We start from the raw sequence: 60,948 nt of genomic DNA, 5'->3' as shown, positions 1-60,948 counted from the left end.
TTCCCCGCCCGAGGCAGGCGGCCGGGCCGAGACACTGCCGCCGCCGCCCGGGCCCTGCCGTGCCCCGCAGCGGGCGGCGGCGTCAGGGGAAGGTGAAGGCGAAGGCGTCGCCCAAAGACGGCCGCGGGGCGGGCGGGGAGAAGCCGTCCAGCCGCGGGGTCCACCGGGCCTGTGGTCGGCACGGCTCCCCGGGGGCGCCCGCCGCCGTCCTGGCCCTGGGGGGCTCCCGCCGGGGCCGGGGCGGCGAGTCTGGGCAGCCCCCCGCGGCGACACCGCTCCCCGTCCCGCCCCGGCGGCTGAGGTAAGCGGGGACCGTGGGCGTCTATCTGCCGGCGGCTCTCGTCACCCGGAGACGGTGTTTCCTAATCGTGTTTCCATCAGTCTCCGCGGGGGCGTATAAAAGGAGCCGCGGCGGGGCGAGGCGGGCAGAGCGCGGCGCTGCCCCCCGCCCGGCCGGCCCCATGCAGCCCGCCATGATGATGTTCTCCAGTAAGTACTGGGCGCGGAGGGGCTTCTCGCTGGACTCGGCCCTGCCGGAGGAGCGCCCCGCCGTCGGCAGCCTCACCGTAAGTGGCGGGGCTGGGAGAAGGGCTTCTCCGCCGGGGGAGCTGCCGGCGGGGGTCGGATTCCGCCGGCCCCCTCCGGGGGTCCCGGTGCCGAGCAGCCGTCCCCCTTCCTCCCAGTTTTAAGGCCGGGTGGGTGGTTGTTTTTTTTTTTTTTTGGCAGTTCGAGGGTCATTCTGACTAGTCCTCGTTCAAAAAAGTCTGTCTTCAAACAATAGTAAAAGTTTTCGTTCACAGTACGAGCCTTACTACAGAGATTAACCATGTTGCTATTGGAATAATATAAAAGTATTAGGGTCCAGTGCAGGTTGTTTTAACTGCTTGAGTTTTGGAAGCCTGCGGTGAGCCCTGCCGGCTGCCCGCTCCCGGGCTGCTGTCAGCAGAACCTGCTGCTTTCCAAGGCACTTCCAAACCTCTCGGCATGGTGTGTAAAACGTTTTTGGCGATGCGCAACTTCCTCCTATCGCCTTGGTGCCTATGGCACTTCCATCGGGGAGCTGCTGGATTTGAGGTCTCCCGGCTTCTGCCGCCTTGCAGGGGTGCGAGAGCCTCCGGGAGCAGCATGTAGGGGATGTGCAGTTTCCCCCTTGGAAACCCTGCCAGGAGGCAGGAATGGTTCCCTGTAAGGGGACGATACAGGTGCAACAGGTGATTTCAGGCACGGGATAAAATTCTACATGCTTATGGGGAAATATATTTGGATAGGTTTACTTTAATAAGAATAAAGAATGTTAATAGGTACTAATAATATAATCTGCTCTGAATATGTGAAATATTTAGGATTATAAAGACTTTACCTCCTGTAAAATTCTGTGCCAGCTCTGGAGAGCATGAGGATTCAGATCACTTGAGTAGAACTAACAGACTCCACCAGTTTGTTCCAGTTGCGAACTGGTCTATTGTCTTTATAGTAAAATGTGCAGTATCTCTATTTGTATGTGCTTTATTTCTATTGGAAATATTGAATTAAATAGGATAAACTTGTTCTACTGTCTTTATATTTGAGTTACTTTCTTCACTGAGTTCTGCTATAGATCACTTCTATTCCTGAGTACTTGCGTTTGCTCCAGATAATTAATTTTCATTAGAAAAGTTGATCTACTTAGTCACTATTTAATTTTGAGGTGTACTAATGAGGATGGCTGATAAGATTTGAGTTCTTGCAGTATCACAGCCTCTTTTGCTGGGCTCATAACAATTAGCTAATCCAGTTTTCAGATGCTTGAGAGAGGCTTTCAGTCATCACTTCAGGTAATGCTCGCTTGAGAGTATTAGGGGATCTGTGACAGTCTTGGAAGGTGGCAAGTGCTTTCGTTTCCCAGAGGGATTGATGGTACTGAGATTCTCAGACACTCAGTTGACTACACGATCCTTGGTACTTAGCTTCCAGAAAGCAGCATACAGTGAAAAATCATGTATGCTATAAAAATAGCATCTTTGTCACTTCATGCCGAGGTTGTGTGCTTGATGTATGTGTAAAGGACTCAGCCAAATCCCAAATATTATTGAAGTTAAAACAAAAGAGACCTTCTTCTTGAGCAGAATCATATAAGCTCAATTACTAAAAAATAAACATGTTTGAAACCCTTCATATATCATTCTACAAATGTAATTGCTTTTCCAGATTGTTTCTGTGTAGTCTAATAAATTATGAGAAAAGACCACAGAGACTTTTTAGCATGTCTGGTAACTAGTTTAAGGGTGGCTGGTTTAACCTGTGCCATTTAAAGTGTGGTTTTTGGCAAGATTATGCATTGTAAATAGCCCTCTTTTTAATTTATTTAGTGCATTCTTGTACCTTAATATCTCAGAAGATCCAGGGACAGCTGGCTTGAGAGCTTTGGGCTCCCTATTAAGTAGAGGGAGATATTTCAGAGTGGACTAGGTTTGGGTAAAAAAGTAAACCAATTTGACGTGAACCATGTGGATATATTAAGATGGATGTGATGCAAATACTTTGTAACTATTAGTGATATCAATTTTTAAGAAAACCATTTTATATAATCTGGTTGGAAAAGGAATCAGGCTGACGCTTAGTAATTTTTTCCTGCATCACGAAGAACTTGATAAAATCTTGTAAAATCTTCTAGAAGCACAGGGAGACTCTTTGCTAAAGTTCATCATTGCAGGTCCACGGACATATGAGTGGAATAACTCACCTGTAAGGAAAAAATAAGAATAGAGATCTAACTTGGCTTTCATCAAGTGTTGAGACCTGTTTAAAAACTGCATTAATTTTTGAGTGACTGTCCATAAGCTGCTTTACAATTAACCAAGGGAGAATTTAATCCACATTGAATAGTTGTATATGATTCTTAATTTGTGTTTCACATTTTTTTAGTGACTACATTATAGATGGTAAAAAAGCAGTTAGCATTTCACTGGAGATTTAATTTTTCCAGGAGTCACAACCTGGGTATTGAAAAATGCAGGTGGTTTTTTTCTTTTTTTTTTTTTTTTTTTAAATCATGGTCAATCTTAGAAAAATTGTCTATAAAGGCTGTACTGTTGGCATCTCAACAAGATTTAAACTGATAAAATTGTAGTTTGTGGAAAATTGCTAGCTGTAAAGCAGTCTTTGACCCCCAAGTTGAGAGAAGAATGTAGGAGTGGCTAAGGATGGTGTGATTTTTCTGTATTTTCTTGAGTTCCTCAGACAGATTGTCTTCTATTGGAGGTACAGTCTAACCTTGTATTTCTGTGCTTGTTTTTGTAAGCAACAGAGGTTTTGTTTTCTCAGGAAAAATGACGTTACACAACAACATCAATTGTACTATAACAGAGAACTTAAAAGTTTATGTTTTAAGTTTAATAGTTAATACAAAATATAGACCACTGTAAATCGTCATAAATTGGCTGTTACAGGTTAGAACAGCATCACTACGATTTTGCGGTGCAACGTTGCAGCAACATTCAGGTTAGAACAGCATCATTGCAAGCTTTGCAGTAATTCGGACTATCTCCGTTTGCTCCGTATTTGTTACTAATGACAGCATTGCCCTAATAATAGTGTCGTATTTGTATTCCAGACATTCCTATGCTTTTTCTTAAGCCTTTTTTTTTATGGACTGGCCTCTTACATAGTCATCTCTAACAGCTGCCTTTGATCTGTGATTCTGGTTTCAAGTAAATAACGTTTACCTTTTAACTGAAGTCTGGATGAGTTCCATTCAGCTATTTTCTAACAAAAATTTTTCTTTGCATAAAAGGACTTAATTTTGGGAGATGCCTGTTTGCATCTGAGATGATGCTGTTCTTTGTCCACTTGTAGCTAAACAGATCAAGTTCTGGGAAAAATGAGGAAAAGAAAGGGAATAAGGGAAATGGGAAAGGCGAATCTGTTTCTGAAGGTGGAAAGACAGCTGTGGTGTTTTCCTTGAAGAATGAAGTTGGTGGATTGGTGAAAGCTCTCCGACTCTTCCAGGTAAAGCTTACAAATCATTACGCTGACTGGGCTGAGAAAGGCTACTGAGGTCGGGCTGTTTGTTGGTATAAATCTAATGGACCGTGGCGGAAGGAATAAAGTGCAGTTACACTCTGCAGAATTGAATAAAAGTAACTTAAAATTTTATGGACCATTCAACAAAGCATTTTGGGCTTGTGAAGGGTTTTCTGGAATAAAGTTTGACAGTGATGCTGATGTTCACACCATTTGCTTTAGATTACCGACATGTGATTCTCAACACCGTAAATTAGATTTGAAGTTGTCTGCACAGGCCACAGTGAAAGGAGGCACTTCCAGAGAGCAGTTGAGAATCTAAATTACATACAATGAGGTGGTGGTGGCGGCAGCAGCCTTGCTGCAGGACAATGCTTGGTCATGAAGTTAAATGCACCTTTAAGTGCGCAGGGTCAGGGCTTTATGTTTCTAACTAGAACGTGAATTGTGAAGTATCAGTTCCCTGTAGATTCCCATGCAGTCAGTGGTTTTTGGTCGGACGACTGGTACTGCACATAGTCTGCTTGCCTTATTAGTAAATTGAAGAGGGCTTGGAGGCATGTCTGAGGATGGTTAAGGAGCAGCATGGTAAAAGTTGTACAGTCTATGCAGTGCAGTGAAGAGAAAGTTAGGAGTTGCTTGGGATCTACTTCTAAGGCCAAACCATCAGAGGGGTGTAAGTGTGAGAGCACTGGGCATTACCAGTCCTAACTCACAGGGGCTGGCTCTGGGAGCAGATTCCCAAAGCTGACGTAGATACCTGGATTCCCCATCCAAGGAAAAGGGATTTGGGTGAGTTAGACCCCCAGGAGGGAGGCTGCCAGGAACCAGGGTGTTTGACAGAAAGCTGATAGGAATTGCAGGAATCATGTTTTCAATACAGCTTCTCTCCCTGGGCATTAAGTGTCTAACTGCAGCTCTGGCTTAAATGAATGGGTTCATACCTGAAATCCTGGATTTACACATCAACTTGCCTTGTTGTACGGGCATACAACTCACTCTGGTCTCTTAAAACATGGCTGGAAGATGTTGCAGAGATATCATCCCCATTCATGGAGTCACTCAACAATTTCAGTACTGTGAGGGGGAGCGCAGGGTTTTGTTCTTTTCTCAACCCAGGGTAGGTCAAAGCTGCTTGTCCGACTTCCCAAGAGAATGCCTAAAACTTGTAGCTCCGTGTCAGCTGGAAACATGCAGGGGAGTCCTGTGGCCTGTGTTTTTCAGCAGTAGATCATCAAGATGATCCTGCTTGGCTTTGTAATCTGCCAATTTACAAATAGCAGATTCAAAACCCTCAGCAGATGGAGGGTTTTCCTTCTGTGAATTTGTTATGTGAATGGGTTAGCTAAGGAGATATACTGTATACGTACCTTATGGGGCACGCTAGTTAAAGAATTATGTCCATATATCCAGAGGGGTCAAAGTAGAGACTACTGGTCGCCTGTACCAGAGGAGACCTTCGCCCGAAATGGACATTTCTGCAAAATACGTCAGGCAGGCGGAAGTACCAGTGCAGAGTCCTCCCCATTTGGAAGTCAAAAAATATTTTATTGGCTTCACTGAGTAAGTGAACGGATAGTTCTGAAAAGTAACAGATAGTTTGTGTCTGGCAAAAAAAAAAAAAGGAAAAATCAAAGGGTCAATAGAAATATTGGTTGAAAGTAATCATCTAGTTCAACCTCCTTAATCACAACACTAGATCAGGTCAGCCCTAACACGTTACGGTTGTCTGTCATTGTACGACACCCTTGGCAGACCAGTAGTTGTGGTGGGAGAGACACCCCATAGGAAAATTTTAATGCGAGAACTGTCCACACACTCGTGTTTAGTTTTGATGGGGACATCATAATAGAGAATAAATTGAATTAGATTTTAATTTTATTACTATCACCACTGCAGGTAATTCATAATTATTGCAAGAAGGATGGATGAGGATGGATACGCAGTTATCCTTAAAAATGTTTTCACCCTTGTGTTCATGAGAGATGCTGAAGTAGTACACGTTTAATAGCGCCTAAGTAAACACACTCAAATCCAGTTAAATTAACAGTATTATTGTGCACAGTGCCTAATAAAATTGCATTTAATGTTTAATAAAGGTAAATATACAATTGCATTAAATTATTTTTCTTTTTAAAAGCTATAAAGTAATATTGTCCTTTATAAAAGATTGCTTTTTAGATAAAATTAAATCATTAGCTAACTTTCCTCATTAAACACAATAGCATTATTTTTACATTCTGTATACAGATTTTTTTTTTGGTCTTTATTATTGTTTAAGCATCACTAACCAGTTATGTAGGTCCAAAGTGAGTACTTTGAATAAAAACACCTTTTAATCACTGGGAAAAACTTTTCTGAGGAACATGCCATCAATATTCCCCTTTTAGCTGGTATGTCTGCATTCATACGCTATTTCATCTTTCCACAGGAGAAACATGTCAGTATGGTTCATATTGAATCACGAAAATCGAAGAGAAGGAGCTCGGAGGTAGAAATTTTTGTGGACTGTGACTGCAGTAAGAAAGAATTTAATGAACTAATCCAGTTGCTCAAGTTTCAAACTAATATTGTATCTCTCAATCCACCAGAAAACATCTGGACTGATGAAGAAGGCAAGGCTGCTTTTATATTGCATGGTTTAGACACAGAAAAGTTTTGCACAGGTATCTCCATAGTCTTACACTCCGCTATGCTCAACTCACATTCTCTCTTCTACAGATCTTGACTGTGTCCCTTGGTTCCCCAGGAAGATATCTGAATTAGACAAATGCTCACAGAGAGTTTTGATGTATGGATCGGAGCTGGATGCAGATCACCCTGTAAGTGTAACATAAAATCATATTGTAGATAATTTGTTCAGGTTATTTGCCAGTCAAATAAAAAGCTTGTTGACTGACGATTCTGAGTACGTTTTTGAGCATATGGTTTTCAGAAGGGGATTTAGTTCTCTGCAATGTTTTCAGTGAATTAATTTTCCTTCTCTGCAGTAGGACACCCAAAAGGGAGGTCCTCCAGAAAACTTATTCACTCTCGAACAGCTATGTCCCTTTTGTAATGCTTTCATTTATTTATTTTTTTAATTAACTAGTTGATAGAAGCTGTCAGAGGTTAGATCAAAGAGACCTTCAGTTCTGTCACAACTCTTAGGTAAGAAGTGATATTAACCTAGGTGTCAGAGAGGAAAGGCTACTCAAGGGATAATTGCAAATTAAAACAGAGCAACATGTTCCTGTTTTTGCATGAATGCAGCAGATGGGAAGGTGTCTCACATTGTTTCCTGACTTTGGTGACAGGAGACAAGTCTGCATTTCACACAAGCTGTATCTGCAGTAGTGCCAAATGCTCAGTGCAAAAGGCAGAAAAATATATCTGTTATTGTTTTATTCGTTTTGGCTGATGTCCATAGATACTTACCCTCTGAATCTTTAGATGGCAGATGATCGCGAGCATTTGTGTTACAACACTTCCACTTGTTAAAAATCCAAGATTCTATCTTTGGACCACTTGGCTGAAAGATACTGGTGGTAGCTTGTTGTATTCATTCGTAAAATAGGCTGGATTAAACAGGTGTTTAGAAAACTTCTAGCTGAAAGGAAGCAGGTATTGAACTAAGATATCTGACCATAAGACTGTCTTCTAATAGAATCATATTAAACTCTAGCTGTAGGCAGTAGTCTCCTTTTTTTTTTTTTGTCACACACATTTTTGTTGGTATTGTCCAAGATGGTGAAAAATGGCCCTGAAGAGCTTGTAAGCGACTGCGAAAAGATCCGTTTGGTGTAGGGGACTTTCTAGTGACGCATCTGTATAGCGTGCATCTGCACAGGTACTGTGGTGCTTGTACAGACTCTTCCCTGGTGACTGCCTTGGCTGAGGAGGGGCATGTACTCCTGGTGGCCCTGGGTTTGGGGCTCTATGTCAGTGCAGAAATGGCACTCAGACTGCTGCCTTCTGTCCTGTCTGCTCCACAGCTCCTACCGTGGCCGTGCCGTGGTGGGGGCTCAGGCACAGACCCTCAGGCCTGTGCACACGAGCAAACGCACATCATCACGATGTCCCCTGGCAGCCCCACTTCCCTGTCTCTGGTGTCACCTGGCTGCACATCACCCACAATAATCATCATGGCCTCGCTTGGTTCCCAGCCATCTCTACCACGTGTGAGCCCTTCCCATGCTCTGGACCCGCAGTTGGGGAGCATGTTCTTGCATCCTGGTTTCTGCCATGCACTTCATGATGACAAACTAGGATTTACCTCACATTTTCTCAGAATGGAAAAGCCCGTTGATTACCTTCAACCACTAACAGTAATTTGGTTCAAACAGAGGCTGTAGTGGCAACTCATTCTGGCCTTGAGTTGATGACTGTGCCAGGCCATTTGATACTGTTTTATGTTCTGATCTGGTGCCTTCATTAAATACTTGAGTGCTCTGCTGAAAATCTGTCTTCAGTTTTACAGACAATGAAAAAAGACATTTGCATTATATGAATATATATTTTACACTTGGGGGAACTCTTATAAACATAATTTACACACCATTTGTTAGCCTATGCAGCATGCTAGGTATTAGAGATGGGGGAAAAAAAAAAAAAGTAAAATCTGTGACTGGCCTTTCAAAGGCCACTTCTGGTGCCTGCCCAGTTTCTTAGCGGTGACGTGTAGGTGTCAGAGGACCAAAGAGAATTACCCTATTACGGAACCAGTATAGCACCACTTCAGCAGCATAGCTCTAACCACTCCATACTGGCTAATGGTTTCAGTCTCAGTTTCACTACACGTGACAGGCTTTTAAATCCCCTGTCCTGTCTTCCATCGCTTTTCAGCTCTTGAACAGTCTGCAGCTGAGTAACTCAATGCTTACATCAAAAGTTATTAAGCAGGCAAGGAGGCTCCCCCAATTACAGCAACTTTTTGCCAGTCAAAAAAAGCTTTTCTGTGTAGGAGTGGAGGCTTGAAGATCTTCTGCAGTCCTCTGACATCCTCCCTTACTCTGCCCCAGCAGCGCAGTTGTGGTTATGGGGCAGTAAAATGCCTTCTGAGTTTTCTGGAAGCTCATACAAGTATTTCAAATCAAACGACATTATCATTTCATTCCCTTCAGTGATTTGTGTTTGTGTATGTGAGCAGTAAGGAAAAAATGCATTTTACTTTTCAGCTCTGACTAGGGGAAACTTAAATGCACTTTCTGGGTTACTAGCTGAGGAACGTAGATAACTCTTCACCCTTTTTCATCTTCAAGAGGCTAGCTGTTCTGCTTTGAAAATAGATAACTCTCTTCGTAGTCCAAAACCTGAGGTTTCTACATCTTTTATAGGTATAGAAGAGATCTTGTTTTAGTTTTGAGTAACTCAAAGGGCTGTAACTGGTTGGTGTGTATGTGTTACACAGCTCTTGTGTGCTTAATATGGAAAAGGTATGAGCCTGCTGTAGCCCACGAGGTAGAGCTCATCCTCTGTAACTCAGATTGGAGCAATATGCGTATTTGCTGGTGGAGGCTGATGGCGCCGTCCCTAATGTTTTGGTTAAGATGGCATATGCTGAAGTAGCGTCTTCAAAATGAGCTTTGTATGAACTCTGGACGCTTGATTCTTCTAGTGAAGAAAGATGTATTAAGGATAGGTAAATTATTCTGCTTTGTGCCTGTGTGTAGATCTCCATTCAGATGAAATGACAAGGAAAAAGTTTCCCTTTTTCACCATCTTGGATGAATGACTGTACCTAGGCACAAACCTGTCTTGAAAAAGCTCCTGTGGGACTTTGGTGGGGAAAAAAAAAGAAGAAATCTCTATCTTCTCTTGCAGTCCAGTAGATAGTGTTAATCAAAATACAATATAATTAGGTACTAAATAAACACTTTAATGATTTATTTTGTAATTCTTAAGCTGATTTTCTGTACATATTGTAAACTACTCTCTTCTTCCTTGCTTAAGGGATTTAAAGACAATGTCTATCGACAGAGAAGAAAGTACTTTGTGGATGTTGCTATGAGCTATAAATAGTAAGTACTGGCATAATTCTTCCCCGTGCTGCTGACTAGTTAGAATTCATGCTCTACTTAATTCTGTAGGATGAAGTTTAACAGTAGACAAAGTCATCCTTTAAACTTTGACTAGTTTAGTGTAGGCTATAAATGACAAACCTGATGCTTGAAATCCCGTTACATTTTCGGTACAGGTACAGGCAAGTAAAGCAATTGAAAGGTAAGTACTCTCTCTTCAACGTTTCATTCATAGCTACTTAAACTTAAGAAACTCTTACAAATGCTTGCATGTCTTAATGACAAACTGATGTACTACTGAATCGCACATAATTAGCATCCCTACGTAGCTGGACGAGCTCACTAAAAACCGGAATTATTTTCTTTTTTTGTGCTTACTATACTGGACACTGCAAAATGCCGTTTATCAGTTTTGCCAACACAGCTCTAAATATCTCCGAATTCAGTCAGTAGATTTCTCTGTAGTTGGTGGAGCTGGTGCCTGTGCACAAGTACACTGCATGTGGTTTCTCATTTTTGATTTTTTTTTTTTCCACCCATGTCAAGACAGTATTTTCAATTTGCTACCATCCCTGGAAGATAGAAAACTTTCTGTGCTACCTACAAATACCTACCGTGTTGCAATTTTCTTGTCACAGAAGCATTCAACTAATTTTAATCCTACTCTGGGTTTTATTTGCAACAGGCCTAAGCCCTCATTCTCAAGGGAAAGAACATACTAATTTCATGTTCTTTTCCATTTTCAGGTTTTTCATTTTTCTCCTTTGAGATTTCTACTTACATTGTTTAAAGAATATAAAACACAACAATTTTTTTTCTCCCTTTGTAGAAGGTACATCCTGTCAGGAAGCAATTCAAAAATAGATTTTTGAAGGCTTTTCAGTTCTGTTTTTTTTGTTCTTAATATAAGGCTGGTATACAGGCTGCAGAAGGCTGGGGGGACAGGAGGATTAACTCTGCTTTGTGACCATATAATCCTGATCGTATTTCTTCTTTACTTTTGTCCCATTCCTTTCGTTAAGCTATTACCAACCTAGTAAATGTGTAAGTGCTAGTGTTGGTTCCCCTTTTTTCTACCCACGGTGACATTTGTTTAGCTGGGTGGTCATGATGTTCATCCAGCACACTGAGCTGCTGCCTGCTGGGGGCAGGGTACTGGTTGGTAGAGAAGCTTCCTAGGCTGACCAGGTAAGTCCTAAGTTTAGCCAGCTTTCAAATGCAAAATGAGACAGGTTTTTTTGTTTGTTTAGAGGTGATTGATTTATTATCTTCTTTTCAGTCTAGTGCTTGCACTAGAGTTAGTGCTTCTTGCCTAGCATTTATTGTAATGCGAAATGTCAAGCAGGTACCTGTGGATGAGGGCAGACTGTGTGTACTCCTAGAACTCTTTCAGTAAGTCAGATAGTTGTCCATTTACCCATGATGGTGGCAGTAGTGCCGTGCATTTCACAGCTGCTAAGTTGCTGGAAATATCTTCCTCCCTTCTCCCTCTCAGCTGCTTAAGTGCTGGAAAGATCATGCCGCTGGCTCACTAGCAGTGGTTGGTCTTCTGCTACAAAGGGTTTTTCTTTCACCCTGAAAGCAGTGAGAAATGTCTTTTCACAAAAATCACGTAGAGTAATCCTGCATATTCCCAGAAAAATAGATAAAGGAAAGCAAAGATCTTTTCCTTCTTTAGATTTTGAAGGCTCAAGAACCATTTCTGCAGGCACGTTACAAAAATCAAACAACTCAGAGGTTATTTGGGGTTCAGATCTTCAGCAAAACTGCTCAGAGGTATTCCTTCATCCCGCTGATCTTTTCAAACCTTTTAAAAGCTTCAAAGTCTTCCTATTATTATCAGTGGAAGGAAAACAAGATGCTTGGCGTATTTGTAGCTAGGGATCACAAAACGGCTGGGAGGCCAGTGATTAGGGCAGTTACCTAAGGTGTGGCAAAATCTTGTTCATACTCTCAGGTCTCCTGCAGTGGTTATCTTAACCTCAGGGGTGTGCCATATCTACTGGGCTGTACAGTCAGTCTGTCTCCGGGCACGCTTGTAGAGACAGCCCAGGCAGATGCTTACCCTCAGCATCCTGCAACTCAGCCTATGCCACGCTGAGGAAAGGCAAATCAGCTCAGGGAGAACTCCGTGCTGCTATAGCTAAGCTGCTTCTGCTACCCATGCTGGGGAGCTCAGAATTAATATAGATGTCTCAACGCTACATGCCTCATCACAACCTCTTCTGTGGTCTAGTGACTATTTGCTTATTTACGCAAAAAGAGCAGGTCTGTTGTAAGGACTGCTTCCCTCAGGGATAAATTCAGAACATTGCCTTGAACCTCTCAGTGTCTTCCAGGTAAGTGACCTTCCTAATCATTTCCCGAGGCTTGATGCATTTCTACTTTTCATTTTCCAGTGTAAAAAAAAAAACAAAACGCAAAACCAAACCCACAACCAGAACCCACCCATACATGTTTCCTTAAAAAAATAACAAAGAAATTTGTCTGCAAAGAATTGGCTGCGAGGAATTGGCTCTGTAAAAAAAAAAAAATTGTTGAGTTGAAAACTCTGGATCAGCATTTCCTGTACAAATTACTGCTGTTCTGTAGTGGTAGGTGTTCTGCTTTGCTTGAACAAAAAGAGGCCTCTGCAGTGGAGAGAGAGAGAGAGGAAAAAAAAAAAGACTAAGAAGTGAACTTGGAGGAGCAAATATTTGCTGGTGCTGAATGTTAAAGGGAAAGATATGTTAGTAGAGCACAGCAGTGAAAATCAGCTGTGTGAAATAAATTGACCAAAGAAAAATATTCCTCCCTCCTTCACTTAGCTTCTATCGTAAAGATAGGGAAAATGTGTTAATCTTGCTAATTAGTCCTTTGAGACTGATAAGGGATTGCAAAAGTGTTGAGAAAATTAAATCTGGAGGAAAAATACAAGGTTTAAGAGGGAATTTATAATATGAGTTGATAGCTCATGACCATAGCAAAATGGAAAGACCCTATTTTAATAAGGGAAAATAAAAAATCAGGATAGGTTAACTTGTAGAATCATCTTACTCAGCCACAAGAAAACTGGCTGTGCAGGCTGGCCATTCCCAGGATTTATGGAAAAGTTTTAGCACAAGGTGTGAGTCTTGCTTGTTGAAGTAAGAGGGTGAGAAAAATGAGATTTGCAGAGCTGAGAAAGGCATAGGTCCTCCCTCAAGTCTGGCTGCCTTGATCCTTTCAATAAAGCAAGCAGTATCATGATCAGCTGGAAATAAGATCAGCCCTCCTAGGCATAAATCCTATTAAGGAATTAATGTTCGGTGAACCTTACTTCGGTGCTAATGAATTAATTGAAACAATAACTAAGTTATAAACCTTTTAGCGAGCAGTGAACAAGCTTCACATCCTTGATTGTGTTTATACCTCTCTAGTGACGGGTGAAACAGAAACCCGAGTTTTTCCACTGATGCACAGATTTCTTTGGCTTTGCTGGGCCAGTGCTGACCCGGTACTGGCAGTACCCGTAGTAGAGGTCAGGTCTGAGGAAGAAGGAGGAGGCTGCTGCACAGTATTGTGGCAGCCCCAGGTGGATGGAGTAGCAGCCTGCTTGTATCTGTCATGTACGGTACAATTTAGAATAGCCGTGTTGTGCTTTCCATGAGCTGGCAGGCAGCTTAAGGCAGGTAAAAGTGTAATGGTGAAGACAGATGCTCGGCCTGAAGGACCGACTCCTGCAGCAGAATGGGCATGAACCTAATGTAGCTTCCATCGATGAGAATTGCTTCACTAAATATGTTGCAATTCTTGTCATATCTGCAAGAGAATGGCTGAAGGGGAACTAGTGGATGTAGTGGATGTCCGATGAGTCCTTAACAAGTATGACTACCTCACACAAAGTGGCCTTTGACTGATAGGTAACTGCCGTGGGTCAAAATACTTTGATACAGTGGAAGGCAAGGGGTTTAAATAGTAAGTTTTCAATAAAGATGAGGGGATGACCACAGTGCGTGTAGGGTGGATGCTCCTGTGCGTGCAGGAACTGCATAATAGCAATCACACGTGACATGAGGGCTCATTCCTTACCTCATAGGGTAGAGGCAGGATTATGAACCCAATGACAGTCGAGATAGAGAACCAACCCCCAGCAAAACCCCAGTGCTGCAGTTCTGGTGCGGTAAGATCCCCCGTGCCCGATCCGCCTGTTCAGCTGCTGTCTGGGACACTGGGGAAGCTGCAGCACTGGGCTGGGAGTTGCCAGCCCTGTGGCAGGGGAGTGGGAGATAGGGACTGATGGGGTGGAAGGGGATCCTGTGAATCCCGGGGCTAATCTGTACTTCGTTACAGGGCAGGAAAAGAGTATACCTGAGGAGAAGGCAGATTGCACAGATTACATACTATAGATTGTGAACATTAAATCCAGGGAGAGATTATAAAGGTTCTAGGGGGAATTCATAGTGTGTAATGGTGGCCCGTGACCATAGTATGTGAAATTCTTTACAGCTAAACACAAAGCAGTGCAAATTGCAAGGAGCCCTTCATACCCTTCACGCTGTCAGTCAGTTTTGAATTAGCTGTAATGACTCAAGGCAAATCTTGGAAGTTGGAGACAGATTAGCAGGTACCCTGGGAGGCTCCTGCTTTGCAATTTCTGTATATCTGTATAAGGGGGAGGAGGCAGAAAAATGGTACAGAAGGAAAAAAAAAAAAGGAGAGAGATGTATTTAGAAGCTTAGTTTCACCTTGGCTAAGCTGTTGGCTCTGAGGTGAGCTTCCTCGTGATGTAGTCTTGCATGTATTTGGGTTTCCAAATGCACCTACACATGTAAACGACAATCTAAACAATATATATATGTATTTTGATTGAATCTACACATTTCTAAACATCTGTGTAATTGCCTAATCTTCATTTCGTAAAATGCTAGGCAATGATACTATGTGAACATTATGTATATTTAAGAAGGCATAAAGCATGCAGTCTGCTGGTGGTCTTACTGAATATACAAGTTAGACTGAATAAGATCTTCAGGTAACCACTTGCAAAGGCATCAGTGTCAGTAAACAAAGAAATATTACTCTGGTATAAAAACATGACATATAAGAAATCCTTCTTTCTACTATGATAGGTACAAAGATTAAGAAATAATCTCATTGCTTAATAAGAAATACAGTTCTTAAGAAATGAATGTAATATTTACAACATAATATCAAGAAGTCATTCTAAGAAAAAAGCATCTACCTGTCATTTAAAAATAGTTTTTAATAGATTTGTTAGTCTCTGTCTGCCTTTATTTATTTAAATAACACTTTTCACTGAAATTTTGCCATCCACAATTGGTCTATCATCGGGTTGTATTCAAATGTATTTTGCATTATTTTATTTTTTACAGTGGTCAGCCCATTCCCAGAGTGGAGTACACAGCTGAAGAAATTAAAACATGGGGGGTGGTATTTAGGGAACTCAGTAAACTCTATCCCACCCATGCTTGTCGTGAATATTTAAAAAACTTTCCTCTGCTGACCAAGTACTGTGGATACAGGGAGGATAATGTGCCTCAGCTGGAAGATGTTTCTATTTTTCTTAAAGGTAAGATTTGTATTTGGTTTGTCAATAGATACGGTTTCATGAAAACACTCTTTGCTGTTAGTACGAAATACAAAGCACATTGAATGAAAAGACTCCCAGCTTCGTCAGTGGATTTTGGTTTAGTTTGAAGTATCATTCTATTTTTGACATTGTCCATGGCAGAGAGTTTGTTGAGTCAAGACAGTTGTATGTATGTACCTGCAGGTATGAAGCTGAGAGGAATTAAACAGCTGAACACGTATCACATGATGTTATCTTGCACAGGGAGAAAAGTCCTTCAGTACAACGAAAAGAAAGAGCAGAGTTATCTCTGCTCTTTTCATTGCCACAGGGTGGGTGTTCTGATAACCGCAGTGGGCATCCCCCCAAATATCCAGGCAGGTAAAAGAGGGAATAAAATGCCAAGATAACAGAATTTAAAGAGGACTGCAGGTTTGGCACATTGTTGTACAGCCGGGTGAATATGAGGCTTTCCTGGGTGCCCAAGACCTCATGAAGTTAGTCATTATATTTGTATGTTGAAAAAACTCAATGGGACTCCACAGGTAATCTGGTACTTCTCTTTCGTGTTATTTTTCAAGGGGTCAGGATATTACATATTTAAGTTTGAAAATACCCTTCTTTTTCATCTGTAATGGAAATGTATCCCGTATGGATGGAGAAGTGGCAGACGTGACCCTGCAGTTTTTAACTCTAGAGGAAAAGGTGCCGAAGAGTTCAGTTAAGATTTTCTCTTCTCCTCAGGGGTCCCTTCATATTGTTCCTTAATCCTCTTGCTCAGGAACTTCTGGAGCTCAGAAACTAAAATATTATGAAGGCAGTTGTTTGGACAAAAATGTTCTGTGCTGTTAAGTGTTATGAGAAAAAATAGCAAAGTGTTTTGTCCCAAATGTGCATGGAAAATTATTAACTAAGAAATACAAAATTTGTAATGAAAGGCTTACTTTCTCCGGTCCCTGCTTCATCTGTAATGCTTGTTTGTGAAACACATGCATTTACTAATAACTGACTCATCACTCTGCACTTGGTTGTGTCCTTTATGGTCTCTCATCTATTGTGTTATGGTCTCTAAGGAATGCTGCCAAAGTGTACAGGTTCTTTCTCCCTAACTAGAAACTCAAAACTTCACACTTCTTTCAGAAATATGTTTTCAGACTAAATACAACAATAGTAGTGTCTGTTGAGGAAAAACATCGAACGTTCTCCTGTAAACACTTGGAAAGAGTAACGAATTAATTTGGGAGAGAAATGTCCTTTTCAAAGTCACTGAGTCTGAAATAATTCCCCACTGGGGGACTAATCTGACAAAGGAACACTTTGTTAAATAAATGAGGACCTCAGCTGTGAAAGTTGGTATCTTACTGTCACAAACAGTATTTTATCTGTAAAAATAAGGGAAGATTTGATTTTATCCTGTTCTGTTCTGTTAGATTTTCACGTATTTTACAGAAGTCATCTTCTGTTTTGGAAACTTCTCTCTGTATGGTACTAGACATGAAAATGAGGTATGTGGTGATTTGAGAACGTCTCTTATGGTCCCTTACCATCTTTTCTAGACAAAGGTATTAAACTTTGAAATACCTCAAGCTGCTTTCATTAAACATATGCTAGCAATACAAGATAGTTCTTGTACATACTAGGTGAAAAAGATGTGTGGTTATCTTCAACCAAGATCTTCTCTGTGTCATGCTTCTGGTAGAATAATTAGTTATAGATCATTACCTGTCCTCAGAAATGGATACACGGATATCTAAGATGGTCTTTTATGATCTCCTTCACTTTCAGAAAGGTCTGGCTTCACAGTGAGACCAGTTGCTGGATACCTCTCTCCCCGAGATTTTTTAGCTGGCTTAGCATATAGAGTTTTTCACTGTACTCAGTACATACGACATGGTTCAGATCCTCTCTACACACCAGAACCGTAAGTTGCTACATTTGCTTTAGTGCTGAAAAAATATGATCACTGGATTCTTAAACGACGTAATTGAATTTGCCAAGATTGAAAAGAGGAACCTTCTCACAAAGGTAGAAATCTAGTTACACCATTGATGACAAACCCCTTCACATTGGTGAGCTAGAATTTAATTCAAAGGCTTCTTTTGGACTTTTACTTAAATAACTAGGTTATTTATATGGTGGGTCAAAAAATTCTATCTAGATTATTTTTCAGTGGAGAATGGAGTTTTTGACTAAACAGTTTGAAAAAGTATCTAAAATTTTATTTTCTTGTGGACAACTAAAGAAAGAAGTTGGAAAAAAAGGCCCTGAATTTCTTGAAAGAAATTGTTTTCAGAATTATAAATGGGTTGTCTTGTGTCCTCATTTATGTTTTTTGGGCCACACTCCACAGCTGAACTTAATTTCTCTCCTGTAACGCAATGTAAGCAAGTCACGAGCTACTGTTCTCTCACGCAGAGAAGATACTAGATACGAAGCCTGTTACAGGGAACATGGTAGAAATGAGACACTTTAATTATGACTTTCATGGGACAGCATTGCAGCTTTTCCAAAACAGAATATTGTAAGTTTGGATGAAATATTTTGGCATTTGGTCTCTTGATGAAAAGTGGGGGAAAAAAAAAAGATGGAAGTGATTGCAGTTGTTGTCTTGTATTACGTATGGTGTGGTCTGTGCAGTAATAACAGAACAATACATGTCGGTCAGATAATATGGAGGTAGTTTCACCAAAGGCATCCACTGATGTTGTAACCACAGGAATGACGTTGCAGTGCATCAGTCATCAGATGGTTAGCATCAAATTGTAACTGTTTATGCAGCTTGTCCTATTTTGGTGTATTTTATTTTTGACAAAATTTACACAAAGGTTTCACATATGTATATTCAGCTCCAGTCCTATAAACACTTGGAACCGTGCCTAACTTTGATTTCATGAATAGACTGCTGAAACCATGGAATAGTATTTTTGGATATAAAAGCATTAATGGAACCGCATAGTAAGCTGTCCCTACAAATGCTCCAACATTTTTCTGGCAGGAGTCACCAGGTGGTGCTGTTATACACATATCTACTTACACTTCCTCAGCACGTGAACCGGGCAAAGTATTTGCTAAAAATGCTATCAGGCTAGTTTTGTGTGCAGGTTTTTATTGGGAAAGAAGAGGTAATCCCTGAAGGAATTCACTCACTTCTGTAACCTCTGTAATTAAAACTTTAATCTCTTAAATTTGTAGGCAAATTGCTACAATGTAAAATCCTGAAAGAAGGGCTTGAATATATGATGCCGGACCTCTTCTGGTCTGTCTAAAAATATCTGTAGATATTTCAAAAAAAGAAATTATACTTAGGAAGTGCCAGGTTTTGCACCAATGATTTCCTCTCCTGTGGGAAGCCAATGTCTCAGATTGCAGCACCTGCCAGTGCTTCGTAAAAGAATAATGGCATTTATTACCTTAATACAAACTCGGAGAACATTTTCATCTGTTGATAGGGGATTTAGGTACATAACTCCAACAGGAACAAAGGAAGGAATATCTTCCAGGAAACAAGTGTATGTTTTTGCTGATGTTCTCTGGTTCGTTGATTTGGGTATTTGAGACCCCTATAGTTTTCAGGATGCTGTATACATTCAGAATTATGCAGTGTATTATAGCTGATCCTTAGTAGTAACAGCAGCTACTTTTTTGTAACCTTTCTGGTCATTGTGTCTGGAAAGTCACTATGTAGTAATACTAGTTCAATTAGAAGGAAGATTTTTATCCCTTATTTGGGCTGAACTTAAAAATCCAGGTTATAGTCTTAACAGCTCTAAATATGACTAACAGAGGAATTTAAGTTGTCATTTTCTAATAATGTTACTCTCTTCCTGCAGACCTGCGTGTCCAGAAACCACATAAAGTAAATAATCTGTACCATCAGGTATTCCAAAGGAAAATTTTGAAAATACCTTTAAAAATGTGTTTAAATTTTTTCATAAGATAGAGCAGATAGTAAGTGCTATCAGAAATGCAGAGTCAAATCCTGGCTTTTTTGTAATCGGCAGCATAACTAAACTGAGTTGAGCGGGGACAGCTCTTCATCTTCCCCAGCAGCTGCAATGCCCTGAGATCTGCTGGTTGATATATGGGGCCATAATGAGGTTTGCTGCGGGTCCCTGGCTTGCTGAATGTTGCATTTCAATGATATAAACCTGGTAAAAAGACTCCCTTTGACTTCAGTGGGCTTTCCATCAGATTTAACACCCGGGCTATAGAGCTAGATACAAATTAGAGAGTTCATTTGGTCTGATCTGTATCACTACTATATGCATTTTAAAACATTTCTTCCTGAGTTTCATTATGTTTCTACTACTTTTGCAGAGCTATATAGATTTCCTCCACTCTGCTAACTAATTTACTCCAAGAAAAATCTTTTGCTGTGAAAAGTGCATTACAAAAATCTTATTTTCTCTGAGCTATATGTGTGAATAAATTAAAGGAACTTAATTATTTTCTGAATAAAATAAAACAAAAGAATCAAGCCTTGGTAGTTAAGCGAAGAATTATATTGTTTAGACTATCTACAAAGGGCCAGACTGTCAGGGAAATCTAAGAGACTCCAATGACAATTCCAAATGCTGGATCATGGTTCTGGTTGGAAGATTTGAAATATTTTTTTTTGTTCATATTTTTTTTGTTTTAAGCTCCCCTCTTTGTAACTCTGTGTTCAAAATACTACTTTGCATAGTTTTAATGGAAAAATCTACAAGCTAAAGGCATGACAGAAATAGCTTCTGCCTCCTCATCCTCCTCCCCTTGCAAGGAGAGACAAGTTAATGGGGCTAGGCTTTGTCTGTGCTCATTTTGTCTGCAAGGATGGAAGTGACACAAAGTGCCTGTGTCCCAATGCAGAACTAGAAACAACATGTCTTCACTTATTTGTTTCTGAGAGTTGTTACTTCAGCACAGGAAAATACAGGTGTAGACACTCGCTCAGCTACTAATAGTGGTGGTGCTGCTGTAGAAGTCCACCTGGTGGCAAGATTGCTTACCTGAAGCCAGGAACTTGAAGCCAGTCCCGCTACATCTTCTTTGCTCTCATTATTTGAACTACTGATACGAAGTTACCTTCAATATATCTGGACTGATGCAGTGTAGTATAGGTGAAGTGCTCAGCAAGCAGTGTTGATTTCTCTAGTGAGGATGGAAAGTGGAGTTAAAGGTCTGGGCTTCCAGAGAATGGGCTTTGTGGCTCATTTCTGTGTTGGAAGGTGATGGTTAGAGGAGTCAGGTTCCTCCAGTGAGTTGTTTGGTACTGAGAATTCTCTGGGTGTATCTATCAGATTACAAACTCCATTTCCCTGATGTCCCTTGTGTTGTTAGCAATACATCTAAACCTTTCAGGAGATGACACAAGAAATTGTGACTGGAACTGAATAAAAAAAGAAGGGTCATTAACCTTTGATGTTTACCCACTCAAGTGATTCAAGCCATCTCCTGAACAAAGAGATGGATACCATGCAGAGCCAGCCAAGTCTGAGCTCCACTGAGGAATGAAGTAATATCTAAGCTATGGGTCTTGTGGTAGGGAACTTTGATCATCTTGCAAGACTTACTCGGAGCATCAACAAAAGGGTCCGGAGATCATAAAAGAAAAAAGTCATCTGCTTTTGAAGAAACTGGGAATTTCCCAGGCTCTGAAAGGATATGCAATGATGTAGAAACATGGGAGGAAAGATCTGACTTTCAGGAGGAAGCACAAGCTTTACCAGGCAGTGGAAAACAAATGCAAACCATTTTCCTTATGCAAGTATGATGTCTGATATTGTTCCTAACCAGCTGTACGTATCAAACATGTTTTATGGGTTTTGACTAAAAATATTGGTGCACAGTAAATTTGAGAACTCAGCCGATATTACTACAACTGAATCTCCAGTCAGTGTCCATAGACCATGTTCGTTTTATCACATCAGGCACAAGAGTATCTGTTTACTTCCCTTGCTTCTTTGGGAAATCTCTATGTCTAGGAAGGAAGAGAAATGAGATTTGGTAATTTCTCTGTACTGTTGGGTCAATTACTCATATATGAGGTTGGCTCAAACTTGCCACAGAAAACTTCAGAGCAGTGCTTGTCTCACCAAAAAGTGAACAAATGTTCGTAAGCGTCTATCAGTGAGTCCATCTGGGCTGAAAAGAGAGACTTGTATGTAACCCTCCAATACTGGAATGATATTTGATAAGCTTTTGGTGAGGCAAACTAGGAATACCAAAAATGCTAATTTTCATTTGCATGCATTCAGAAACTACCACTATCTACCTAGACACATTTGGCACAGACTTCTTGGTGAAGAGTACTGAGTAAGGAGACTTTAAATTATATAGAGGGTTGTTTTTCTGTTCATGATTTATCTGAAGTGTCAGGTTCTGTGTCTTTTCGAACAAAAATAGTTTATAAAAGACAAATTGGATGATTTTGGATAGAAGGCAGAAAACTTGATGTTTTTTCCCTGCCTTTAAAACATTTGTTTACAGCTTAGGAAAAAAAAAAAAAAGAGAGAAATGTCTTTGAAGAGACAAAAGCAAAGGAAATGTCAGATCCGATTTTTTAAAGTGAGCTTTACTACCAAGTCCATTATTTTCTGTGAACAAATGCACCAAAACTTTCAGAATTGTTTGAGAGCTTTTGTAGATGATGCATGTGCACTTTCGTTAGGTTGGTTAGCGGTTTTTTGTACACTTACACCTGCACTTTGTTGCGACTAATGCACTTACAGGTGTGGACAGTAGTTCTTTCTAAAATGATTCGGGTTCTCTGCTTTTTTCTGAAATGTATTTGGTGAAAAGTGGACCGTGTAACAAAAGTACTCGGTAATTGCAGTAGGAAGTCAGGACTAAATGAGAAATTAAACACGCAGAAACCTCTGTAAATATTGCCCTGAATGTCTAGTGGCAAATGGAAAATGTTTGGTTGTGGAGCTGCACCCAGGTGCAGAAAGGGGAATAGAGAGGAGGAAGAGGGAACGTGTTGGATTTTGAACTTGATTCATGTGGAGAGAAATGCTGAAAACTGTACTTGTGAGACGTGTTTTTTCTTTGGGCAGTTCAGTCTTCATGGCACCAAGCCTGGAAGACAGCAGTGATCAGGCCCTCCCACTCAATCTGGAAATGCTGGAGAAATCATGGAATAAGTGGGGCTAAATGAGATACAATCCATTTAATAGAAACAAACCTGGATATTTCTACAGCACCGTACATAGCGAAGAAAAACTGTTTTGTAAAAAAACCCTGAAATTTCATGGTAAAACTTTTAAGGCAGAGGTCAGACACATGTAAAACGGCTTATATTAAAGTAATTATGGAATGATTATGGAATTAATTTCTGTAATGACTCTCTTTTCATTTTCATTCCCTTAGGGATACGTGCCATGAACTCTTGGGACACGTGCCTCTACTTGCTGATCCCAAGTTTGCGCAGTTTTCACAAGAGATAGGACTTGCTTCACTGGGAGCATCTGATGAAGATGTTCAGAAATTAGCCACTGTGAGTCAAAATCTTTTTGTGGCATGTTCTATTATCTGTCCTCCTCTTTGGTTGACGAAGTGATGTGCATTGTCTTATTACAGCTGACTGCATTTTCAGGTTGCAGATGACTATGATGTGACAATCACAGAGCTTTAGGTATTTTTCCGTTGTTTTTAATAAGAGTAAAGCTGAACACACTAGTCTTCAGGGATTCAGTTTTACTTTTTATGTGCAATAACCACCAATTTTCAGGGCTAGCTGAAATAGATTTTGTCTACTTTAAGGTGCTGAAAACAAGTAAGCAAGGTAATTTTGAAAAAAAACCCAACCAAAACCCAAAAATCCAACATTTTGGTGTGTGCTCTCAGCTCTACACTGTTAGCTTTTCCACAGATGGCCACTTCAGCTCTTAGCACTGCTATTTCTGTACTCCCTCTTCTATTTTGCAGCTGTTCACTGTGTTGTGGCGTGTGATGGATTTTGAGATGATGTTGCATCCTTGCTACTGCTCCTGTTGGAGAATATGTAGCTACTAAGGCAAGGCTGCGCAGCAGTAGATCTAGGCCTAGGTCAAGTCCCTCAGCCAGTGGCTGTGAGATGGATTTTATGCTGCATCAAATGAGGCGCGTGCCAGTAGACAGTGTGAACTGAAAGGGGCTACATGTTAGAGATGTTAGATACTACTGACCACCCAACTGGAGCCTTCTTGGCCCTCGTGTGAGGGACCCTCAGGTTGCACTGAAGACCCCTGTCAGGTTGCCAGGACTTTGAGCTCCTGCCCACCTGTCAGCCCTGCTATATTGCCGTTTCCAAATAACTCGTATACAGCCCTTTGGTGACCCCGGTCTATGCCACTGGCTCTGTTCAGTTGCTTTAACTTACTGTATGCTTCCTTTTGTGGATCCTGTTAAAACTAATGCTGCAAATAATTTAATGAACTATATTGTATTAAAAAAACAACTCCATATTTAAATGTTTTATCTCATTAAAACCTCCATGACAACCAGCAAAAGAATTGGTTACTTTAAATCTTATGCAGCATACTACTGCTTCTCTACATGAGAAGCGCAGTTGGGATATAAAGGGTTGGAAATAATTTGGACACAGTGTTGAAGGCAGATTCAAACCAAGTTCAATTAACTGTAATAATTTTGATGCAGTGGCTTAGAGTCCCATCTGCTGAAAAAGGAGTTTGTACCCATTTGTTAGCTTTTTCTCCCAGACTCCTCCGGAAGCGGCCACCAAATGTATTTAATCAAATAGGCCTTACTTCTTAGTTAGACAGGCTTGATGTCTTGCTTATGGCCAGTTCGTCTCACATGCTTCAGGGTGTTCCTGGGTTTTCTAATGGGTGTCTACTGAGAAGAAACTGTTGTTTGTATGGAAGAATCACGAAAGTTGTGTGTCTGCACATTTGCAAGAAAGGGACTTAATAGGAAGCAGATCTACCTTGCCACAACCTGCAGCATCAAGAGAAACTAGTTAAGTGGCTGTCCCTGTAGGTACTTTGAGGAAAACAGTATGTCCAAGTCTTTCACCCCAGAATAAACTTGGATGACATGGGCTTGTTGCAGAGGACAATGCTGGGACTGGTCTGTCTGGGGAGAGATTAATATAAAGTGACCTCTAAATATTACTTAAATGCTTTTACTCCTCCCCCTCACACTAGTTCCCAGTTATGGCTGACTGCGTCATCTGAACAATGAGCTGCTCCTGAATCACAAAGCCAAAAATAAAAGAAGACAGCTGAATTGCTTTCCCTTATCACACTGAGGAGTTGATATCTGAGTCAAAGTTGATTTCTCCTCCCATGCTGGAAATAGCTCTTTCAGGTGGAAGAGACATTTAGAGAGAAAGTGAAGGCAACCCAGGTGGTGTTATTTTTCATAGAAGCACAATGAGGGGCTGTACTCCCCTGGGGTAGGTGCTTGACAAATACAGAGATTTTACTTGCCCTAAAATTTGAAATGTAAACAGTTGACTTGAGAGCAAGTAGAAAGAACGTCTCTCAGCAGTGAGGGTGAGGAGGCCAAGAAATTCATTCAGCTGAGCACCAAATGTCACCTGAGGTGCTATTAATTGCCTTTTGCAACATTCGGTCCCATTTCCATCCTAGAGAACAACCAGAGACTGCAGCGAGCTGAAAAATGCCAGCCAAGAGCCTTAACACAGAAAAGCAGTGCAGGTTCCAGCGAGGCAACTTCAAAGGAAAGAGAGAAATGAATGTAGAGAGAACATGCATATTAATGAGCTTGAAGCACTATGCCCAAAGCAAGCTTGCCATTAGCATGACCTGTTTCAAAAGATAGTGACATTAACAGCTGAGCCATTCCGGGGAGGACAATGGCTTTCAGAGGAGAGGAAAACACCTCTTAGGAATTCAGATCAGAATTGGAAGAATTATTACAGGTGATTTTGTCATCTTTCACTGTGTTCTGCTTTCAAAAGCCACCACATATCAGCCTTGATAGAACTGCTCTTTGTGCCCCATCAGTCCTGAGCTGCAAAGGAAACCTGCTTGTGTTTTTGTCCCTGCAGAGCTGACACCATGGTTGTAGAGCAAGCTGTAGCCTGGTCCCTGGACAGACTAGAAGTGTTTGCTAAATTGCAATTAGTCACATCTGTGCAGCCCCACTGAGGGCAGGGATTAAATGAGAGAGCATTGTAGAGGCCCTAGTGCTAGCTAGCTGGAGGGGGAAGAATGGCTGCAGGGTAAGAGGGTTGAAGAGGAAGGATGTGAGCTCCCTTCATCCTCCTGTTTGAGTCTGGTAGTCAGATTGGAGAAAGGAATGGCTTCTGCTCCTTTTTAAACTTAAGCATTCTTACCCTGAGAAGTGGAATATTGAAAGAGCCAAGCAACTGTCTTTGCAGTGTTTTTTTGAGAGGTGCAGTTCCCTTTGCAATGTTTAAAGGGAGTAAGAAAGAGGGAAGACACAAAAAAAATTGACTGAGAGGTATATTACTGAAACAAAACAAAATATTTGCACAATCTGCTTTTTTGCTTGTAGCGTGGTATAATGCGGTTACTAGTTGAGGAAATACAATATTGCCCATGCATGTCTGGGTGCTAATTATTATCATCATCATCCCTAATGTCTTGTGCTACTCTGTGTGACTTTCTAAAAATGCATTTGAGTTGATTTTTCAAGCATGCCTGGTCTTTCTACTTTCACATAGCACAAAAATAAACAAAGACTGTCTTTTCTGCTTACCTATCAAACTATAAGCTGTAGGGAGGATTTGACGTGAGGTGTTTCAACTAATTTGTATAATATATCATTTACAACACATTTAACAGCACATAACGTAAGGTTTTGTCAGGAAAACTGTAAAAAAATAGACGTCAGTTTACATTTCAGTGTTACCTTGTAATTTGTGGACTTGGGAGCCAGAGAGCTGCTGTCTTGTAAAGCTGCAAGTTGATAAGCAGGATCCTGTCTCTCTTGCTAATGGCAGAAATGACTCCCAGCTCCTGCTGAGTTGTTTCAGCGCAGCTCAAGTTGCCACTTTGTGATGCAGTGTGTATAGGATGTGTTTGTGTATATAAAATTCAGGGGCACACATTAACTGGTGGTGATTCAGAAAAGAGGAGTTTAGCAGAGTGTTTATGGTTTGTATGCAGTTTATCATCAAATCTTTCCGCTCAAGAATTTGACCATTAGGGACTAATTAGTCACACTAAGTTGTGGTTTGTTTTTTTTTTTCCCCTCCCAGTGGTTTCTTACTGGAAGTTATGTTTAAAGCTTCAATTCTCTAGAACTGTAAAATTGTCACCTTTTAATCTTTCTTGATATTTGTTCTTGTATTTTAACACTGTGGGACAGTAGAAATCAAGGAATTTATCTTGTTTTTGCTAGCCTTTATGCAGAAAAACACAATAGGGACCTGCTTCTGGATTTCAAGGAATTGTGCGTGATGAGGTCTTGTAAATGCATTTCAGGCTTGTTATGAATCTAAACATTGTACCGTGCTTGGATGATGACTGAAGCCACTGGTTTGTTTCTAAAGCTGACTTTCATTTATCTGTATATGTATGACAAAAAAAATAGCTTAGATATATAGGCTTGCGTAAAAATAATATTCAGAACAGCCTCTCTGGGAGAAGTCAGTGGTAATTCACGTGAGTTTAGTTACTTGTGTTCTTTCAGGATCTATGTTATCTGGTCTTGTTGGCTTCATTCTAGTTCTTCCCCCATGCTGAACAACTGCCACATAATTCAGGACAATTGCACTTTATGTTTGCTGAGGAGATAACCAGGATGGAAGAAACGGCAGCATTGCAGATAAAGACTTGAGTTGCATTTGGTTACTTCAGGTAGACACAGCCTTGTGGTCTCACTAGACAGAGCAGGCTGTTGCAGTCTCTCATCTTCACAAACAACAGATTAGATTTCCCAAAGGGGCTATTGATAGTGCTAGGCCGTAAGTACAGCTTGTGAACTGGATTACTGTTTTCCTCCATGAATGAAGAAATGCTGCTGAGAAGAAAACTACGAAAATATTTGAGATTCTGAACATTCCCACTGTGCATCTGGAAAATCAAGACTGCTGGAATGTTTTTCATTTATATTTGCAAAATGACAGACAGTGAACTAAGCACTGTGGTAAGGGTGTGATCAGCTCCCCTGCTGAAGATATTCTGACGTATAAAAATAATTAAGTATTGGCCAACTGAAACCTGGTATTTTAGCCCAAGAGCTGTGGCATTCACTGAGTGTATTGACGTTTAACATTCAAATCTCTGCTCGGTTTTTTTCCTGTATCCTAATTGTGTGCCATGATTGTGTGACGAATGCCAAGAGTGAGCACTGCAAGTACCCTAAGTCCAGTGGTGACATAATGGAGTTTCTTGCAAAGGAGTCTCTTCCAGCTACGCCTGTAGTTAATGAATAAAGGAGCTGCAGCATGGAGAGCTGTGCATGGATATGATTTAAAAACTGCTTGAGTAAATTCTGATGGACTGACAGGAGACATATGAAATTACTTTTGTTTGGGATGTGTGTCACTTAGGGAAGATGAACCGATTCCCAGGGTAAAAGCTAGGGCTATAAAGCTGAAATCGGATATGATGGATCACTATAGCCAGACATTGTCCTGCCACACAACATGACACTGGAAATAACTGTGATCCGTATTGTTCATCAGTAGATGGCCTGGGCTATGTTCCTGACTTTGACCAGGCAAAAAAATCCATATGTGGATGTATTTGGAAATTGCCCAAGTGCAAAACTTGAAACCTATACAAGTAGCAGATGAGAAAGCTGGTGAAACCTTGTGCCTCTCTTAATTATTACAAAGTTATACAGGTCTGTTTGAATCAGGAGAGAAGGACAACTTACTCATGGATTACTTTCCTTTGATTGGTGAGGTGTCCCTGGGCTCACTGACTGCTACTCTAAAAGCATGCCCTAATTTGTGGGTTTGCTCTGCGTAATGTTCTACAGGAATTAATAACAGGTAGTGGTCTCCATTTTTTAAGGGTTTCTTTCAGCAATACTTTTTGATAAACTAGATGAAGCGCTGATGTCAAGTCCTTCCTACAGTATGCGTAATCAAATAGGTAAGCAGAAAAGATAGTACATATATCACAGAACAGGGCTAAAGAGGAAAAAACCTTCTAGATTCCAGGGATCAATATTTATTATTTTAGAATACTGCAGTGTTCCCCTGCAGTGCATTTTCACGGTCATCACGTCAGAGATTCATGGTACAAGAATGAAATCTCAGTAGCGGTACGTAACTAGCTTTGTAGCTCAAAACCAAATGGTTCTGTAGTACATGTAAATAAGCTACCAGTCCAGAGAAGTTACTGCAGGGAGAATTTGAAGAGTTCTGTTGCTAAAATGAGAGCAAACGCTCAGTGTCTTCTGCAGGAATTGCGATGGTTTGTTGAGGCCTTTGTGTTCTGGGTTTGGAGAGAGTCTGTTTCCGTGTTCGGCCTCGAAGAATTGCTGTGCTGGTCCGGCCACATGGCTGGTCCCTTGAGCCCAAGTGCAGTCATAAATAGCTGCTTAGGAGGCATTTAAGATCAGGATGAGCACGTCTGGTTCTTTTCAAATGCTTTCCAAGTTTCTGACCATTCAGAAACTTGGAGAACTCTTGAGCCAAATGTGTTTTTTATGTATTTAATTATTCTGAATGGATTTCTGTCCAGAGACAGCTGTTTATCTTAGAAGATGTGTAAATTTTTAGTACAAGCAGTAACTTTGGCAAAGAGCTCTATGGCTCAGCTATTCACTGTCGGTGAGCTGTTGTCTTCTGTTGTTTTTAACCTGATTCCTACTAGCTTTTTTGTATTTGAAGAGAGAACGATCGAATCATGCCACTATGCCATCATGACTTTACAGAATTGTTCCATTGTCTCCCTTCGTTGTCTCCTTTTCTGGATTGAAGAGCAATCATTTGTTCAGTTATTCATCATGTGGAAGATGCTCTGTAACTTTGAGCGTGTTATTCCTTCCCCGAACCCTTTCCACCTTTCCAGCTAGAACTGGAAAAGAAAGAGAGAAGATACCTCAATCACCAGGCTGGGGAGTGGGATAAATGAGCAATTCGAGCCCTAGTCTGAGTTTTGGTGAAGAGCAGCACTGTGGAGTTAAGCCAGTTTGGGATGTGCTTGCTATAGAAGTGGGGGCCTTTTGTATGGCAGGAAGAGAGGACCTGATGTTGTAGAGCTGACAGGGTTTGCTGCTTAGGGACAGGAGAAATGGGCTGCATGCAGGAGGGAAGGAGGATTCAGCGGATCCGTTTTTGTCAACCAGCATTGCTGTTCAAGGATACGAGTCCCCGCAGTTTCTGATCAGCAGGAAGTACAAAGGGGCGATTCTGCTGCTGCAAATTCTGTGAGGGAGTGGGAGAAGTAATTTAGATGATGGAGAAACTGTGTGTCAGCCACTGCAGTGAAGGTGGGGAGCTGGACTACTGAAGTTGGAATTTTGGTGTGGTTGCCTGTTTGTTTGGTTGGTTTGGTTTTTTTTGTTTGTTTGTTTGTAGAGAGTGGTATAAAATAATGCTTTGCAAAACCTTTTAAAGTACAAACCTCCTGCTTTAACTAGTTTTTGGGCCAAGTAGGTCAACGTAGGCCATGTTACATCAGGAAATGAAACGTTTTGTGCTTTGTACTGTGTCACTCAAGAACGTGAAGGAGGGTTCACCTGTTACTATGAGGGTGCCCAGTTGGTCAGGTCAGTGACCGGCTTCTTGGGAGGATCTCAAGTTGCCCTAACAGTTAAAATTTGGCACTCACAAGTAACTAGTGTTGTTCTATAACATACTTGTATGTTTGTATGCTTGCGCTCAGCCCTGTAATGGGGGAGCTGAATGCAAGAGAGAACTAATTTGACTTAATTGGGAGCAGGGAATGAATTAGAAATTTTGCTGTAGAAATAATATAGCTTCTTTTAGACAGGATGTTGTTTATGAAGATCAAGCCCTAAGCAGTTAGAAGCACTAAAGCAAAAGCCTCTAATAAAATAACAAATTACAGCCAGACACTGGATTTGTTTTTATTTCTTGTAGCATTATGTTTCCAAAAGTGGTTAGATCATAATCTGTGAGGTTACTGAACTGCAAATGCAAATTTACATGCACACGAGTAATACATTTTGACATGTAGGTTAACAAGAGAATGGTGCAAATTTCACACAGCACTGGCTTGCTAATTACGTTTGTTTATTTTCAGAAGAAACTTCATTTTCATTAAGAAATTGCAGATTCTGCAATAGTAATCTTTGCTGGTAGTTCAATAGCTCACACTCTAAACGCGTGCTCTGCCGCAACAGTAATGAAAGTGAGCCTCAAAAAAAGAGCTTAGGAAGAATTTGTGGAGTTTGGGAGTGTGTGCAAATGGCAAGCATCTACCATTTTGGTGTTGGATACAGTTGAGATGGGTTGAGGAATAGATGGAAGGAGTCTATGAATTTTGGTAGGGTTTTTTTTTCATATTTGTTTTCTCTTTTGACCTAGAGTAGGAAATGTATTACCAAAAAGGCATAAAGTGTAATTTATAGAACATATGTAACTGGGACAAAAGAAAGGACCCTGCATAAGCTTCCAGTGAGCAACAGCAGCACAAGCATTTTGGGTAGCAACTACAAACAAAGCACATAAGTTACAGGAATAAAGGTTTAAATAAAGAAAACAGGTGGAACAAAGCAGTAGAGGAAAGGTTTGGAATATATTGCTACTGCTGTTCCTGACTGCCCCTGTGCTTTCACTGATATGTTGAAGGAAAGAGATAATCCCAGGCTCTGTGTAGGTATCATTCATACTGACACTGCTATGCTTACTTTTCTTTGCTTATAGCACATACATGTGAAGCTCACTTTGTAAAATACATTCATATACAGTCCAGAACTGCAAGGGTCTCAAGCTGCTAAAGCTTTATTTGTGTACCACAGTACGGCCCATACTATGTTAAGCATTCTCAGAGGAAAATATAGGTGTTGAAGCAAACTAACAAAGCAAATTTTATAATGCTCCTTGTTTTTTCTGTCGTGTTTGTTTACATACTTAAATCTGTAAGATTCTGTAACATAGAGTGTTAATTATTTGAGTCATTTGTATGAGACGTGTAGATCCTCCGGCAGCTGCACGCAGGTGTATGGGGAAGTAAAGGAGTTCAGCACATGGCAACTCATTTCAGCCATGCCTAGGTCTCACTTAGGGCCGAGGGGATGTCCGTGCTGTGGGTGCACAGGTGGAGGAGTTGGCTTTATCCATGCTTTCTACAGAGTCAGAGCAGCTGAGGAGTGCTGTGCAAAAGAAGTTTTCATGCCTGCAGGTGGGGTTCTCCTGGGAGCTGCTCCCTGAACGCAGCTGCCCGGTTGCCTGGCTGGGACCTGCGGTGCTGCCGGGCTGGGCCACCTACAGGTTCCCCTCCCTCAGGGACCCATGCACCCTCCTGCGCCACGCAGTGCCACCACGGACGTGAGCCTGCACACCTGGCCCTCCTCTGGGGGGTTGGTGGGCCCATCTGGAGAAGAAAGCCAGGAGATTTGGCTTTCAGGCAGAAACCAAAGCAGTTCTGTGTACTGAAGTAAGTCCTCAAAGCATGCACTTCTCTTTTTATTGTCTGGAGTATTTTAGTGAATAATTTTTCTTCCGGAAGGGACATTCATACATGTAGCTACTATGCATGACCCAAATACCATCTTCTGGAAAGAATCTTAAAATTCTTGATTGTACAGAGCTGAAAAGACCCGAACTTAATATTCACAACTGTGCACTAATCTGGATTGTTTTAAATACTGGCTCGAGAACTGAACGTACAGCATGTGTTCAGTCTAATTCTCTCATCCATCATGTTCCTGGGTATTTTCTTTGTATGCACAGATAAAAGTATGGAAGTAAGATGAAATATGGCTGGTATCCATAAAGAGCTAACTATGCCTAGGGCTTAATTGCTTAATGCTGCAGCTTTGGAAGTGGTTCTCGTGCCTGTTGTCATCTTTCTATCAGATGGCATCAAAGTGCTGGATGGAATATGGTCCCATAAATTTTTAATTGAGATATTTTTGGGTGATCTACCATAATGATTTTGTAAGTATAGCTTAATTATATATTTATAGGTCCAACTCTGACACCACAGCAGGCCAAGGGGAGGCTTGCCATTGCTTTCAATGAGTTTAGGCCTGTGGGCTAAATACTACCTTAATTTCCATGTATACAGTCTCCTAAAACTCAATAGGGTTGTACACATGTAAATGAAAGTAGGAGTTGTTGCTGTAAAATTATTGTTAATCATTTACTTGCCAAAACCTGTTGTTTAGGAATATGGGTTTCTGCAGGGAAAGAATTGACTCTGCCAGACACGTGATTTTGCAGTTGTGGCTCTTTCTCTGTCCAAACCAAACTCACGTGGTGGAGTATGCAACAAATGCTGTTCGCTACTTCTTAGAGCTGGCTGGCAGCCTTAGGTTATTGTATAAAGTTTTTTTTTTCTTTATTGACAATTTTGGAAACCTGAGAGCCCTGTTGAAGGGCCTCGTATCTGTTAATTTTGGTTCTTTTGGTTTGATTCCAGCTGTGGCTGAAGCTGTCGCAGTGCAAGGTCAATAGAACATCAATGTGATGGTGCTGTTTCAGGCATGCTTTGAACAACCCCTCCGCTTCCTCAAGCTGTTTGTTAGGTTTGGGATTTTGCTTTTGCAGCAGACAAAGCATTAGTTTTGACAAGATAACCTTTTTTCAGTTAGCATCTGTAAGTTTTGTATTTTCTGTACCTTATAGAGAACATTCTATAGATCATCATTGTGGCATTGACAAAGATAGTGTCTACTAGTAGTGCTAGATAAAACAATTTGAGCTTTTTCAGGATGTGCTGGAAAGAGTGGGTACTCTCAGATTATTCTTTTTTCCCCATAAAACATACTGTTCTTTTTCTAAAGGATTTTCCTGTAATTGTTACCATTACAACAGTTTGACTATATAAAAGTGGCTAAAATTATAGTTTAACCAGACATACGTTTCTAGAATGTAAACACCTTTATAGGATTAATTTTTCAACTTTGAATAAACATACTAGCTTATGAGCAGATCCATATTATACATCAGCAATGAATTTAGGACCTATTCGTGCCCAGAAAACTTGCATATCAGAGGGACCCTGATCACTAGTTATGATTTCAGAGTGATCTTCACGTTTGGTAAGTCACTCCTAGACCACAACCACTGTGAATTCCTTGGACTTCGGTACAGTGCAGAACTGTGATCTCTCTGCTCACAGGTACTTTGCTCAGTATAACTTTTTTCCACCTTACTGGATACGTGTTCATGGGATTTGCTTTGTGTTTACAGACTTCTGGCAGGTAACTCAATGGTGAATCAGTTGACTACTCTGTAGTTATGATAGATTCATTTTACATGCCTTTGCTGCTGAAAAGCAGGGAGCTACAAGGAGATGCTCAACTGTACTTGCAAAAGGTTTTGTTTGGGGCTGTGAAAAACATCTTCCATTTGGATATATTTATAGTAGCAAAATTAATAGATATTTAAAATTCCCTGAGCTACTTCTCTTTGATCTGTCTGTCAGCTTGACATGAATAGAACTTACAATCTGGGTTGATGCCTACTATCGTTTTTTTGCAAGGCAGGTTAAGCAAATGCATTAAGAGCCACAAAAGCTTTTGGGAGTCCCTTTGCATTTATGTGATTAAAAGAACATTGAGTTTAAATGTGGTGTTGCTGTTGGAAACTGTGATGTTTGAAAACAAGTCTCAGCTATTAAATCCATTTTCAGTAAAGAGATGCAAGAAGTTAATTTTCTTTTTTAAATGTTTAGAAAATTCCTGTGGGTGCTGTTGTTTTTGGAAGTTAGTTCTACCCTTTTTTTGCTCCTGAAAAATAAATTTGAAGTGGATATGACTGCGAAGAAATAGTGCATTTGTTCCTTGAAATAAGAATGTAAAAACTTAGCTGGCCAGTTGTTGCCGTCTCTTCAGTGTCTTTCAGCCCTCACAATTTCAGGGCTTGCAAAAGTTCTGAGATCCTTCCAGCTCCAGGAGGCTGCCTCCCTTCCTGAAGATAGGACTTACCCTCATTAGCAGATATATTAGGACTTTTGCTGCTGATTGTGTACAGAAGAACCTTACACCCTTCTCAGCTAAAATGTCATGGGAGGCTCAGTGACTCTTCTGCATCGCTCCCTGCAGTGCAGTTGCCATATGCAGTAATTGACCTGGCAGTTAGGTGGGACGCAGCCTGCTCCAGGGAATGGCATCATGAGAAGCACCACATGCATCTGGTGTCTTCCCCAGGGGAATGCCTGTCAGGGAGGATGCTGGGGGTCTGTCTCTTGGCTGGCCAAGGATAGTTATTAAAGAGGCCTTGCCACCCGCGGTAATTAATGCTGACAGTGGACTGGCATAGGGCGGTGATTCAGTAAACTCCCTGCTTATAAAATGAGGATTGCCTGTACTGTGTTTTGTTCTTACACCTTTGCTTCTTGTTAATCTGTGGATTTACCTTACCAGTCTACCAAAAACTTCTCCCAGATAAGTGGAAGAGGCTCCAGTGCCAGTTTTCCCCTTATGCGGTTTCCTTAGAGCGTGGCATCACGTTAAAAAGGACAGACTCTGCCTGCCCAGCCTGAAGAGATTTTCTTGGTATTTCAGGGAGTGCTGCAACTTCATGCATTCTCTTCTGAGTCTCCTTCTTAGCGTGCTTGCTGAGAAATGGAAGTTGGTCTTTTTAGAGAAGGGGAAAACTATGTTGGACCAGTGCTGAGGTCTACAGGTAACTGTGGGAGATGGGTCCTGAGGGCTGGGCTAGGCTTTTGTAGAGATGCTGGCTCTGGATGCCAGAGGAGGAAAAGTGTCTGAAGTTGTTCTTGCCGGTTCTCTGGGTGTTCTTCTAAGCAATGCAGTTCACAATTGGAACAACAGTCCTAGGGTTGATGGCTCCCCATAAAATGGGCATGCTGTCAGGTGAAGGACAGCTAAATGATCTCTTGTATGTGTATTTGTTTCAGATTCTGCTCTTGCTTGGGTCATGCCAACCTGTCAGTGTTCAAGTCCCTGGCTGTTTGCTAGAGGAGTCATACTCTCCAAGCTGTAGCATAAGCCACAGTGCTAAGGGAGGGCTTCTGGGGTGCCAGCCCTTGCCCGTGTAATGTATAAAATCAGGACTGTTCTTGCTTTCATACGTTTTGTTAACACAAACTCCTCATTTGAAAGAGTAGCAGGACAAAGATCTGGCAAACAGGAACAGCAGAGCCCTAAAGACAGTCTTTGCTTGCAGCCAGTGAATTGTGAAGGATCGTGGTAGATCAGGTGTGTCACATGAGGCAGCACAGATTGAAGACTGTGGTTAAACAGTCCCAGCTAACATGTCGGAAGACCTGACTGTGCCTCTTACATTAACTGTGTGAAATCTCTAGATGTCTGAAATTTGAAGCAACAGCTTGCAAAAGAAACGAGCAAATACTTCGGCTACCACAGGGACCGCTGAACATGAATTCACATTACATGTTGTAAAATAAAGTGGAAAGGGAATGGCTCATTATTGCACATCATTTGTTCTAATAATTCTGTATGAAATTAATAAACCTTAAAACCCCAGGTTTTAGAAGTTGTTCAAGATAAGAGTCAAATGATAGGGAAGGGTAAATAGGAAGGGTAAAGCACTGGGGCTTCGATGCCTTATGTTTAACGAATGATCTAAGCAGCAGTTCATAGTTTCATCTCCTCAGCTGCATATTAACCTGCAGCACTGTTAGTTAATTATGTTGAAGAAAATAGGAGTTCTTTCTGTGAGAGCTGAGCAGGTTGAGGCAAGTGTGCTTCTGTGGGAGTGATTTTTCACATCATCTCTGTGAGCACTAGCTTTGGTGGAGGGGAATTGCTGCCTTGCCAGGAAACACTGGCCTTTTACACAGAAACATTTTCTGATTAAGTGTTGAGGTTCCCGATCCTGCAGCTCCAGGGGTCTCCAAGGTTTTCAACTGAGAGGGGTGGACAGACACCATCTTTGCGCAGAGCAAGACTGAATTCAGATTATTTAGGAGTAATTCAAATGTGCAGTGGGAGATTCAGTGGCTCCAGCTCTGTGGGAAATAACTTCTTTTGGAGTGGCAGCAGCAGAAAGATCCCAGAGGTGCTTCATCCTCCATTCTCTCTGCCCACTCTTTAGAGTAGCAAGAGGGCCTCCTTCCTGTGAGAATGGACAGAAGAATGACACATTCTCTCAAGAGACACAAAGATGTTGGTAGGAATGTCCTCTAGATCTTATGGATTGCATCTGCAAGGTAGGCAACTGCCATATGCGTTGTCTTGTCTTGGCTGTGCTCCCCAGTGTTGGAGTTCCGGAGTTACATCCTTACTGATACCACTGTAGCGTTGTGTTGCTTGAGCTACGTTTTCTGCTTCCTCACAAGCTCAGGATGGTAGTTTTGATTGCCATTATGAGTTTTTCTCCAGATACTGCTGAAAAAAGAAACATATAATTTCAAATTATTCACAAGGGGTTAAGCCCCACTGTGCTCACTATAGTGCCTGCTTTCTCTGAGCATGTCGAGCCTCTTAGAGGAATTTGCATATAGTGATACTGTGTACTGTGAGTGTCAACAGAAATGGGAAGGCTGGTGTGCGTCTATCCCCGCGTGCTCTAATGAGCGGCACAACATTTACTCAAACTTCTGTTTATAAAGAGATTGTTCCAGGCATTCACCCTTAGTGAAAGGTCTGAATGCAAAGCAGTCAGATGAGGGGGAGAAGGAGAATATTGTTAAATATATACGCTTTGAAATCCCCAAAGGAAGCCTCATTTCAGTGAGCCTAAATACATTTCAAAGTGGCAGACTAAACAAAATACTTCAAGGAGGTAACTCTGAAAAATTAAACTTTGTTTTCTTATTTAGAAATGCTGTTGGTTGTGAATAGGGTCACTGCCTTTGTTGGAGGTAGGCAAATCATCTATAATGAAAGACTTAGCCATTGAATTTTACTTCTTTTCTGCTTTTGATCTATTCACAAGCTCATCATGAGATTTATTTGTTGTTCAAAAGTCTCCCTGCATTTCTACTCAATAATGTTCCCACATGAATAGCTGTCAAATAGCCGGGATTGCTTGATGTTTGGACTCCAACATTGGGCTGTACTGGCTAGTTGCCTGGGTTACCTGTGTTACATCTGTCTGTTTCTTGTAGCGGAGCATTCTTGATACTACTCAACAGACTGTGAATTTTGAATAATTCAGTCAAATGTGAGATGCCAGCTGGTTTTTTTTTGGTGACTATTGATATCTCTGAGACTGAAAAATAAGCGACTATTCACAAATCTATTTGCGCCAGCTCTGAATGAAGAAAGAAACCGCAAATGGAATTGACGACACCTCTGAATCAATATTTGCTTGCAACTTGAGCAACTCTTACAGGGGGAAAGAACACACCTTTACTTCATTAATTCTTAGGATTAATTTCTAACAACGGGATTTTTGAAAGTCAGTTGTGTATAACTATCTTCTTACAAGATAATTACAACTATATGAGAGCGCTAATCTCTAGGTGAATAATTTTAGAGCTAAAATATCAAAGATTTCCTGCTCTTCTAAGGAAAAAGGAATTAATCTTTGCAGATTACGAACGTATCACACACATCTGAATTTTAAGAGTGGTCCATTCAAATATCCTTTGAAATAATAAATCCAGTAGAAAAGAGGTCAAGATGTTTTCTTAAGGTTATTTATTTGGCACTGGTCTTGCAAGTATTTACACACATTAGTAGTTGTATTGTCTTCATTGCAACTAATTTTATATATAAATATAAAGTGATTGTTTGTGGTACTGTGTGTCAGCTTGGGGCTGTCGCTCCATCCCATTAGAAGCTCCTGTAGTGGTGAATATTCCTGCTCACGTGCTAGTATTGCAGTCATGCAGTTACTCAGTCCTTCCTTCTTCCCCCTTGCGACAGGGAGTGCAAGTGAATGAGCTCTTGACATGGTTGGTGTTCTCAGGACTCATCCTGACAACATCTTTACAAGGTACTTCTAGAGAACAGATAAAATCTCATGTTATACATCATGCTGAAAATTGCCAAGTGAACACAAATACCAGTCTCTAAGCTATACCATAAGAAAACTAAGCGAAGTGGAATGGCTTGAAAGGCCTTTTTATGAACAAGTCAGGTTTTGAAGTACTGACTCTGTGACATTAGCACCCAACACGCTGTACAAGCTCTTTGCACGGGTCCCAGGAGGGAGATTCCCAAATGGAAAATGTGCTGTGAGGAGTAATTTTCAATGCCTTAGAAACCGGTCAGATGAGGAGAGTTGAGCGTATCAGACCTTTCTTCCTGCCTTTGAAAATTTCTGAACACCCTTGAGTGACTTTTTTTTATTTTATTATTAGCTTTCATAGGTGTCACTGATTTATTTCTTTCTCTTTTTGGTAGTCCAGTTTATAATGCAGGACAGTACCTGTATTGAAGAATAGACCCGAACATAAAGAACAGACATTGTGTTTACCATGGAGACCAGTCTTGGAGTTTGCCGGGGCGTGATCTTTCCTGTCAATAGTAGGACAACTGATCTGACTCTTACAATCGCACATATACTGGGCCAGAGTAGCTGCCCCAGTATCTTGTCTCTGACACTGGCAAATGGCAGACATCTGGAGGACAGTGTAGGTCTAAAGCCGTACGGTGGTGATATTTTCCCAGTATACTGCTTTAGTTGCTAATGATTTTTGATTCAGGGACTCTGAAGGAAGAGATCTGCTATATTAGTATTTAATAGCCCTTAATAGGATTTTCTTTCATGGATCTATTTAATAATTTTTGAACCCATGTAGACAGTGTTTTGTGAGCATGACTGTATTTCATATATACCATATTTTGGTTAAATAAGTGAAATAAATTAAGATCATATTGTACACTGTTTTGTGCTTTTGGCACAGTCTTGATCATTATATCGATGTCTCTTGGCTTAAAAATTATTTTAAATCCTTCATTTGGCCCTTTGACTCTTCATTTTATTTTGCTGATTTGGCTAGCAGAGCGGCATTTTAGTGGAAGGCTCTTCAAGAATTTATGCAACATGGAAAGAGACCTTTCCTATTTCAAAACAACTTCCTAGAATAGGTTGTAGCAAAGCCACGCTTCACCCCAAAGATGAGGTGGAACTGGAACTAAAGGGAGATGACAGGATATTGCTGTAGCTTGTAGAGGAACCGCAGGCTGGGACTATGCCAGAGGCAGGTCCAAAATTTGAAATCAGAACACGAGAGCCTGCATGCCTCCATTTGCGCTTGCATTCACCAGCCCACGTGTAACAACAACGAAATAATCAGCCTTCAGGTGAGAATTTAAAAAATGTATTTATCTCAACAGCTATTTCTTTGTTCAGTCATTTCCACTCCAGTGCAGTTATGCTGTATATAATATAGAGTACCACAGTCAGTGTAGTTTACCCTACAAAGAGAGACATATAGTAGGTATTTATGTGTCTGGTCTATAAAAAGTGTGTCTATATAGTTAATATTTAACCTCCTTATCGGTATGCCTCGATGTTGGTAGACTTGAGAGCATGGGTTGCCAAAGCCTGCAGAGTCTCATAATGCATGGAGCTGCCTCTGCGTGTCTGTCTGTGAGTGGGAGGGGGGGGGGAATCGTGTGTTGCTGAATAATGATCTGAAGATGGCAGCATTGGGTGAGCTATCTCATTTTCTTTGCTAAGGAGAGCTCTCTTAAGTACAGAAATTGTAGTTGTTGCATATGGTGAATTTATCAAACAATCAGCTTTTAATTTGAAGGGCTTTTATTATTGCTATAGCTTAGTGCCACTGGTTAGTAGTAGGCAGACGTATTTTATCATCTGGTCATTTTGTATGCATTTTATTTGAGTTCATTATACTGAGAGTGCAAGTCTTATCAATACTGAAGATAGGCTCTCATCAGCAAGTGTTGGCTTATAAATATGGCTTCCTTTTATAATAATAATAATAATAATAAAAAATTTTCAACTTAAGTAAAAAGAAAAAAAAGCTCGCTCTGTGTGTGCTGTCTATCCATCAAGGAGGAAGTGAAATCGAGGTCTCCCTCTGTCTTGTGAACACCCTACCTCTGGGCAGCGGGGATTGCTCTCTCCTCTGCCAGTGTCAGCTCTCAGCCTTCTGCCCCTTCCTTCCCTGTGACTGCACGTCCTCAGGGAAGTGGAGAGCGTTACTTTTCCCTCCCTCCACTGGCCTTATAGATTGCCGAGTGGGCATTCTCCTGGAAGCAGCATGACATCGGTTTGGTCCTCCTCAGCCTGAGGAAGGTCTACAGTAAAGGTGTCCCACATATGGGGGCAGAGTCATAGCTGCTCTTACAGATCTATAACAGGCAAACACCAGACCCCCCCCTTTTTAGTCGTCGTTGGTTTTAAGAATGAAAGTGACTGAGATCACTGTGTTTTTTCAGGAGCCCAGTCCTGCTGTGTCTCTGTTGGGATGTTTGTGTTCAAGGGCATTAAGAACCACTACAGTATGGGTTCTTTTAAGAGAGCTGAGGGGGAGGGGGGGAATTAAAAGCTGTTAGTGGATTTAAGTGTGAAGCTGAGTGGTTCGTTGCTGGCAGTGGCAGCAGGGACAGAACCAGGACTGTAGCCTCCTGAAGGTTTTTCTGGCAAAATATTTAGGCAGGGAAGCTAAGTTTGTACTCTTCTTGGTGGTAGGTCTCTCAGCTTCACTCATCGCTCCTGCAGTGATGCCTTTGTCATTTTGTGCATCTGACTGTTCCTGAGATGTCTCATTTGGAAACTGGTTGTTTTAGCCTTCCTCTTAAGTGGTGACATCACCTCGTTGCATCTAATGAAAAAATGTATGCTAACTTGGCTTATTCAACTCAATGGCAAAGCCAGAGGTGGAACTTTGATTTTTTTTGTTTGATGATGTTGTGATTTCACCTCCTCTTGTGGTTATCTGTGCCTTTGACTGCTGCGGTGGAATCTGATTCAAGACATTTGAAGTCACTACAACCTTTCCTTCTTCCCAGCTGACTTAGCAGGTTTGGATCAGACAGAGGGCTCATGTTTTTATTCTTTTTTATTACACCCTTCTACATAGTGCCATGCTGCATGAATCACTAGCTCTACAGGAACTTTTATGAGAGGCAGAGAAATGAATCATTTCTCAATTTCTAAACATTTGTTGAACTTGAGAGAGCTGTTAATTTTTGCTCTTTTGCATTTAGTATGATACTCAGCCTGGAAGAGTGGGGGTTTTAAGGAGGAAATGGGCAAACCCCCCCCCATTGTGTTAGGATCCTTTCTCAAGTTATTCAGAAAAACTTAAGGTTTAGTACCAAATACTGGGTTGTTTCTTATCCTAAATTAATATTTTCTGCAAAGACCTGTAAATCTGTTAGGTTCAGTGGAGTTATGTCTCTTTGAACAAAAACTGAAATTGGCACATAATGTAATAAACACACACACGTATATAGGTATGTGTGCATGTATCTGTATGCAGTATTTTTGTATAAGTTAGAAATCAACTTCTTAAAACCTTCATATGTGGACATAGTTACTAACTTAATCTCATGTGTTCGAACGAACATCAAAAAGCAATCTTGATGTGTCATAACAAAACCAGACTAAAACTCAGTACCGTAGGAGCAGAAGTGACTGTCTTCTTTTGCATGTACAGTGGGCTGGCTATCTGTACTTCTTACGGTCTTCCGAACATATCACTTTGTTGGGTGGATGCGGCAAAGTTAGATATAGTACTGTTACGCTGATTTAGCACATCCCTTTCACAGCTTCTCATCAGTTTTACAGCTCAGATGTGTTACTTGATTGAATGTAGATCTAAAGAACAACTGTAATGGACTGGTCAAGTGAACGCATTTGACTGACTGTAGTTTTCTTTCTGTAATTTAAGAAACCAAGTGGCGTATTGGTTCTTCATTTATGACAGAGTAAAATCTAGTGAAGACTAAGGCCTTGGCTCAAGAAGGCTCTTAAGCACGTACATATAAGTAAGTTCATTCTAACTCAAGACAGCACTTAAATACGTGCCAGTCTTTAAAATGGCATCAGCTTGATCTTACCGCTGAGTGCTCTGAACTAGATCTCAGGCATTTTCAGAGGTTCCTAGACAGGCAGACCAACTGCCTTGTAGGATTTTATTTTAAGGCACTTCATATATTTCAGAAAGTTCAAAAAATCTCTGCAGATTACTATTGGTGCCTTTGATATCTAAATGAACTTGCTTGTCTGTTCCTAACTGGCCATTCCTGCGAACTGCTTGGGTACCCAGAAAAAAGCAGAATCTGACATTTTTGTGCAAATCTCCCTTACTACAGAACATGACATTTAAAGTACTTAGCAGTAATAACATGCTTTATCTGAATTTATATTAAAGACATGAAATTCTGAAGAAGTGGGGCTATCAAGTGAATATGGTACCAACTGTAATGGCTGAAGTGCCTGTTTGCAACTACACTGTATGTATCTGTATATCTCTGTATTTTACAGTGCTATTTTTTTACGATTGAATTTGGCCTTTGCAAGCAAGAAGGACAGCTACGTGCTTATGGGGCAGGACTTCTGTCTTCTATTGGCGAATTAAAGGTATGTGCCCTTAAAGCAGAATCAACTTTCTTTTAATCTTAACAAAGTAATAGTTGGATGCAAATAACTTGCAAATAACAGTTAAAGTTCTCAAGATAAAAAGCTTACTTTAAAAATGTGATATTGACTTAAAATCTGTGTTTGAAATATCAGCTGGCACTTGAAGCGTGAAATGGATTTGTAAGGACTGAAGTAATGAAGCAACTATAAATTACAAAACTTATTTCTGTTTGAATGCTGGACTTGAAGTACATGCCTATGTGACAGTACCTAGAGCCCTATTCTTACAAAGGTGAAAGTGTTTCACCTTGCGTGATGTGAGTAGTTGTAGTGGATCATTTATTGCCTCTTTTTATGCCTAGAAAACATAGGAACAAGCAAAAGGTATTTTGTCGCAAGTGTAGTATTTTGGGACATAATACATGTCTCTGTTGGTAAGATGGGAGGGAAGGGGAAGGAGAGGGAAGAGTACCATGTTCTGGGACCCAAATGAACTCCTGGCAGCTTTTTAGGTAAACATTTGGTTTTAGGAAGCTTATATAGAGTAGTATTTACAAACTGTTTTGCAATATATCTGCTGTTTATTTGTGTTTAAATGTCTTCCCACCCTCCTGGGCTGGCTTTCTGTGAGCTACCTGGCAGTTTAAAAGAAGCATCTCAGTCTTTTTGCTGTTTGTTTCACCTGTAGCTGAGAGTGTTCGTGGGGAAGCTCGTTAGTCAAATTGCTATTCTTTCATTAATAGAAAAAAGGTTGAATAAAATTAATTTCTCCAGTATTTTTTCTTTGATCGCATTACAGTTGCTCTAAGTTCAGTGCGTACTTCAGTCACAGAAGCATTCTGTATCAGACTGGCAATATTTTGTACCCACAGTGCAAAAAGAGGTTAAATGCAAAGGGATGGACGTGTCCCACTTGTTTTCCTCTGGTCCAACGACATTCAGTGCTGAGCCCCAAACTCTGTGCAGGTTTCTGCAGAGAATCAGGCCTTTTATTTGAACTAACAGTTATGGTCATTAGGTGATGACCCTGAAAATACCTGTCGCATCATTTACAAAACCTAAGGGCATAAAAGTGAGGAAATGAACAGTCAAAAACATAATACATCTTCTGCCATCATTGTCATAAACAAACACATTATTCTTGTCAAGGGTGCATATTTTGTTACCACACGTTTGTGATGCCAAATCGGTGTTCTTCACTCAGCAGTAATCTCAGAGTATAAATGCCAAGAATAATCCTTTTGAAAAGCAACAGTAAAAATTAAATAATGTGCACATTAATGAACTATATTGATCTGCTTCAAAGGTATGGCCATATTTCATAATAATTTTGCCATAAATCAATAATATTGTACACTTTTCTATTACACTACATATATATTTCATAGATGTGAAGCCAGAAGAGACTATTAGATCATCTGGTTTGACCTCTTGTGTATCATAAGCTATTAAATTTCACCAGATCTTGCATATACCAAGCATAGGGACTTAAGTTAGACATTTCAGTTATTGAGAGACTAAGCACTTGTGTGCTGCAGGCACAGAACAGCACCGTACCACAAATAGCGATAGTATCCATGAAGGAACAGATAAGGTGAAAAATGTCCAGAAAGTCTTGGTGGGACTGTGCTCCAGGGTAGAAAAGAGGTAAAAGTAAGGAAAAAAAATGCAAAAACCCTAAGTTTTCTGCTAATTTGACCATGGGAGAAGCTCTTTTTAGACCAGAAACCTGGCAGTGACTGTGCTTCTTGTCAACAAGGTACATCACGCAGGTGCTTAGGAAGGAGAATGTCTGGGCACCCATGACATTGGTGCCTTGCATCAAGCCATTGCCAGTATCTGACGTTTCCTGGGAAAGCAACCTCCCTTACCTCCACCTTTATCTCTTAGCACCTATTGGGAGAGAAAATTTCTTCCTTGATCTGAAGGTGTCTGAAAGGTAATGGTAATATAATAGACTGTAGTGAGATCCTGATGATATCAATATCCTGATTGTAACTGACATCCTAATGGATGGCAGCAATTGCTCTGAATATTAAGAGAACAATACCGGCTATTTCTGTGGTGAGTGGGGATGAATAGGAGACTCAGATTGCATGGCCATGAAGTCTGACCCTCGTGTGTGCAACCCCCATACTTCTCATAGGAGTCAGAGTGAAGAAGTCCTTTCAGAAATAACTACTGCTATTCTTAAGACAGCAGCTATTGTGGGCTTATAGTCTCTGCTGTGAAGAAGTTCAAATGCTTAGTTACCCTTATCACTAGAAAGGGAGATCTTGTTTCAATGTTGGTTATTTTACCTTGACTTTACAGGCATTTGATATTAACGTGCTTTTGTCAGCAAGAAGAAAACCCTTTCTCCAGCTGCCCTTCCCTATCAGCTCTCTTTCCAACGCAACATTGTTCACAGAAAACAAAATGGTGGCCAATTTAATGTATAATTTCTAGAAATTTATGGGAATAAATGAGTCGCACTATTTGCAGAGTGGAAGTGGACAGCAGTATTTGGGCCTTTCAGATGAGTGAATGGCTTGTTCAGTCATCCCTATTTCTATGTTACAGTGCTCCACTCTGCAAATCTGGTCAATGGCTTTAGCGAAAAAGAGCTCTAAAAGCTAGAGAAATGTGGGCACCAGCCTATCGATATAGGATTCCCTTCAAGTGTTTTTTCCCCACTCAGTATTTAGACTTTGAATTTTGGATTCTGAAAAATGAAACTCCTGATGTACATGCTATGGAAGCATCAAGCCAAAAAAAAATTAAAAGCACAACAAAATAAGGAGAAAGAGAAGATTGAAAATGAAGCCTGGGGGGAAACGAGTAATACAGTAAGTAGTTATAAAATGTTCTGCCTAATATAGTCAGGTTAACTCTAGCTAATGCTATTACACAGTATATATTTGGGGCTTAGAGATCAGGCAGAAATAATGTACATTTCAATTATTAAAACTATTTCTAAAAGGCAGTCCAAATGTCCTCGGAAACTTTAATCCATTTACTTTCTATGATGCTCTCTTGAACTCTTTCATTAAAGGAGTCTTCTATCAACTTCAGTTGGCTGTAGATCAAGTCTTATATCCCTGTGATAGGCTTCTATATATAACAGAGGTAGACTACAAATCTTTCTGTATAGAGTTTTTAAGTCAAATACAATATTCAGTCATGTTTTGTTGTAATGATAGTTTGTGTTAAGTAGAGGCAACGTTAGCCTTTATAAACAAAAAGATTCAAATACAAGTTTTGGTTCTGTTTTATGAAGAGGATAGAAAACAACTCCTGGATCCCTGATGCTCATTTTAGTCCTTTTTTTTTTAAATAGAGAGTCTTTTCCCATAGACAAAATTATACTGATAACATTACAAATTTCTGGTAAAATAGGGTCGCAAATCTGAAAGTGTCCTCTGTTAAAGATAAGCAGAAAAACATTTAAGAGCAGGTTTTCCAAGACTCTATTGTCCCACAGAATAGCAAGGCTATAAAATAAGTACTGGCACGCAGGCAGCTTCTCACCTGTGTTCTTATTCTGCCCTCCTGTACAATGCAGTATTTATAGCTCATCTGAAGTTTTCCCCTTGCTTGCTGAAGATTTTGCTTTTTGGGGTTTTTTTTTTTTTTTTTGTGAAACTGAAAAGCTACAAGTTGTGTTATTATACTCCATTTTTTATACTCAAAGGAGAAATTACAAGACCAAGCTCTTTTTTCATGTGTCAGTGATAGTGGTCACTTAGGAAATGATTGCTCAGTGTAAATGCCTGGTGCCATCTGAGAAGCATCCTCAGCAAGTTTGTGGACGACACCAAGCTGAGTGGTATGCTTGACACACCTGAGGGACGGGATGCTATTCAGAGGGACCTGGACAAGCTCAAGAGGTGGGCCTGTGTGAACCTCATGAGGTTCAATAAGGCCAAGAAACAGGGTCCTGCATCCGAGTTGGGACAACCCCCAGTATCAATACAGGCTGGGGGATGAAGGGATTGAAAACAGCTCTGCTGAGAAGGACTTGGGGATACTGGTGGATGAAAAGCTGGACATGAGCTGGCAACGCGTGCTCGCAGCCCAGAAGGCCAACCGTACCCTGGACTGCATCAAGAGAAGCGTGGCCAGCAGGTTGAGTGAGGTGATTCTGCCTCTCTGCTCCACTCTGGTGAGACCCCACCTGGAGTACTGCGTCCAACTCTGAGGCCCTGAGCACAGGAAAGACATGGAACTGTTGGAGCGGTTCTAGAAGAGGCCCACAAAAATGATCAGAGGGATGGAGCACCTCTCCTATGAAGACAGGCTGAGAGAGTTAGGATTATTCAGTCTGGAGAAGAGAAGGCTCCAGGAAGACCTTATTGTGGCCTTTCAGTACTTAAAGGGTGCTTACCAGACAGATGGGGACAAACTTTTTAGCGGGGCCTGTTGCGATAGGACAAGGGGTAATGGTTTTAAACTAAAAGAGGGTAGATTTAGACTAGATAAATGAAGAAATTTTTACAATGAGGGTTGTGAAACACTGGAACAGGTTGTCCAGAGAGGTGGTAAATGCCTCATCCCTGGAAACATTCAAGGTCTTGTTGGATGGTGCTCTGAGCAACCTGATCTAGTTGAAGATGTCCCTGCTTGTTGCAGGGGGGTTGGACTAGATGACCTTTAAAGGTCCCTTCCAATCCAAACTATTCTATGATTCTGTGATTCGATGACCCATTATATCTGACCAGCTCTCCAGCTGCCACTCCAGAAATTTGTAAATCTTCTTTAGGTCCTGCATTATATCTTCCATCCCTGTACAGATGCATCAGACATCCTAGCACCTAGAGACCTGTGGTTAGGTACCTCTGTCACTCTCTTATCCTTTGATATAGCAGGGAGTGGAGGCGTTTCATTAGTGTTATGCTTATTTCCAGTATGGGTAGTTGCCTAATTCTTAAGCAGTCCAGCTGTCTGGTACTGCTGCTTTTCCTGAGAATCAGTGACGATTCATTGAGAAGTTTCACTCCAAGCTATTGTTGCTTAAGCTGAAGGAGAATCACCAATAGCTGTATTAGCATAAGCAGTACAATTTGTATGAATGGGCCGTTAGAGACAGTTATCACAAATCCACAAGACGGTAAGATACTCTATTTGCCCAAGAGCAATTTTCCATGTGGCTGTTAACCTTGACATCTCATTGGAGGTGGGTAACTGAAGAGATTTCTAATGGAGAAATCCATATTGGATACTTACTCATTTGAGTTTACTGAAGAACTGAATGTCCAACCAAAACATAAGTGAATAGTATTAATTAAAAAAAACACAACAAAACCAAAAAACAAAAAAAAACAGGCTTGAGTTTGAAAGCTTTTGGACTTACCAGACAAAGTTTTTTGTTGAGATTCTGTACTTCATAGTGTTGAGAGTGCCAAGGACCAACATTTTAGAGCACTGTAATGTTTCTGAAAAAAACTCTAGTTTGGCTTTGAGTCGGTGTCCTGACCATCCTAGTTCACATGAGACAGTTTGTGGTCTGTCTGAATGTTTGTCTGCAGGCTCAGTTCAGTTGCTGATCTGTGGCGTTGCTGGTGTCAGCGTATCAACTCAATAGTAGATGTTATGGATGCCAGGCTGCAGAATTTGAAAACAACATCCAGCTTTGCAAAGATGTTTCCCATTGCTTTGGTAGCCATGACAATGCCTACTTGATCCAAGAGACAAAAGACCATATCCTAGAAGGGAGATAGGTGTCTGTGGGAATTCATCAGAAATTAGGCATTTAATTCTCAAACTGCAATCCTAAGAATAACTGATCAGCTGTCACTTAACTTTGAAGGCATGGCTGAATTCTTTACCCTCTACTTCCAGGTTGCGTGTTTCCTGGTGTCTGCGCATCCCAGTCTCTGCTGAGTTGCTTTGAGAAGCAGCAGCAGCAGCAGCTCTGATCGTGGATAAACTAAGCTGGTATCCCAGAAAGTAGGAATCTGAAATGATAGATAAACATAGATAATCTGAGGAGAATAACCAGAAAGGCTTTTTCAGAGGACATCCACTGTGATAAAGATTAGCTTTTGCTTCTCTTTAAACTCGCTCCTTTTATAAAATGAGGGCTCAGCAGTTAGAGCAGCTGTTCACAATGTAGGAGCTGCTGGCTGAATCCCTTCTTGCCTCTGATGGCTTTAATCCCAAGGAGTAGGCCTGGCCCAGCAGAAGCCGTTAGTGAGTGGAGGAGAAGAGAAGGGGAGGGGACAACACTGTCACTCTTTCTGTTGAAGCTGTCACAGTACAGGAAAGAATTTCTGAGCCAGAAGTGGTCACCTACTGATTCAGATCCTAAGAAAATATGCCCCGTGTCGCTCTCTTGATTCCCTGCCCAGGGCTTCACTCAATCCACTCAGAGTTTTAAATCTTTGTGCTTTAGACGTTTGAGGCATCAAGTCTCACCTGGAAGTACAAAGGCACCTTAAGAGGCGATGTTTTGTCTATAGTTAACCTCCCAGGGAGCCTATTATAATTCCCAGTCAAGAAAAACAAATTAATTTTGATAGAAGGAGGTAAATGGCTAAATTTACAGGCACTCAACCACATCATGGCTCTGCAAGGAGAAAGTGACAACAGGGATATAGACAGGGGCCAAATAAGGCGAGCCTGTTCCTGCAGTCCATTTAGAAGAGGATGCTGGTTAAGACAGAGCATTTTTTATTTTTGTTTTCAGAGCTGTTTAACTGGTGGCTGGCTAGAAACAGCAAACCATGTGAAAAGGAAAAGATACATGTACTAAGGAAAGTTAATTCCCTGACATTTTAAGATTCCATGCATTAATTTTTCATGTATTTATTTTTGGAGAGAGAGAAGGTGGGAGGAAGAGGTTCTTGTTCCAGTTTTATGTCCTGTTATTTGGAGACTGCAGGTTGAGAGCTAGTGTGATATTTTCAGAGCCTTTCACAGGGATTTAGGAATGAGCATAAGCAAAAGCTCAGATAAAAGGTGTGATGAATACCTTAAGGTTAATACCTTACTCGGCTATAAAGAATGTCCCTGCAGAAAGAAAGTAAAGAAGTAAGAAGCACCTTTGGACCTCAGGGATCTGCTCCCTCCCTGTCATTTCTCTATACTTTACATGCCCATCTTCACTATGGATAGATATTGGGGAACTAAAGGTTGAAAGCTGACCTAAAAATGCTCTCCTTCCTCGTACTTTTGAACAGAGCACTGAGAATGAAAATATGTGTGCTCTAAAAGTTAAGGTAGGTCCAAAAGACAACGCAAGTATTCAAGTGGAAAGAGGAGCTAGAAAAAGGTTGTGTTGGAAAATGTCTGAGTACCTGGTTTTCAGTTTTGAAACCTCTGTGTCCTTTGTGGTGGCTTGTGCCAGTCATGTAAAGAGGAAAGCTAATCAGGAATCTCTTCTCTGGGTAGCAGCATTTGATGCCTCATTTGCACGGTGTCTGCTCTGTACTTATCTATGTCTGTTTATTTAGTTATTTTTTCCTTGCAGTGCTATAAGGAGCGTTATTGCTCAGGTATACACGGCAGAAGGGTAATGCATTTCATGAGCACGCAATAAGTAGACATTATTTAATGGATTTTCAGAGATACTGTTTCACTCTTAAACTCACTGTCAGGAAAATAGCATATGATTTTGGCCTGAAAATGTAAAGCACAGATTATATGAATGATTTGGTCAGACTCAATGCACCCAGCAAGACGATGATCAATTCTGCCAGTTAAGTGAAATTTTGGGGACATACATATTTGTAGTTGTACAGATAATTTTTCAGGAATGTTGATTTGATGACTTTCCCGTTTCCAGCTGAAGATTTAAGTCTGTACGCCTATATGTTGAGTTATTATAGAGAATTATTCTTATAAAAAGAGCTTTTTAAAGTAATAAATGATTTATTCTATTCACACTGAAAAATCACTGTATGTAAAACAAGAGAGGCTACCAACTAATGGGAAACATAGAGAACAGCAATATAAAAGCTGTATATATGAGCAGTTGCATAGATACACAGCAGTATCAAAGTATGGTTTAACAGATTCCATGGTGTGTTTTGCAGCATGCTCTCTCTGACAAAGCCAATGTGAAAACATTCGATCCAAAGACAACCTGTCTGCAAGAATGCCTTATCACTACTTTCCAGGAAGCTTACTTTGTTTCAGAAAGTTTTGAAGAAGCTAAAGAAAAGATGAGGTAAATTATATCCCTTGACCCAAAAATCTAATTTTCTCATCTTTAGCGGTTGAAAAAAAAGAGTTGTTAATTTTCTTTTTTCTTTCAGGGACTTCGCCAAATCAATCAATCGTCCCTTCTCTGTGTATTTCAATCCATATACGCAAAGCATTGAGATTCTGAAGGATACCAGGAGCATAGAAAACGTTGTTCAAGACCTCCGCAGTGATCTAAACACTGTATGTGATGCTTTAAGCAAAATGAACAGATATTTAGGGATTTGATATGTGTGGCACTATGATTTGCTGTCAGCTGCTTTTTCTGTAGCCGGTCTAGTAACATCCCACGATACGGCTAACTTCTCAAACCCATCCATTTTCCCCTTACAGCTTGGCCCGTGGCTTGCATCATTGTGTAGCTCTGTCTAATTGTAATGTGCTGACAAACCAAGGCAATGCTGATTTGTAAATGCAACATGGAATGTGGCAGAATATAATCATCAATTCCTCAACACAATGGCATATACAAGTGCACCATTAAAAACTTGCCTAGCAATGGTTTGGTTTCCACAAGATGATTCACTTCCATGTATAAGAAATGGTGTTGCTGATTTCGTGAAGTCTGAGTCTATTTCTTTATAATCCCTTTCCTCCCATAAGAATCCAGAAAGTTATTTGCAACATTTTCATTTTCTTTGTAAGAGAATCTGTATTTCTTTCTATAGTGGTGAAGACAATGTTTTGCCCATATATCTGTAACGGAACTGAGTGTCTCTTGTGACTGAACAGTACAATTTATATACTAATGCTGAGATCAGGAAGGCTGTATATCGGTACTAAAAGGTCTGTGGAGATTACAAATTATGAGAACACACAACTGAGAAATGTTCAACGTGGCTGAGTAATGGCAACACCATAATAAAAAAAACCCTCTGACAATTCATGCAGAAAGGTAGTTCTAGTTCATGCATGTGTTACTTGTGACAGTCCTGAGGACACTTCCTCTGCGAGGGCGATCTGGGAATAAGAGAGGAAGGGCTTGTGTTAATTCTAGGTTGTTAGATGTGAATATAAAGCCCTTCTACATCATCGTGTGCCTTCCGCGTTACCTTGTCTTTTGAACGTTCTCCTCTTGCATTTCATGCATAATTTGCCTTTCCTTATTATGCCACATTCAACCTTGACATGGCCATGCTCGACTGGGTCTGCACTGTATCAGTATCAGTGCCTAGAAAAGGGTGAATATGGAAGCTGTTATTTAATTATAGCCAAGACGATTATCAGTTAGTAAATTACGTGTGGGGTGATTAAATCATAGAGACACCCAGGCTGCGTAGCTTGTACCAGATGGATGCAGGTAATACCTGAGTTAATAAACTCTTAAGTTAGAAAGCTCTGACAGAAGTACAAGCTCTGTCTGGGGAGCACAGTGCAGAAATATTTGAGCCGGCTCTTATCTGGAAGCAATAATTATGCATGTCTTTCCTTTATCTGGGTTATTCTATTCTCCTATTAGCCAAGATAGTGGAGAGTTGACTATATTGTATGGACCCTTCTTAATGGACACCACGTGGCTTATGCAGATCATGTCAGTATGGGTGAAAGTGTCATAGCTTGTCTACATATATGGGAAGTAGGTATCTATTGAAGCTGCTCTCCCAGCTGGAAGAGTCATGCAGATACTCTTAAGCGTTGCTAGCAATTTCAGCATAAAAAGAGCACCACTTGATAGTACCAGCGTATCCTTAAATAAGAGGCAATCTATAAGGATAATTTTCACAGGGAAATCTGCCACCTCCTCAAAGATAACTATGAGATAACAGAAAACACTCTTTTCTCTGGATGATCCCTGCTGCATTCTAATGCTGCTGTTAATAGGGTGTGGAAAAAATCTAGTTTTAGATTTAACTGTGACTGCTGTTGGTAGAAATGAAGAGCTGCTGAATTATCCCATGGGGATCAGCATGCCGGAGGAGCTTTTTAGCTTCCTGGTATTAGTGCTGAGTCTGTGAGCTAGCACTTGTCACAGAGGAATCGCTGGCAACTTTGGCATGGAATCTGAGGAACCTCTCGTAGCCCGTCCCAGTGAAAATGGACTGTAGTGAGATTTGCTTTAACTGGTCTGAAAAAATCATTGTGTGCGTAATAGGAGATCTTACTGAATTCGAGAGCTGACAAAGTATTTCTGCTTGCTTAAGTAAAATAAAGCCACAACGAGTAACAAAGATCCAAAGCTTACAAAGTTACTGAGGCTTTCCCTTGAATCAGAATTAGGCAGGAAAACTTTAAATACTTATAATATCTGGATTTATTCTTGACGATTTCTGAATAGCTTAAAATAAGAATTCCACGGTAGTAAAACAATAGAAGCATATCTTTGTTTTGTTTTGTGCTGTTAGCAAGTAAATCTTATTATGGATTAGGGAGAAACCCTTGAAATCCAATAATCATTTTAGGACTAATGATGGCACGGAAACTGTCTACAATGAAGATATAATGTCAATGAAACAGAACATTGTCAAAGGATAATGGGCTCCTGCTGCTAGATATATGCTTAATCCAATGATTTTATTTCTATTATACAACATGATTAAAAATAAATTAAATATAATGGGCTAAGGAATAATAGTGATTTAGAGAGACAATTGCTCATTGTTCTTATATAGCAAAGCTGCCTTTTTACAGGCTGCAGAGCAAACTGGCTCGCGGCTTCAGCCAGTGAGGAGCCAGGACTGGGAAGGCATGCTTTAAAAAGTGCACTATTGCACTTTTATGAATCAAATAGTCCCTGTTTAGCTGAAATTCTTCTGAGTGGTTTTTATTAGCAAATTAAGATCAGCCGTGCAGCAATCTCCTTGGATGACAAGCTCATTTAGGCATAATGAGGGAATTATTGACAGTTATCAAATTGCACTAACGTTTCATTTAAAATAGGCCATATTTATCTAAGGTGGTTGTTTAGCTTTAGTGAGCTGGACTCTGGAAATTGGACTTCTGGCTTAGGCTCATTTATTTCCTGTGTAATTCTGAACTGATGCTTTATGGGTCTGAGATATATGCACTTGCTTTGCCTGTCTGTAATGTGGCCCGAGTAAATGGGCCCGAGCTTAATGAATGTAAAGCATTGCAGTGTTTACTACCATGCACAGTCTCAAATGAAAAACAACACTCTGAGACATTGCAGCAAATACAAATACCAAGTTTCATTTGCAAACCAAGACATGGTTCATGCATTTCATTTCATTTGTTCGGTAGAGAGGATGGAGTGGGGAAGGTGTTAACACAATATGTTGCATTTTCCCTCTCTACTCTTTGAGACCTGTTTAGGAGCCTGTTTTAAGTTTAGCCCTTCAGTGCGCTTTCACGAAATAAGATGTCTTTTCCTTTCTTCTTGTTATGATATCCTAATGTGATGGGGAAAATTCCAGAAGTGTACTGTACTGTAATGTATATTTACCGATGTGCCGTAATGGATTACAGATGAAGTTTTCCCATCTTTGAAAGGACAGCCTGGCTCAGAGAGCTAAAGCTGCTGAAGGCTTTCACCTACAGGCTGCTGGTAGGAATCCAGCCCAGTCAGCACTTACTGAAAGCTATCACCAGCCAGCAGCAGCCTGGCTTCTGTGTGATGAACTGGGAAGCTGGGATTGCTTCGTTTGGAGCAGAGGAGACCGAGGGGAGATGAGATAACCTTTTTCAAACACAGAGAAATAGCTGCAAAATGGAAGGCACAAACTTCTCCAGCCTCGAGAACTAATGGACTTAAATTGCAGGAAAGGAGCATTAAGTTATGTAACAGGGAAATGTTGGGGGCAGATTGCCTGGGCAGACAGCAGAGCCTCCATCATTTTTTAAGAGAACAGCTTAGGCTGCTGTCCCTCAGGAATGATGTTAGCACAGTCCGTCCCCTCTTGAGACCAGGGGAGAGGCTGCATGACATCTTGAAGTCCCTTACAGCGACTGCCTGGAAAAGGTTCCAGCCCCTCCATGAAAGAGCTCCAGCCGGCTCACGAAAGCTGTAATGGTCAACAGCCACCACTGCGGACCGTTTGTGTGTCACCTGCACCTCTGCCCCCTCCTTCACTCTTTGACTAACCCTAAAGGGTAGATCTTTCCATCTTCCCTTAGGGAATGAATAGGATCCATAGTTGGAGTGTAGCCTTAAATGCTGACTGTGGTGCTCTATTTCAAGTTCATAGGCCATTTGAGAGAGCTCTGCCTGCGAGTTACCTGCTAGTTACAGCTACCCAGAGGCAGAAGACTGATAGTGAACAACCAACGTTTGTCCTTTTTGTAAACAAGGTTTAAAGCTGCTCAACTTTCTAAACAAAATAGAAATGCATATTTCATCCTATCTGTGCCTGCATTTGGGCTGTCAGGAAGGCTCTGCTCCCTTGAACAATCTGGGGAACCTGAAGCTCTTCCAAGCTCCTGAGCCCGAGTGCTCCATCAGCCTTGTGTCTCAGTGAAATCTGGGCACGGAGCAGCCCGTTCTCCCTAACTCCCCTGGTTTCCATGGGAAAGAAACCCCCTGGTGTAGTCCAGAAGGGAGCTTTGGTTCAGGCCCCTGATGTAGCTAGCCACGGAACTTGGGGACCATACCTGCTGCTCAGCCCGGTGTCACATTAAGGGCCAGGTAAGGATCAGTGCAATGCTCTTCCATTCTGGAAATCAAGTTTCCACCCCAACCTGGAAACTTCTCTTCTTGTTTCAGCGGGGCAGTCTATGCCTTTTTAGAAACATGGCAGCTTCCCTTCTATCTCAGGAGGAACCATTATTGTATTTCCAAATAATTTGCAAAGGGAGTAATTCTGGTACTGTTACATAAAGGCTGTGCTCCATGGTATCAATCACTCCAACTCTGGAGATGTTTCACAGACAAATTCTTGCCTTCTCAGTGATGAACAGGACAACAGGGACAGGTTCCTCTCCCGGGCTTCAGAGTGTCTTTGACACATGGAGGTAAGAGAGAGATTCTGGTTATACAACCAAATATTTATTAGTAATGAGTCCCTCTAGTTGACGTACTGAAGGCTGTAGAGATGTCCTTGGCATCCTTATTGGCATTTTTCTGTAACTTAACTGAGCTTGGAGGCTAAATAATGTCCTCCTCGGTTGAAATACTCCATGAAACCTCTGTTGTTTCATCTTATATCTGGTCATAGAGAAAACGTAATAAACACAAAATAATCTGAATTCAGTGATACCTATACAAAGCATTTTGCAGCAACCATATTTAGTTTAAAAAGGCCCAAAACAGCTTACAGGAAGAATTCTTATCTCTTTGCCAACAGATTAGATGTTAAGACTAAAAGTAAGTGCTGGCATCTTCTTGGGACTTGGCCTGGAGTGGACTATTCAGGTAGAATAAGTGTGAAATGGGTTACATAGTTGCATATTTTTAAATGCAAGCGGGTGATGGATATTCAGGTGGACATTTTTTTAATGTAGTCAGAAATTTCAAATGTACAGGAAAAATAATGGAGAAGCAACTGCTGTTGCCACACTCCACCTTCGGAGGAAAAAAGTTGACTTTGCAAAGCAGCAGGAGGTAGATTTTGGTCCGTGTTGAACTGGCACGTGGCCTCAAACACGACCCAAATACGCCTACATCACCGGCTTCTGCGGGAGCTCCGGTGTGGATACAGTTCTGATAAGAGGGCGGCAATAAAGCACGCCAGAGCCAAACAGCTTCCCCACAGGAGACAAAGTGGGTGATTTGAGGTTTGCACTGCACAAATAAAATAACTCTTATTTCCTATTAAATCAGGTTTGTTTTCTCTTTCTTTTGCAAAAAAACCTTTTGAAATGTGTTACTGTTTTATTTTTCTGTAAGGATTATAGGGAGGTGTGTTAATTATGGAATGGTTGATGTTCTTAGCACTTTCTGCCTCAAGCTTTTCCTGTTGCCATCAAACTCCCTGCCCAGTCTTGCTGCTTTACGTGGAAGTAGAGTAATGCTGTAGATGTGATGCCGTCATTGCCCAGGGCTTGACAACTGGTGGGTACACCTGCAATGCTACCCTCCCTCACCATCCCTCCCTGGCGTGGATTGCCGACCTCGGAGATGTGGATAAGGCCAGTTAATGGTAAATGAGTTTAAGGTTATGCACACAGCGGATTTGCCACTCGAGCAGAATTTGTCTGGAGGATCAGTTTGGTTGAATTCCCTTTTAATGATTGTTTCTGATAGATCACTTGCAGGTAAAGTCATGAAAAAGCAGGTGTTTCACGTCAGATCCGAACTGGGGAGTCAAAATCTCAACTCCTGCAAAACCAGCAAATGTTCCAAGAGGTATTTTAGAGCCAGTACCCGTCAGTTCAATTAGAAGTAGCTCAAAGGAGATGTCATAGTTGCTGAACTGAAAGGCGACATTTTGCCTTGGGGTCTCAATCCAGCCAGTGTTTTCTGTGATAGATCTGTGTCTGCTGGAGCAAGAGCAAAAGCCATAAGTCGGGCACGCGAGTCCCATTCCTTATCTCATTTATAGGTGTTTTTTAAAAGCCTTTTTTGCAACGTTATCTCCCGAATAAAAATGCAGTGTGCGGAAGATGCAGAGGCAACGAGGTCTGATCTTTTCAGAGGGGTCATTGCTTCCTCCCAGTGTCGGTCAGCACAGCTCATGCATCCAAGGGAAGATTCTTGGCCCACGCAAATTGAGGGGGGCAGGAGTTACGAAGCCACCCGAGTGCCAGAGAAGTGCTCCCACTCCTACCTGCTCCTGTGGCCCCAGATGACCACTGTTTGTCTCCTGTGACTTGCTTTTCCAAAGCAACTCCTCAGGCTTTGTGGGTGTCTGTGCAGCGGGATCAATTAACAGACGCTGTCATACAGGCAGGAAAGGTAGCGAAGGGAGGTTGCAAAATGCCCAGAATTTTATTTCGTAGCTCTCCTTTCAACTCTTTTCTTTTCTTTCTGCACGGACGTTGCCGTGCAGAGGCGTGTGGCCTCGTGCAGGTTTGAGGATGAGCACAGTGTGGTAGCACACGTGGGACGGTGAGCCCAGCCTCCCTGCTGGAGTGAAGCCCTCCGGGATAGTCGTGGCCCCCAGTTATACCAATACAATCTTCCTTGCCCCATTTCGGAGGCAGAATTCCTTTAAATAGCTTGCTTAGGAAGCCTAGCACTTGGGGACTGTTAAAAATGTTAACAGCTCCCCCAGACTCCCAAACACAAGGAAAGGGCATGGGCAACCGTGTGGCACCTGAAGGCAAGTATTGATTTTTCTCATCCCAATATCAGCGCAAAATCTGGCGTACAAACGACATGGGGTTCGTGTGAATTCAGTTTTGATATGCCATCTCTCAAAAATCTCGAGAATCAAAAGGGGGGCTGCTTGCAGCTGGGTAGGCACAGGGCCCTCTTTATAATTCTCCGTGTTTTCCTGCCATTACCTTATTTCCAAAAGAGAGGAAAAGTGCCGTATTCGTGAATTCTGTGTAAAAGTTGTTGCGTTTCCACCGAGCGATAGAGTCAGAGTTGGGAATGAAAAACGTGGTTAGAGGGAGCGAATTAAATCCTAAAGGTAATGCCTCTGATTTGCAGAAGGGAAAGGGGAAGTGCTAAGTGAATATAGGAAATTGCAGCATTATGCGTTGTGAGAGCAATTCTTTCCATCCTTGTAGCTAATGGACTGAACAGAAAGTGAACAATTTGTTTCATACAATGATTCACCAACACTCTGACAAGGTTTCCAATTCTGAGCTCGGTTTCATATTCAGTTCCCTGTTTACTAGTGAAATAGTACAATTATCTGTCTACCTCTCACATTTTATAAACAGACAAGGCTGTGGTATCTGAAAAGAATAAAAATAACTGTATAAATCCTGGTTGTTTAAGGTTGGAGGGAAGGGAAATGAAGCCAGTGTTATCTTTCCAGAGGTCTGTTGGAACACTCCTCTAAAAATGAAGTTAAATTCCCTGGGAAAATAGGTCCAAAAGAAAAATGCCAATGGAACTTGGTTTTCAATTTCTAGTTAATGTTTTCCCCATCCAGGTTTGTGAAAGGAGATCACAAAACATCTCCCGTTTGAGTCCACTTGTCAAATTGTCGGTAGTAAAGTAGCCAGAACAGTTACAGCTGAATTGGCCACGTAAAGCTCTGGTGAAAACGGGATGCTTCTCCCAGAGGCGTTTGGTAAATGTGCTAAGCTGCTTTACAAGGCAGGATGACATTTTTCTGCCTTTAAGCCCGGTTTTATTGAGAATAGAAATCACTTGGACTATGAGGAGTTGCAGTTTTTTAATCTGGAAATGTTTGTGAGCCGGCCCCGACTGCATACATTTCCTGCTCGTGGGATCAGAGTGTCTGAATGAGGGAAAATCTGGGAACAGCCTTCCAGAAGAGTGTAATTAGTCGCTTGTTAATATTGACTATTTATTACTCATTAGTGCCTATTAGGGCTATTTGGAAGGAGATTCTGGACGTATATATTGTAAAAGGGTAATCCCTGTCCTAAAGCGTTAATTCAGTAGAGCTTTTAAAATCCAGTGAGAGTCAACGGGTTGGGTGGGAGAAGGCGATGGCTATAAAGATGGCTATGAAAGCTATTAATAAGGGTAAGAGCCTGCATACTTGAGGATTTAGGAGTCTTATTTCAAATTACCTGGCTAAAATATAAAAAAATTAAAAGTCAGTAGCCCCTTCTGCTAAATGGTGATGAGACTGTCGCTTCCTGGGAGAATCTGAGTCTACCCCTTATGCTCACCATAAACAATGAGTATAAAGCTGGTGCTAAAAATGCTTTTAGTCTGAGAGCGGCTTAAATTGGCGGCGGCGGCGGCGGCAGCCAGTGTGGGTGCTGAAATCCCGGATCTTGCTGGGGGGGTAGGGTGGGCAGTGGAGGGGACCTGCCGTGTTGGGAATGGCACCCCTCGGTGTCTTCAGAGCAACTGGAGAGCGTGAGTTTCACAGCACCCATTTTGCACATTGGAGACCCAAGGGGGAACTTCGCGTAGCGGAGGGATAGTATCTGCCTTTTCCCTATGGGTACAATGGAATAGGGACAGAAGGTTAGACAAAAGCAGCCTACAGGACTTCGGTACGGGAAAAAGATTTAAGATTATCACTAGCAGAAGAGTTGGAGTTAACTAATCTTGGCATATTAAGGTAAAAAATGCCCTTTTTTGTTAGTTTCTTATAAATCCTAGGCTATCAGTACATCTCTCCATGCACAGGAGGAGAATCCTTAGTTCCAGCGCTACTTCCCTCAATGACACTGGGATAGAAGTGCCCGGTTAAATGTCTGCTGAGTCTCTGGGTGATTTTACTGCTGCCCTTTCTGAAGCCAGCACCCTGGGACTGGGTTTGCTGGGCAAGCCAGCAGTACTGGTTTCATGGCTGGGATTTGCAGTGGTACGGTTAATCCACTCCCTGTTAAACAGAGACGTGCAGCTTTCCCTTTGAGTGGCAGGAGTGAATATGGGGCAACAGGGGCAAATTTGTCCTATGAGGTGTTTACTTCAGGATGAAATGAAATGTAACCTGTAAGTAACTCTGTAAAGTTAGCCTGGGGTAGTTTCTGCAAATGTAGCGGTAGATGTCTCCATTCAGTTGGATGGCTCCCACCCTGGATCTTTCTGACCTTAGCAAGTTCCAGGCAAACCTTGGCAGTGGTCTGAATTTAAGTGAAATCTGCCATTTTGTTTAGCTCTGGAATAGATCACCCATCTTGAGGATCAGGAGGAATCTGCCCAAGGAGTTACCACGCTGAGATGGACCTTGGCACTCAGGTAACTCTTTGAGCTAAGACGTTTAGATCACGGT

General features: G+C 41.2%; 1 protein-coding gene across 1 annotated transcript; it reads left to right on the top strand.

The window, feature by feature from the left end:
* Positions 1–461: 461 nt before the first annotated feature.
* TPH2 (tryptophan hydroxylase 2) lies at positions 462–51,731 on the top strand. The gene is made up of 11 exons (XM_063324010.1): positions 462–566; positions 3,835–3,987; positions 6,434–6,617; positions 6,724–6,824; positions 9,934–10,001; positions 15,356–15,552; positions 17,338–17,473; positions 22,903–23,029; positions 42,959–43,054; positions 51,070–51,203; positions 51,292–51,731. The coding sequence occupies exons 1-11, from the start codon at positions 462–464 to the stop codon at positions 51,464–51,466; spliced, it is 1,476 nt and encodes a 491-aa protein (XP_063180080.1). The 3' UTR covers positions 51,467–51,731.
* The last annotated feature ends 9,217 nt before the right edge of the window (positions 51,732–60,948 follow it).

The sequence above is a fragment of the Chroicocephalus ridibundus genome, chromosome 1 (genome assembly GCF_963924245.1).
Source record: "Chroicocephalus ridibundus chromosome 1, bChrRid1.1, whole genome shotgun sequence".
Taxonomy (NCBI): Eukaryota; Metazoa; Chordata; class Aves; order Charadriiformes; family Laridae; genus Chroicocephalus; species Chroicocephalus ridibundus.
Note: the sequence above shows the minus strand (reverse complement) of the source record. Positions and strands in the feature narration are given on the sequence as shown.

Excerpts from the sequence above, each read along its gene's own strand:
- TPH2 (XM_063324010.1), top strand. The coding sequence starts at position 462 with ATGCAGCCCGCCATGATGATGTTCTCCAGTAAGTACTGGGCGCGGAGG. Across the intron at positions 6,618-6,723 it reads CATCTGGACTGATGAAGAAG|ATCTTGACTGTGTCCCTTGG; the intron begins GCAAGGCTGCTT and ends TCTCTTCTACAG. Across the intron at positions 15,553-17,337 it reads TGTTTCTATTTTTCTTAAAG|AAAGGTCTGGCTTCACAGTG; the intron begins GTAAGATTTGTA and ends CTTCACTTTCAG.